A 68,705-nucleotide genomic window follows, 5' to 3' on the forward strand; every position below is an offset into this window, starting at 1 on the left:
GTTTCACCTGGCCTCTAACTCCTTCCTGGGTTCTCATGTCAGTCAGTCTCCCATCCCCCAATGCAGACTATCCTAGCCACACTCCCCTGTCAGCATTCACACACCACAGTAAGAACAGGCCCAGTTCGTCACAGGCTGTTTGGGGGATAGAGTGGGAATTGTCTGTAATATTTTGTATGAATACTGTGTGTGCCTCAGTTTCCCCTATATGCTGCATTGCTCGCTCGGTGAGGGGGAAATGTTTAGTCTTTGCAGAGGCCCAACGGCCCAGAGCGTGTCGACTTCCTGCCTCTCAGTCAGGAAGCTGCGCCCCATTCCCCTGGCCAAGAACACGGACTGAGGAGGGGCCAGGTGGGGGGTGAGTTCACCCGGGAACTAGAGACAAAGAGGGGGACAGGGGACAAAGAGGCCCAGAGCGGGAGCCAAGGGCTTGGCTGGGGCTGGGAGACCCCCCAAAGGAACTCTGTTGTACCCCATTTCTCTGTGCTGGCCTGAGGGCTTCCCATGCTGTGTGCCAATCACCTCATAAACCCGCCCGCTTAGACAGGCTGCCTGAGTCCCTGCCCACGCTGGGGGGGCATCACCCCCTTTGGGGTACACGTCTCTCGGAGGTGCCCAGCCCAGGGGGACTCGCTGAAGGAAGCTCACAGTGTGGGGCAGGGGTGCTAACGGCTCCGAGGTTTGACCCAAGGAGGCCGGGGGACCTGGGGGGAGGAGGGCGGGGGTGTCTGACACTCCAAACGGGTCCTCCCAGACCCTTGTCCAAGGCTGGGCCAATGCACCACACCTGGGGAGCTGTCACAGAGGGGTCCAGAGAGGAGATAGCTCAGGGGCTGGCGTCTGAGCCGGGATCCCAGGGGTCAATTCCCGGCTCTGCCAGCGAGTCCATATGTGACCCTGGGCCAGTCACTGAATTCTCTGGGCCTCCCTCCCGAGCTGGGCCATGGGGACAATGGCCCGGCCCTGCCCCACGGGGGGTGGGGGCGGTAGGGTGAATGCAGCAGAGAGGGGGAGGGTCTCAGAGACTGGGGGGCCTGAAAAGCTCCTTAGGGAGATTGATGGTGGGAGCAGCTGGGAGGCCGAGCTGTGCCTGACCCACGGAGACTGAGCCCCCGCTCTGGTGGGGTCCCAGGGGGGCAGGGCTCAGGCCCATGGGAAGGGGGAGCTCAGATCTTTTCCCTGAGATGCCAGCCCTGAACCTTTCACTGGGACTACATTTACAGAGACAAAGCCGAGTGATCCCCCAGCCTATCTCCCCCGAGCAGCGAGGGGTTTGGGGCAGGCGGCCAAGCAGATGGAGCAGGGCAGGCACTTTGCTGTGCCCTGTTATGGGGCGGCTGGCCCTGGGCTGGCCCCGGTCTCCAGCGTCATCCCAGCTGCTCTGGGGGCCTCAATGGGGCCATGGCAGGCGCCGGGCGAGTCCTGCAGCCCCACCCCAGACCCTACGAGGGAGAAGTCGGGAACCGAGCCCTGCTGGGGCCGGCTCTGCCTGGCGACTGGTGATGCTGCCCAGCCCCGGTGCTGACTGGCCCTTGGGCTGGGGGTGCCCAGCCCCAGAGCGATGGGCGTAGTCCCGGGGCTGGTGCTCGGAGCTGCCAACTCCCCATGGCAGGAAGTCGCCAGAGACCCCCCGAAAAGTCACTAGATGGTGCTATTTAAGCATTCAAAACGGCATCAAAAAGTCACTAAACAAAATGTGCCCAGGATTCAGCCGAGAATTAGCGGCGTGTCTCTGCCCGGGCCCGAGGACACCCTGCTGCTGAGCACGAAAGCCGCCGCGATGCTGGGCAGGCCCTGCAAAGGGTTCAGTCCCGTGCGCCGGTTCCCCGCGGTGAATCTCCTGCAGAAGCAAAGGTCCCTGTGCGCTCACTGCTCTGGACGTTTGCTACCAGGCCAGCAGTCACTGGAGCTGTCTAGACACGCGCAGCTCCCATCTGATCCCTTCCCTCCCTCCCAACCTCCTTCCTCCCCAGACAACTGCACCCCAGGCAGACAAACTGCGCGCACCGGCCTGCCGACGGAGAGAATCTCTCCTCCTGTCTCAGAGCGGCCGGTCGCCGTCGTGTTTGCCCGAGCGCCTCCCCCAGCCGGGACCCCCGCGCCGGTACTGCTGGTTTGCCGGGTCACCGGTTTCTACCCCCGGTCCGTCCGCGTGGCCTGGCTGCAGGACGGGGAGGAGGTGGGGCCGGGCGGGCGGCTGAACTCCAGCGGGATCCTGCCCAACGCGGACCTGACCTACCAGCTGCGCAGCTCCCTGGCTGTGGGGCCGGGCGCCGGGCACAGCTACGCCTGCCGGGTGCAGCACAGCAGCCTGGGGGGCCGGAGCCTGCTGATCCCCTGGGGTAGGTGCACGTCCCGGGGGGGGCGGGGGGTCGTGGTCTCTGGGGGCTTTTCCTGCACGTCCTGAGTGGGACGGGGGTGGGTCCAGGCAGCGGGATTGGGGCGCAGGGAGGCAGAAGGGGAGAGTTGGGCGATGGACCAGGGGAACAGGATGGAGGAGCAGAGGGGGACGGGACAGGACTGGGGTGTGGGAAGAGGGTGGGGGCTGTGGGGAGCGTGAATAGGACGGGGTGGAGAGAGCTGTGTGGAGTGTCCCCGTTCCCAGCACGGCACCCCCTGTTTTACAGAGCAGAGCAGGCCCTGGGGCCCCGGCCTGGCCGTGGGCATCACCCTGGGGGTTGTGGCCGTAGCCGCCGTGGCCGTGGTGCTGTGGTGGAGCAGACGCAGGTGAGTCCTCCCCTCTCTGGGGTGGGGGTGGAGGTTGGGGAACTGTTACACCCCACCCCTAACCCATCCACTCTCCTCTCTCATTCCAGAGTCTACCAGGACGTTAGACCAGGGGAGTCCAGGGCCCAGCCCCAGCATGGGGATCGGCCCCTCTCCTGGGGACATGGAACTCAGGGCTGGGTCTGTGCCCGGCTCCAGAGCTCAGGGCACCGAGGGCAGGACTGGATCGGGGCCCTGGGAGATCGGGGTGGGGGGTGGGATTCTCCTCCCTCTGGGACCTTGGGGGCACATTGGACACTTGGGGCGCTGTGGGATCGCTGGGATCCAGGATCCGCAGGGAGCCGGCGCTGGCCTGTGCCTTTCAATAAACGCTTCAGGGAGGGGCTGCCCAGCGGGCCCCCGGGGCTGTAGGAGCCAGGCCTGGGTGCAGGGGTCAGGCCCAGCTACATACACAAAGGCGATGGGCGCGGGTGGGGGACCCAGGAGGGCCCTGGCAGGGCGTCCAGGCGGAGCTGGGTGCCCGGGAAGCAAGCAGGTTCCCCGTGGGACATAGGCCCAGCTACCCCCACGGAGCCCTGACAACACTACGGCCCGCGGGGTACCGGGGAGGCGGCCCCAAGTCGCTGGCTGGGCTGAGAGCTCCTGGGGGCAGGGCCCCTCCCGTAGCCTGAGACAGCTGGCCCAGGTCAGCTCCAGGTGTGTAGGTGCAGTGGAGACACCCTGCCGGACCAGATTATGGTGTGTCTGCCACGGGGAGCCCAGGCCCCGATTCCCGCAGCCCACCTGACCACACACCCCGGTGCTGCGGTTCCCGCCCAGAGCCAGGCACCTCCCTTAGTCTTCAGGTAGGTGAGGAGTCCGGGCGCCAGGGAGATCACCCCAGCACGAAGCCCCCGACCCCCGGCAGCATCGGGGCCCTGCCGGAGTCAGGCTGCGCCGCTGTGAAAACAGGAGCTTGGGGGGTTCGGGCTCAGCCCAGCCTCCCGTTCCCCTTCTCACGTCCCGGCTCTCTGCCCCAGGGGTGGGGGGGGGGGCTCTGACCCAGGCCCATCCCCCGAGGGCTGCCCCTGCGGGCTCAGGGGCTGCCCCACACCCAGCGGCTCTTACCCCAGTGCACGGCGAGGGGGCCCCGCAGGCTGATGTGCTCCACCTGGCAGGTGTAGACGTCCCCGCGCCAGGGGCTCATCTCCAGCATCACCAGGATCTGGAAGGTCCAGTCTCCGTTCTGGAGCAGCTCCGTGGACACCACCCCGGCCGTCTGCTCCTGCCCGTTCTTCAGCCACTTGATCTCGATCCCCCCGGGGTAAAACCCCGTCACCGAGCAAACCAGCAGGTTGCGATGTGCTGGGACTCCGATTTCATGGGGGAAACTTTCACCTTGGGCTGAACTGGGGGGTCAGGGAAGGGTGGGAAAGGGCCAGAGACAGAATGGGGCCCTGCTCTCATCCCTGTGCCCCCCCATACCCTGGTGTGGGACAGGGCCTACAGCGGGGGGCAGGAGTTTGGTGGCTCAAAAAGCTTGGCTCCCAGCCCCCCTGCTCTAACCCACTAGACCGGGGTGGGCAAACTACAGCCCAGGGGCCGCATCTGGCTCTTCAGACATTTTAATCTGGCCTTCGAGCTCCTGCCGGGGAGTGTGTGCCGTGGCCCCACGCGGCTCCCAGATACGGCGGCATGTCCTCCCTCCGGCTCCTACGTGTAGGGCCAGCCGGGGGCTCCGCAACGCTGCCCCTGCCCCTGCCCCCGCCCCAAGCACTGCTCCTGCAGCTCCCATTGGCCGGCAACTGCAGCCATTGGGAGCTGCAGAGGTGGTGCCTATGGACGGGGCAGCACGCAGAGCCTCCTGGCTGTGCCTCCGCGTAGGAGCCGGAGGGAGCACATGCTGCTGCTTCTGGGAGCTGCTTGAGGTAAGCGCCGCCCGGAGCCTGCATCCTTCACCCCCTCCAGCACCCCAACCCCCTGCTGCAGCCCTCATCCCCCTCCTGCTCTCCAAACCGCAAAGTCCCACCCTCCGGCACCCCAGAGCCCACCCCCTAAGCCAGAGCCCTCACCTCCCCACCTGCACCCCAACCCCCTGCCCCCTCCTGGACTCCCTCCCACACCCTGAACTCCTCATGTCTGGCCCTACCCCAGAGCCCGCACCTCCAGCTGGAGCCCTCACCCCTCCCGCATCCTAACCCCTGATTTCGTGAGCATTCCTGGCCCGCCATACAATTTCCATACCCAGATGTGGCCCTTGGGTCAAAAAGTTTGCCCACTCCTGCAGTAACCCCCACTCCCCTCCCAATGCCAGGGATAGAACCCAGGCGTCCTGGCTCCTAGCCCTCCCCCCGCTGTAAGGCGTGAGGCCATTTTCTGCAGCCACATTAGCACGCGGCAGCCCTGAGCCAAGAAGCAGAAAGGCAGGTCCTCGATTCCCTCTAAATGATACCAAACCAATGACCTATCGGGGGACGAGGGAGGCTCCTGTTCTGATAGGATCTATCATCACCAGATAAAGAGACAGATCTTCAGATGGTTAAAGAAAACTTTGTGTGATGGATCTGTCTGGCAAGAAATCACCTATCAACGATTGTGGTTATAAAATCTCTACCTCTTTCTTGTTTTGCCTGTATGGGCCCCACTTCTCCATTGTTTTTCTGTCTGGTCTGTCTGGTTCTTTCATTGTTCCTGTCCCTGCATAATTAATTTTGCAAGTTTAAATCAACTAAGGCGGCGGGGTAGGACTGGGTAGAGAATTGTTTTGCAATATGTTAGGATTGGTCAAAGAATTCTTTTGTAAGACTTGAGTAAAATGGCTGGTGAAGGTGCAGCTAAGCAGGACGCAAGTTTCACTCTATAAACTGGGGTCAAAATTGGAAGTTCTTTGGAACCAACTCCAGGACACGGCCCAAGATCGGAGCTGCCAGACCTCAACACCCTGCCCAGGGCTGTCCCTAGGGGGGTGCAGGGCCTGGGACACCCCCCCCTCCGCCCCAGGCCGTGCTTCCACTCCACCCCTTCTCCCAAACCCCCTCCCCTCCCCGCCCCTGCTCTGCCTGCCCCCCCTCCACCCCAATTCAATCAACACTGGTTCTCCACTGGTAACTCCCTTCTCGTCACGTGTCAGTGTATTTACCCCTGCATCTGTCATCCTCACTCCATGCATCTGAAGAAGTGGGGTTTGTACCCACGAAAGCTTGTGCCCAAATCAAGCTGTTAGTCACTCTTTAAGGTGCCGCCGGACTCCCGGTTATTCCAGAGACAGACTCAGAGGCACTTACAGGGTGGACGCGGCCCAGTGTGACACAGCCCCTTAGGTGAGAAATTGCTTGATTCGAATCTTGCTTAGTCTGTAGAATTTAGACTGCAAGTTGGATTTTATTTCTTATGTAACCAACGTTGATCCCTATCTCTGCGTATAATCACTTACAATCTGGCTTTCTGTGGTTAATAAATCTGTGTTATCTTTTACCTAAACCAGTGGGGTTTGGGGGAAGTGCTCAGAGAATCTCGGCTCAGGCTAACAAGGGGTGTCGCCCGTTCACTACCCTGTGTCGAGGTGGCGGACGAATTACCGATGTTGCAGTGTCCAAGTGTCACGGAGTTTTGGGGAACTCAGGGCCCTGCACCCCCGGCTTCCTGCGATTCACCATGACTCTCAGCCAGCCAGTAAAGCAGAAGGTTTATTTGGATGACAGGAATACAGTCCAAGACAGGTCTTGCAGGCACAGACAACAGGGCCCCCCCCTCAGTTAGGTCCAGCTTGGGGTCCCAGGGCATGCCAGCCCACCCCCCTTGGGGGGTCAGAGCCATCTCTGCCTCCCAGCCATCTCTCCAGCCTCCTTCCAGCCTGCTTCCAGCACTCTGCCTTCAGCGACCCCTCCCACAGCCTTTGTTCAGTTTCCCGGGCCCCGGAGTCATCTGACCTCCAACCCCCTCCTGGGTTCTCATGTTACAAGCTCAGGTATGTTCCCTTGGGCCGGCTCCCATCCCCCGATGCAGACCATCCTAGTCACACTCCCCTGTCAGCATTCACACACCCCAGCAAGAACAGTCCCAGTTCGTCACATCTCTCCCCCCTTCGAGACCGAACTGAGCAGGGTCACTTTAGCCAGTGACCCGGGGAAGTTCGAACCTACCCCCGTTCCCATGGATGCCCCCGCATCCCTCCAGTTCCTTGGTGAGAATTACACCAGGCCCCTTCCGTTCCACGCCCCCCCTTAGGTCGGGGGTGCTTGATGGCACTCGCAGTTCGCATGTGGGAAGGTTTATGCGGCCTGTGCCCTTTCCCCACCCCCATACCTCTGGGGTTCCAACTGGGCTGTGGTCTTCTCCCAGCGCTCCAGTCTGGAGGTCTGTGCTTTGGGCTCTCTTGGTTTAGAGCCGCCCTTTTAACCTTGGCCACCCTCTGGAAAGGATCCTTTATGCTGGGCAAGGGTCCTAAAGCTCTTTTCCCCTTGTCCCAGGCCTTCCTCCCCCTCTGACAGGGGTCACAGGATCGGCAGTACTGTCGGACAGTAACAAAGACCCCAGGCCAGTAAAAGCTCCGTAGCAGCCTCTGCTGGGTACGCCAGGTTCCCTGGTGCCCTGAGAGGGGAATGTCATGGGCCCGGCACAGCAGCTGGCGGCGATACTTCTGGGGTACCACCAGCTGCCTCCTGATCCCCCCTGACTCCATTTTCCCTGGGGGAGCCCATTCTCGGTACAGGAACCCCTTCTCCCACAGGAACCTTTTCCGGCCACCTCGTCCCATGGTCTGTACCGCATTGAGGTCGGCCAGGTCCCTTATCTTCCGCAAGGAGGGGTCTCTCTGTAACTCGGCCTGGAACTCAGCAGCTGGGACAGGGATGGCCACCTGCTCTTTCTCGCCCGCTGGGTCCGAAGCTGCAGCCTCCCTGCGCCGTGTCCCTGGGCGTTCCCTCCCCACAGGTTAGGGTCCTGCGCCTCAGGCAAGGCACCCCCCCCAAGGCCAGGGCGCAGTGCCCCTCGCCGGCTCTGACTGCGGGTCACAACTAAGGCGGTCTGGGGGCTGCTTGGCCAGTCCTCTAGGTCCCCCCCCATCAACACCTCAGTGGGCAAATGGTGGTGCACTCCCACGTCCTTGGGGCCCTCCTTGGCCCCCCATTTCAGGTGTACCCTCGCTACGGGAACCTTGAATGGGGTCCCGCCCACCCCGGTCAGGGTCAGGAAGGTGTTGGGCACCACCCGATCTGGGGCCACCACCTCGGGCCGGGCCAGTGTCACCTCTGCGCCCGTGTCCCAGTATCCATAAACTTTCTTCCCATCCACCTCCAGGGGAACAAGGCACTCGCTCCGCAGGGACAGCCCCGCGCCAACCCTGTAAACGGAGAACTTTGAATCCGGAGCATCTGGCCCCCCAGAGAAGCTGGCCTGGGGCCCTTCTCTCTCTTGAGCAGTTGATAGGCTGCCAGCCCCTCTTGCGTTAGAAGCCTGCCCCTCGTCCGTCTGGGCCTCTACCAAGTTAACCCGGTGCGGGTTCGGTCTGCTCAGTCTGTCCTTGAGCTTGGGGCACTGGGCCCGAACGTGGCCTCTTCGGCCGCAGTAATAGCAGCTCAGGTCCCGTGGGTCCCCTCGAGCCGGTCGGTTGTCCCTGACGCTGGGCATTCCCCGTGGGAGGGGATTCCCCATATTCCCCCTTTGGGAGGTCCCAGGGTGACTCTCTCTCTGCATCGCGGCGGGCCTGTTCCTTTGGGGCTCCTCCCTGCCACCCCCTGACCGGCTCTTTACAAACTCATCAGCCAGCTGCCCGGCGTGTCGCGGGTTCTCTGGCTTTCTGTCCACCAACCACAGCCTCAGGTCGGATGGGCACCGCTCATACAGTTGCTCCAGTACCAGCAGTTTAATCAGGTCCTCCTTCGTCTGGGCCCCACCAGCCCACTTGCTGGCGTATCTTTCCATGCGGGCGGCTAGTTGCAGATATGAGATCTCAGGGGTTTTATCCTGACTCCGGAACCTTTCCCGGTACATCTCAGGAGTCAGCCCAAACTCTCGTAGCAGGGCCTTTTTGAATAGTTCGTAGTCCCCTTTCTCTGCCTCTCCCAGTTGGCGGTACAATGCCACGGATTTGGGGTCCAGTAAGGGGGTAAGGACCCGGAGTCTGTCCGCGGGATCCACCCGGTGCAGCTCGCAGGCCGTCTCAAAGGCCTCCAGGAAGTCATCCATGTCCTCCCCCTCCTTGTATGGGGCCATGATGCACTTATCAAAGCCCCGTGCAGTCCTGGGTCCCCCCTCACTCACCGCAGCCGGGGGTTCGCTGCCCTTCAATCTCGCCAGTTCCAGGTCATGCTGACGCTGTCTCTCATTCTCCTGTCTCTGTCTCTCTTTCTCCTCCCGTTCACGCTGATGCTGTCTCTCATTCTCCTCCCGTTCATGCTGTCTCTGTCGTTCACGATCCTCCAGCTCCCTCAGTTTTAGCTCTTTCTCCCATTCCAGCCAATTCCGCTCCCCGGATGCCGAACGTCGCCGGGAGGATCCTCTGCTGGCCGGCGAGCTTCGCCGGGGGGACCCCCTGCTGGCCGGGGGGGTCACGGCGCCTTCGGTATTTGCTGGGCTCCTCCCCACCCTTCCCCTAGGCATAGGAAGGAGGGGTCTCGGGAAGCCCTCAGCAGCGGGCTGACCACTCCCAGCTGGGACAGACACTGGTGCCTGCGCTGCATTTGCCAGGCTGCTTCCCTGAGACACAGGGATCAGTTCATTCGCGCGATCTTCCGCCTCCAGCTGGGCAATGAGCTGTTCTTTGGTGAGCCTCCCAATGCGCAGCCGCCTCTGCTTGCACAGCTCCACCAGGTCGCTCTTAAGCCGCTTGGCATACATCTTCCTGCTGGCCACTCACCGGCCTGTGTGCTCACAGCTCCCCACAGTTCCCAGGGGGCCCCCTAGTGTGCCAGCCCTTCTCGAGGTCACCGCCTCTCCGCCAGGGTCGAGCTGCAGACTCCTCCGCCCCTGGGACCACTCGCTGCGATCCCCCCGGGGGACCCTGTTACTGCAAAAGTCCTTCTCGCTGGTCACACACTCCCAGGGGTAATAACCGTCTCTCTCCCACTCTTCAGCAGGCCTGGTTCCCGTCCATCCCCCTTCGTTTTACTGCTCCCCAGTCACTTACTGCAGGAAGCGCCGTCCACGGGGTGCAGTAGATCCCACCGCTGCCACCAGTTGTCACGGAGTTTTGGGGAACTCAGGGCCCTGCACCCCCGGCTTCCTGCGATTCACCATGACTCTCAGCCAGCCAGTAAAGCAGAAGGTTTATTTGGATGACAGGAATACAGTCCAAGACAGGTCTTGCAGGCACAGACAACAGGGCCCCCCCCTCAGTTAGGTCCAGCTTGGGGTCCCAGGGCATGCCAGCCCACCCCCCTTGGGGGGTCAGAGCCATCTCTGCCTCCCAGCCATCTCTCCAGCCTCCTTCCAGCCTGCTTCCAGCACTCTGCCTTCAGCGACCCCTCCCACAGCCTTTGTTCAGTTTCCCGGGCCCCGGAGTCATCTGACCTCCAACCCCCTCCTGGGTTCTCATGTTACAAGCTCAGGTATGTTCCCTTGGGCCGGCTCCCATCCCCCGATGCAGACCATCCTAGTCACACTCCCCTGTCAGCATTCACACACCCCAGCAAGAACAGTCCCAGTTCGTCACACCAAGGGAGTCTCGAGCCGTGTCAGACGGGATAGTGCTGGGCTGCAAGGCTGGTGCCTCTCTGCGTATGATGCATGAGTGGCTGCTGGAGCATTCCTGCAGTTTAGCTGGGCGTGGGGCTCCCATGCTGAGCACCCGGAGGCGTTTGCTGCTTGTCCCTGGCCTAGCTCGGTGACAGACAGCCCAGGCTGGAGAGGGAAGGGGGCACAGTGGTCCCACAGTTCCAGGTTGTGCCCCAGGGATGGCTTGATTACCGGCCAGTAAGTACCTACCGGGGACCGGAAATTGGATAATGGTTCTCCTCAATGTGCCAGACAAAGGCATAACGTGATCCAGTGGCTGGAAGTTGAAGATAGACAAATTCAGACTGGAGATAAGGGGGAAATGTTTCACAGGGTAAATAACCAGTGGAACAAGTCCCCCAGGGCTGTGGTGGATTCCCCACCCTGGCGATGTTTAACTCACGACTGGCTGTTTTTCTCCGAGATCTGCTCTAGGAATTATTGTGGGGCAGGTCTCTGGCCTGCGCTGTACAGGGGGTCAGACTAGACGGTCACAATGGTCCCTTCCCGCCTGGGGATCTAGGAGTCCGAAAGGGGGGAAGCCCCTTCTGCGTCTAGGGCAGGAGCCAACCTTTCCCGGACAGGGGCAGCACCTTCGTTCCCGGGACTGTCCACTGGGCGGCGCCCTTGCACCATCCGCTGGGGCCCCCGTCTGCCCAGGGGTCTGTGCCCCTCGCCTGCAGAGACAGCAGCAAAAGGGTTAAATTAACCTAACCACCTGGCGTCTCCCCTGCTTCCCTTCACATCCTGCCCTGTCCCTGCCTGACCCTGGGCCAGCTGGGCTGCTGGGACCCTGTGTCCCCTCCTCTCCCCTCCCCACTACACTCGGGGAAGGGGGCACTGAGCCCGATGCTGCCTGGCCCCTTGGCTGGGGGTGCCTCCCGGGGTGATGAGCAGCATCCCGGGGCTGGTGCTCTGAGCTGGGCAGAGAAGTTCTCGGTCTGGGTGGTCTGGGCGAGTCTCCTGATCAGAGGCGTAGCAAGCGCCCTCCGTACCCTCCGACCGGAGGGGGCCCCGCAAGGAAGGGGGCCCCTAAAAGTGGCAAAATAAATACCGCATTCCAGTTTCTGCATTGTAAGGGGCCCCGCCCGGACATATGTTCGGAGGGGGCCACCATTCGGAGGGGGCCACGTTCTTTGTTGCTACGGCCTTGCTCCTGATTCATCCCCTTCCCTGTGGAGCAGCCCTGGGGGCTGGCTGGGTCCTACCTCGGGGCTGGGGCTCGGCTGGGGACGGTGCTGAGAAGTCACATGGCTCGTTGCACGGAGCCGCCAGGTGAGGAAAGCGCGGCCGAGCAGACACTGGGACATCCCCTCTGGCTCTGGGGAAGTGCAGCAGGAAAGCTGGGCCCAGCCCGGAGCTTGGGCTCCCCGTCCCCCTCGCAGAGCCACAACTGGCACCGGCTGGAGCTCGTATTCCTCCCCAGGGATGTGGGGGTCTAGGCCGCCATCACAGCGCTGGGCCGGTGGCTCGCCGAGCAGCCAGAGTGGGGCGCTAGAGAAAAGACGGGCCCCGGCAGTGGATACATGCTGTAGCCAGGGCCACAGGACGATGGAGGGGGAAAGGTGAACGGCGGGAGAGGTGAGTGGGGGCGTAACTCAGTATCTTGTGTGGGTGGTTCCCCGGGGGAATTGAATCCTCAATCTCTGGAGCCTCACGCCGGAGCTTCTGCTGCCTGAGCCACCAGCGCCACCTCCATCCGCCTCCATCAGCCCCTAGACGGTGTCAAGGTTAGACTCAGGACTCCTAGTTTGTCAGACCACTCTGTTTTATTAGCACAGCGCTCTGCTAATACATTCAGATAATGTGAGCCCCCATGCAAGAGTCAAACAGTCTTATTTATACAGATAAAAGGGGGCAAACTAAACAAAGGGACAGAGAGAGCAAAATTGTAAAATTTGCATAGGGCACAATATGCATAACCTGCTTCCTTGTTAACTCTTATCGATCTAAGGCTAATGCTTCACCAATTGCCCTTAAGTGGCAAGTTAAGCAGTTAATGTCTGCTTTCCTGCCCCCCTGGCTTGCAGCATTCTTTAATTCATTCTATTTCTTTAATAGAATTCATTTCACTTTCACAATCCCTCCTTTTGGTCAAGCTTACGCAAAGACCAACAATTACTGGGTTCCACATATTAATCGTTCTTTATCTCTTCGTTCATCAGTGATATTTAACATCATCATATTAGCACTCTGTTTTGGGGCAGTCACCTTGGTGGCATACCGTACACAATTCTGGATACAACAGGAGATTAACTGAAAACATACAAAAATCATTAGGATTCCGCACAGGATAGTCAGGGCTCCCTGAAACAACCAGTTTCCTATGCCAGAGAAATTGAATAGGTTACTTAGCCACTTCCATAAAGAACTCGGCTCTTCATGGGGAAGAGATGCAATTTGTTCTAAGTGACTAGTGCGATCTATTACCTCATTGGTGTCGTCAGGTATGAACACACAACATCCTTTTCCAATGAGAGCACAGGTCCCTCCTTTGGCTGCCAGCACTATGTCCAATGCCTGACGGTTTTGGAGGGCCATCTGTCGGATCACCCCTGTTTCTTTGGCCAGGGTCTTTAAACTCTCTCCGGTTTCATTTGCCATTATTTCAACTACTGCTTGTAACCTTAGGAGCCTTTTTGCATGGTGTATTACTCCCCCAAGTGGGATAAGGGAACCGCCAATGGCCTCTTCCCAGGTCAAGGGGCTTATGTTATTTACATACCATTGGGCATCTGGTAAGTCCCTTCTTCTTCGCCTGAAATTACAGAGGCGTTCTCGTGGGAAGGACCCTAGCACTCGGAATTGTGGGAAGAGTCGGGCGGGATAACAGATACCTGACCAGTTAGCTGGTAACACAGTATAAGCTTTGGTCCCACAAACCCAATGATGGCCTATTAAGGCCGGGAAGGGTTGGTTGCACCCATTTGTCACATAGGTGCCTACAAAGGAGGAGTAATATCCTCCGAAGGGTACAGGGTAATCTCCTTACGAGGAGTGGTGTTATTTGCATGGCATTGAAAGATTGTATTGTTTTCACTAAGGTTACTGTAGGGGGAACATGAGCTTGATTTTTCTGTTTGATCCCAGGTCGAGAAAAAATTCATATCCCCATACCCGGCCCGCCACTCTTTAGTTTTGTTCGAATAATCCCATACACCATTGGCCACAATATGCTGAAGTCAGTGGCTTTTTCCCAGATCCAGCCCTGTCCCATTACACACCCAACACCAATGACCTTTTCCCTCCACCACACTTATCCATTTAGATACAATTATTCCCACTGCTTCCCAAGTGTCATCATTGTTCCATGTTTTGTTAAACGGATGAAGTCCTCCAGTGAGGTCTGGGGAATTGAGTGGGATTGCCAGGACAGGAACACCAGCTTGAGAGTGGGCTGGGATGTGGCTGCAGACCCAGCAATTAGAAATATTGAGAGTCTGAGCTATCCACACTTGCTGCTGGATAAAAGAATTGTCATTGTGGACTCCCCAGACCTTAAGACACCAGCAGCCGAGGAACAGGCGCCACCAGAGGCACATGTTGGAGGCAAGGCCCTTCGGTTCTGACAACCTCAACGGAGGGAACCGCAGTCACGGTTTTACATCCACCAGGCAGCAGGCGCTAGGCTCACTACTGCTTCTTTTTGGGCCTTGCTTTAGGTCCTCGTCTGCTTCTGGCAACCCTTATGAGAGCGTAGATGGTAAGGTATTGCAGGCTGTTCCTCTACGTCTTCTTCTGGAGTCAAAATTGACTCTGCGTGGTCCTGAGGTGATTGGTTTGCTGGGGGGTGCCTTCTTACACTGCGAAGCATGTATGCACGCTGTGATGCCAGACAGTTTAACAGCCATCTGGATAGTAAGCAGTACCTGATGATTCTTTGATGTCCTTTAAGTCTCTTTACTTCTTCTTCCTTGACTCTGGCTATAACAATGGCCTTCACACCTTATCTTTTCCTGATGCATACATTCCTCATTCACACAGATTGAGAATACAAACAGTAGTATTTTATATGGAGCAAAAAGGCATTGCAAATTAAACCTTGCTAAGTTTTACAATCAATAACCAAGACAATTTACATTGAGACGCAGGCCTTCAATGTTCCTCTAATCTACTTAACATAGACACACTAGAGAATCCTGTTTCTTACTTACTAAACCTTAAAACAAAAAAATGTATATTTAACTAGAGGCCTACTCTGTAATACATATAGGAAACCATAGTAGACATTATAACTTATTCTAAAACAAAAGGGTGACCATAATCAGTCATAAGGATTGTTCTGGTCTGTCATTCCTTTCTGCTATTCAAAAAGGGTGGCTGACAGGGATGAAATCAAATCATACATTAATTCTTATGGGACATTATAAAATCCTGCTCCTACATATCCCCCTTTTGACACTAAGATTATTAATCGCCAGTGTCACTTCTTATTTAGTCCACGTAATAGAAAATACTGGGAGGTGATTTGGGCCTGTGGCTCTAGCTTTGCATACATTTGTTTTATCCAACAGCACATTTCAAACGTTACAATTAAACACATACAATTTAAAATAAAAAACAATTAGGGTTAGTAACATTAGTACGCCAGTAGTTGTGGGAGACCATTCAGAAAATATATTATACCAATGGTAAGCTGTTATGTCTTTCTGCAGTGGCAATTCTTAACATGTTGCCATTCGCATGTATAATATGAATGGTTCGGTTTCCCACATTGCCCTTTTGTTTGTTTTAGGAACTATGTTACCTTTTTACCTTTTGTAAACACATTACATTACATTACATTACATTTATCTATTGGAAGGTTGCTAACACTTCCATTCTTTTAAAACACTTTTCTCCCCAAGAATTAACACATGCACATAGCCCATTATACAGTACTTTGGTGTCATTATTCATTTTATCCCACATACAGGATCCTAGGGAGATGTCTTCACTACAGGGCTTTGGAGCAACAGGCATGGATAAGCATACCCACTTTTATTTGTTTCTTATTAGGTTGTCCTGTAGCTGATATTAGCTTTTTCCGAAAGACAAAAATAACATTTTTCTACCCCTTTTGGGTGGCATTTATTATTGCTTAAAATATTCCTTTCTTTTACAAATACCCTTGCTGATTGCAGGCAAAACAAGAGGAATTACCTCCATATTTTCCTGTGTTTTTGTTCTATAGGCAGGCCAGGTTTTAATGGCTTCTATCTTTTAAGAGTTATGGGGAAATTATCCCACTGTTCAGTCATTAAATCCATGAGGTGATGTACCTCAGTTTTCCCTTTACAGCAGACCAAGGTTACAATGTCTTTCCTGCTGTGTTAAGCTTTAAGTTTGTTCACAGGTAACAGCTGAAAAGCATCATTACCATAAAGGATTTATTTTTTTTTCCCAAAAATCATACACACTATACATTGTTACAGGGGTATGTAGTAACATTACATTTATTTTCATTAAAGGTATCGTGTTATACTGTGCCTTTTATTTAGGCAATTTGTTTGCTGACCAGGTATGTTCTTTATCTGCAACTTCTTTGTGCTGGCAGTTCTCTCACTTCCTTTATCAGTTAGATAATTTGCATCCACACAGGCTCGGCTTTTGGATTCCAAACCATTAGCAGAGCTCAGAGACTCTGTCTTAAAAGGAACACAATTAACTTTTACCAGAGTTTTGATGACTTTTAACTCTTGCTTCCAAAACACACACAGATCTGAAAAAGAACACACAGTCTATTGTGGCTCCTTTGGAGCCCTAATAGGATTTTAATTAAGTAGCATGTTTCATTTGCATTTCTTTTACCCCCTCTATAATATACACTGCACACGTCTGCACATTCCTTCTATACTTTAACTTTTAAAACATTAGCCATATTAATTTTTACATAAGGTGTAACTGTTTCTTTTGTTCTTACAGAGTTTTATGTACCCTTATCAAAGAGACAGTCTGATTACACAGAGCCATTTTAAGGCTCAGTGTTTCTAACATTTCTTCTTTTTGTTTTGTGCACCTCACCCCTGCTGTTGCTTCAGAGGGCCACTGTCTTTATTCTTTTCCTACAGCTTTCATTTGCTATTTTGTTACAAAAACAAACAAACAGAATCCAGAATCTCTCCCTATTTTTCTGATTTTGACTGTCCTGCTGCAGTCATGACTTGGTCTTTATTTGAAAACATTTAAATTTTGTAAAGAATCAAGTTACCCCTTAGGGGTTAAATACCAAATCTCAACGCCAACCAACACTGATTACCTGTGTCTGGCAAAAAGGTCTGTCAGTTTTGCAGCTTTGAATTAAAGAGTCAAATGGATTTTTAGTGGCATTATAAACAAAACAAAACCAATTTATCTTAAACTTACAAAACAGGAGTTTTACAAACCTCACATATTCCCACAGACAGACGGATACATACACATTTTCTCTCCCTTAACATCCCTCTTACACTGCTTTGTTTTTACATAGCTGTACATAGATTACATTACCTTTATACATTTGGGGCAGTTACGTTCCAATAGAACCCCCCTATGTTCTTTTAGCAAATTTGACTCAATTGTCCATAGTCAAATGATTTTAATTAGATAGTCTCTTTACCTGGATTATTTACAGACATTCCTCTGGAAAAGGGCCCATTTTTCCTTTAGAATGGCTGCAAAGAAACCAAGAATTCTTTTAACAAGATCCTTTTTAACATTTTCACAAAGTTTAACTGTTTAATTCTCTCCAGCCTCTGTAGAGTTAACTTTTCACTCTCTTTCCTTAAATCACTTGTTTATTTCCCCAAATGACACCTTTATCAACTCAGATTTCACCCTTTTAAGTATTGTTCCAGGGGTTCATACTTGCACTTACTCCTGACACTATGCCCTTAGGGCTTCCAACCTGTTTTGGTTTTTTTTAGTTTCTTTATCTGTTGCTTGCCTGCTTGTCTGGGCCCAATCCTGCTTTTTCCAATGAACCATTTTTGTGAGTGATATTGCGGTCATTTCACAATTTTGAAAGAAATGCTTAAGGAAAGGGCCCAGGAAGGGTGGGGGCTAGTTGAGGACCCACCCTCCTTGCTGAATTGGTAATGAAACACTAAAGAATCAGTTTCTGAGGCAGACAACGAAGGGGAACAGAACAAGGGGCATTTTATCCTTTTTACAATGAGAGGGGAGTATGAAGGGAGTTGGGATCGATCCGGGGTTGTTGTTGTTTTTTTGTCAGAGAACAGGGTGAAGGGGAGCGCTCAGTCTGGTGGTGGGAGAGGAGGCTTTTAATAAAGCTTTTAATTTATTATTTGAATATTTGAGAGAGGCGAGTTTTGATTTTGTCCACCTACGATTTGCCTCTTCCCACCACTGCATGAAACAATTAACCTCTCCTTTAGCCAATTTAGTTTTAGGCTGGCTGAGTTTGTTTTTTAAGATGTCCACTCAGTCCTTGTTCCGAGGTTTTAACAGTGGCCACTGAGTTTTGGGATCTCCCTGAGTTAGCCTAGACCATTTTTCCAGAAATTTACAGGAGTCCGGACCCTTCCTAAAACTGAGCCGGCATTCCTTTAGGGAACTGTCCCGACTTAGACGTCTGGTTACCAATACAGGAGGACTTTACACACACCAATCACACAAGAAGGAAATTCGGGTTCGTCAGAGCGATGCCCGGTGCAACACACAAAAGGAGCCCACAGGCTACTGTCTCAATCGCCCTTGCTTTCACACCAAGGGTTTTACCCAAGGTGCGGTGCGGCTGCGATTGTGCAGATTTCACTCACTCAGACCGCGGGGACAGGAACCCCTTGGTCGGCCGATCCCCGGACGGAGATGGCACCCAGACTCAAACACTCCACAGGAGGACGGATAGACACAGAGACAGGACAGTCCTCAGTCCGGACAAAACACAGAAATAATTACCTGACCGGATTCCTGATGTCAGATCCCGGGATCCCTACCAGAACAGAGTGGGAACCAACAGGTTCGATGGCGTAGACCTCACTGTGGTCGTGCACCCTTCTGTTCAGGAGGAGGACCGCTCGGGCCAAATGCCCAGGTGCCGGCTACCACGGTCATCCTACAAAAACGGTCAGGAATCACACGGCCCCAGTGAAGACGGTTGCCATCTCGGTGGAACCTCCAAATTGTCAAAGTTAGACTCAGGACTCCTAGTTTTTCAGACCACTCTGTTTATTAGCACAGCGCTCTGCTAATACATTCAGATAATGTGAGCCTCCATGCAAGATTCAAACAGTCTTATTTATACAGATAAAAGGGTGTAAACTAAACAAAGGGACAGAGAGAGCAAAATTGTAAAAGTGCTGAGGACCTGTGGGGTGGGCCGTCATTACGCGCGGCTCATGAGACGCCTAATGGTCTCGGACGCTATCCGTTGGTCCCGGGACATTTACATCGAGCACATCACCGGCCACCGCCAATACCAAGAGTGAGCCGGGGAGACCTCGTGCACCCACACACACCCCCTGCTGGACCCTATCCCCTGAGCCCTAAACCCACCAAACCTAGCTGAATCCCGCCACGTGAGGGTCACCCCATCCCCATTACCCAACCCGCTTACTTATACCCATGACTGTCTCTACCTCCCGTATGGGTGATAGACCCTCACCGTTTATCGACTGTGTCCTGATCCCGCCCACCGGTTACCCACCCCTCATTGGGGACATTGCAGTATGTATATACTATGTGTGCTGCCCAGCCCCAAAACACCAACATACCCCCATACTCTGTATGTTACCCCCAATGACCAATAACTAACGCTTCAAATTTTCTGTATCGTTTATTTCTTTTAAATATTCCCTAATAAAATTTGCATAGGGCACAATATGCATATCCTGCTTCCTTGTTAACTCTTATCGATCTAAGGCTAATGCTTCACCAATTGCCCTTAAGTGGCAAGTTAAGCAGTTAATGTCTGCTTTCCTGCCCCCCTGGCTTGCAGCATTTCTCATTTCTACTTAAAGGTACATACAGCATTCTTTAATTCCTTCTATTTCTTTAATATAATTCATTTCACTTTCACAACGGGACCGGAGAGCGCAGTGCCCGCGGGCGTTACGTGGAGTTAATGTTGTAGGGCTTCCCGCTCCATTATCCAAGCCGTTAATCACGCTATTAGTACTGGACCCAGGCAGGGCCGGCTTTAGGAAGCGCGGGGCCCAATTCGAACAGTTTCGACGGGGCCGCAGCAGGGATGATTAAAAAAAAAGCCACTTAAAAAGAACCCTTTCATTTCTTCCATGTATTATTGACTTTCCATGACTAAATAAATAATAACAAAATTATATATTACAGACATTGCGGCATATATTAATTAGCTGATTTTCACTTTCAGATTAGGAAAATAATTCATGTTTTGATAGTTGTACAACTGATTTTCTTCAATAATGTTTATTTGATTAAAATTTATAAAATATTTCCTTATTAATATAAAATTGTGCCCTCCCCCACCCCCCAGCGCCTCCTGGCCCACGGAAACAAACTCTGCTTCCCCAGTGCCGCCCCGCCGAAACAGCTGTGGGCCAAAAAGGAAGAAAAGGAAGGTTTGGGGAGGGGGGTGACATAGGGTGACCAGATCACAGCAGTAAAATAGGACCCGACCCCTCCCCGCTCAGCCCCACCATCACACCCCTCTTCACCCCCTAGCCCCCCGCTGGCTTGCTGTGTCCTTCCTAGTCAGTCCCCCACCCACCACTTGCCTTCTTTCACCTTCTCCCTCCCCCGCCAGAAACCCCCATGCCCGCCCCTAGAACCCCTGCTGGCTCACTGCTTGCCTCTTTGCCCACCCGCCACTTGCCCACCCGCTCGCCCCCCCCAAGTATAAAGCCTCATTCAAAGCCCCAGGGGTCACTATGTTACTGCACACCGCAGTCAATCAGTGCAGTTGAAGATAAATCTCTGCATTATACATTTTTGTATAACTTTTATATGACTTTGTATTGAACCTTGGTAATGTTATAGCTGGCCCCTAAGGTAGTATAATTAAGGTAAAAGAAAAATGTCTTTTTGCTAGAAGTAGAATAAGTTCTTCCCCCACTTTGTAATCGATTGTCCTGTTGAATGAATGAGGTGTGAATGAGGAAGGTGTGGAACGCAGGCACTTCCAGACAGCTGCAACCCTTGGAGAGGGGCTGGGAGCCAGCCAAGGAGAGCTTTGCCCAGGGCTGAGTGGGACAGAGTTTGGGTGCAGGCTCCGGGCTGGGGCACGGTGTGGGGTGCAGGATGGGTGGAAGGGTGCAGGCTCTGGGAGGGAGTGCGGAGGGGTGGGTGCAGGCTCTGGGACAGAGTTTGGGGGCTGGAGAGGGGGTGGTGGGTGCTGGGGGGGAGGGGACTGCCATCACATGTGGCTTCCTTCCTCCCCTGCTGCCCCTCACCATCGCCTCGGTGGGGGATGGGGCTGCCCCTTGCCCAGTGTTTGCAGGAGTGGTGGCTGGGGGGAAATCCAGTCAAACTCTGGTTTTACTCTTTCGTTGATGGGTCACTTTAACCCCTTACAAACCCCTTCCCACCTCTCTCACCCCCCTTTTCTACTGGGCTTGTTTGATCTTTTCGGTGGAGCCAGATGAAAACCACAAACCCCAGCGAGAGCAACAGGCTGGAAGACTAGACTGAACCCACCACCCACCCAGTCTAGTCCATCCCAGAGCCCAGGACTGAGGGCAAATGTCCCCCCATCCCCGGGCCACCTGCTTCCACTCCTGGCCTCTCCTAGCGCCGCCAGCGATTCTGTGTGGCTGCATCGGATGGGATTTCAACCGGACCCCCCCCCGCTAAATTCACCCCTGTTTTGTGACCACTCTGCACCAAGAGCACCTTCCTTCCCTGCCCTAGAGCTGCTGGACGGCTAGAAAGCTGAGCTGGGTGTTTGATCGATCCGGAATATTATCGTGCCCCACCCCCAAAAAACCTGAATGTCCACACAGCTTGGGGGGGGGGGCGGGATAGTCCTCCCCCCCAAAGCCGGTCTATTTTATTGTGGCAGGGCAAACGAAGGAGCCAGAGTTTAATGGAAATATTCAGCCCCTACAGCGGTCTTGCAGCAGGGGAAGCAGAGTTGATGGGAAGGGAACTGGTTTGGATAGGAGCCCCCGTCCCCCTCCTTTGCAAAATAATTTGGGGAGGGGAATCAGATCACTCCGTGCCTCAGTTTCCCCTCTCTCGGGGGAGAAGGGAGAGATAAAAGTCTCAGCCTGCCTGTTGCAGACCTTTCGCATTCTCCCCCCTTGATGTATTTGATTTCCTCCTCCAAACCTCCCTGTCTCTCTCTCACCTGGAATTCACAGCACTGAGTACCGGCTCGGGGCTTTCTTCCTGGGTTACATGATCCCGAGTTTAGTTTTGAAACAGACACAGGCAGGCACAACTCACCCTCAAACAGCAACACCACCGAAAACCACAAAACCAACCCAATATTACACACCTAGGGGGAATCACGGGGTCAAACTCTCACCGACCGAAGCCCCAACAGCTGCTAAGGTGAGTGAGGTCCACTGCCGAGATTCCTGTCTCCCACCGGACCCGAAGCCCCCTCGGTGTCTCCTCCAGGTGAGTGCTGGGGGGAGGGGAGGGGAAGGCTGCAAAGCACCTGTGCCTTCTCCCCCCTCCCCCCTCCTGACCTGCAACAGCCCCCGCTGCCTCTGCCTCAGCCCCCCCCCCCCCCCCCCACCGGCCAGCGTCTCTCGTTGTCTAGCAGCAACAGCTGCAACTTCCGGGAGAGCCCCAGAGCTTTGCTTCAGGCAGGGGCGCTGCGCGGGGCCCAATTCAGGGGAATCGGCCTAAAGCCGGCCCTGGACCCAGGGCTGACCCCCGGGGGACCCCGCTAGATACACCCTCCCGCTTTGACAGCAAACTGCAAACTGCTTTCTGAGTACGGACCCATATGGCTGTCATCTCATCCAGCCCACATTTCCCTCGTTCGCCTGTGAGAACGTCCTGCAGGACTGTGTCTAAAGCCTGACGAAAATCAAAATCCATCATGTGTCCTGCTTCCCGCCTGCCCACCAGGCCAGTGACCCTGTGCAAGAAGGGAATGAGGTTGGTTTGGCGTGATTTGTTCTGGACAAATCCAAGCTGGCTAGTCCTTATGATTCTATTATCCCCCAGGGGCTCAGAAACGGATTGCTTACTAATTTGTTCCGGTATCGTTTATAAAGACAGGTGCTAGGTTTGCCCTTCCCCTGTCCTGTGGGACCTCACCCTTCCTCCACGAGCTCTCAAAGACCACGGCTAGTGGTTCTGAGATTGCTTCAGCTAGTTCCTTACGTATCCCAGGGGGAATTTCATCAGGACCTTTGGACTTGAATACATCCAACGTATCTAATATTCTTTAGCCTGTTCTTTCCCTGCTTGGGCTTGTGTTCCTTCCCCCTTGTTGTTAATATTAAGTGTGTTGCGTTTCTGGTCACCATTAACCTTTTTAGTGAAGACTGAAGCAAAATAGGCATTAAACACCTCAGTCTTCTTGCTGTTGTCAGGTATTAGCTCTCCTTCCCCGCTAAGCAGAGGACCTACACTTTTGTCTGAGAAAAACAGAGTTCTCACTCTCAGGTTGGGTGCAGCAAGTCAGATACTTTATTATCTCTAGCAATTGCGTGGAGGGAGAGAGCAAAACAGGTCTCGCTCTAGGTAAACAATGGCAGCAAGCATTTATAACTTTCGTTACAGACAATAATGAGCAACAGCTGCGTTTTGTTTATACATAGGTCATCCTGATATCTTATTTTTCTCACCTCTATTTAGACTCTAGTCCACATTCCATACTTATCTAACACAAGGTCACAACAACTTCTCACCCAGTTCTTTCCCACTCGCCTCACACAATCCTCGCTTCCACAGATCTCGCGTTATTAGGGTTACAGCTAGCCTGGCTCTTGCTCACAGAGGGGACTGTTTGCATTGAAATCCCCTTCAAATCCCTGTCAGTTCTTTCTCTACTTCCACACTTTCCTCTGTCTTTCTCTTGCTCCTAATGTATTTAAAGAACCTCTTCTTACTGCCTTTTATGTCCCTTGCTGGGTGTAACTCATTTTGTGCCTTGGCCTTTCTGATTTTATCCCTACGTGCTTGTGTTGTTCTTTTGTGCTCCTCCTTAGCAATTTGTCCATCTTTCCACTTTCTGTAGGATTCCTTTTTGATTTTCAGGTGATTAGAGAGTTCCTGATGGAGCCATGTTGGCCTCTGTGATGAAGTGGGAATTTTCTGTGATATATGTTATGAATCCTAGGCCTGCCTCAGTCTCCCTCTGTATGTCACATTGATAGGGTCAGCACTGCTCCTGGAACAACGCAGGAGACAGAAGATGTGTGTGTCACCTCACTGCCTAGCGGGGTGACTATAGTAATCAGAAAAGCTGGCTGAAACAGACCCAAACCAAAAGAAGGTGCAGCAAGACAAAGAGATGAACAACCGAGACCAAACAGCAGGAACCCCCAGCAGGTGGAACAGGAACGGCTGGAGAAGAAGCTGTCAGGTGACTGGAAGAAGGGGGCCCTTTTGCGGGACATGGGAGCTCAGTCCCGAGCAGAGCGCGAGAAAGGGAGTCCATGACAGCTTGGCTGGGTCCTCAGGGCACTGCCTTGGCCAGGGTGCACGACGGCTTCACTTCTGACCCCCTTTGCTAACCTCAGGACTTTCGGGTTCTGTAGGCCAGGGGACGGATAAATGTTTCCCTTGTTTGGAAAAGACTGCCTGTGTCACTGCAAGTCCTCACCGACAGCACGGAGCCCAGCAGAAATACCGCACAAGCCTCCCGTGGGCGTCTGCCTGGGCTGGATTGGTTGCAGGGAGCCAAGGAGAGAGACAGGGTTTGCTGGTGCCAAAGGCCCAGTGTCCGAGTCTTGGAGGCCCCGGGCCTGCCCCTATGGAACTGGGTGGGTCCTTGGGGCCCGGCACAGTAAGGGGTCGTCCCGGTCACAGGCTGGGGCATAGACCAGACCCTGTGACTCTGTGACAGACTCTTTCCATCTTTTCTTTTCATGGGGATAGTTTGCAGTTGTGCCTTGAATCCTGTCTTTCTGAGACTCTGCCAGCTCTTCTGAACTCCCTTTTTCCTGAGATTTTCTTCTCCTGGGACCTGACCTACCAGCTCTCTGACTTGGCTGAAGTCTGATTTTTTGAAGGCCACTGTCCCAGTTCTGCTGCTCTCACTCCTTCCTTTCCCTAGAATCGTGAAATCGATCCGTTCACGATCACGTTAGCCGTTGCCTAGGAGTTACACACAATTCCATAACAACACTTAAACCACAGACAATGGACTCCTCAAATATTTAATTCAATAAGGTTTAACTTAATTCCATAAGGCTGGTCCAGGACTTTGCAAGGTATTGTCAGATCTGTCCCAGTAGGTGTCCCCCAGACAGGGACAATGGGGGAATACCAAAGGTTAACAATGGTACTTTCACCTGGATCTGTGATGATCTCGTCATGCTCCGAGGGTGAAGGAAGATTGTAAAAATTGGAGCTGGAACCTGGTCTCCCTGAGTCCTGCTCTGTCTCTCACTCCTTTCCCATTTCTCTCTCTCTCCCGCTTCTCCCAATTCAGCCCAAGGTGAAAGTTTCCCCCATGAAATCGGAGTCCCAGCGCATCGCAACCTGCTGGTTTGCTCGGTGACGGGGTTTTACCCCGGGGGGATCGAGATCAAGTGGCTGAAGAACGGGCAGGAGCATACGGCCGGGGTGGTGTCCACGGAGCTGCTCCAGAACGGAGACTGGACCTTCCAGATCCTGGTGATGCTGGAGATGAGCCCCTGGCGCGGGGACGTCTACACCTGCCAGGTGGAGCACATCAGCCTGCGGGACCTCCTCGCCGTGCACTGGGGTAGGAGCCGCTGGGTGTGGGGCAGCCCCTGAGCCCGCAGGGGCAGCCCTTGGGGGATGGGCCTGAGTCAAGTCCCCCCACCCCTGGGGCAGAGAGCGCAAGGGGAAGGAGAGGCTGAGTTCAGCCTAAACCACCCGTGATCTTCTTTCCACAGAGGCACGGGCTGACTCTGCCGGGGCACGATGCTGGGTGGCGTCGGGGCCTCCGTGCTGGGGTTGGTCTTCATGGGCCTGGGATTGCTCGTCTGCCTGAGGAATAAGAAAGGTGAATGGCTCCGGGATGGGGCCAGCGGCCCAGGAAACGAGTCCTCAGTGGGGCCATGACCCAGTGGCACTGGAGGGTTTCACTAGAATTTTGATTCACCACAATTTACTTTAGCTTCCCCTTCAGGCACAAAGAAAGTGTTCTAGGGACCGAGGAACTTCCTGCCCGTCTCTCAGCCCAGCCCCTGGCTCTCCATAAACCTGAGTTACACCATTCAGAGTCTGAGCTCCAGTGGTGCCCTCCTGCCTCCCCTCCAGGTCTCCTCTCTAGTCCCACACACTCCTGGCCCGTCAGGGAGTTGCAGACACGGTGTGAAGTGCCTGCAAATCAGTCAGTGCCTCTCTAGTTACGAAACAAACCCACTTCCCCTTCGAAAAATCCAACTCACTTGAGAAACGCACCAGAAATGGATGAACTCCTGACCCTGAATTTTGAGACTGACTTGTGCTACCCTCCAAGCTGCTTCCCTTTTTGCCTAAACGTGTGAAAGAACTTGCAACCACTTGCAGGTCAGAATGCTGACTGCGTGAGGCCCGTGTTTCGGTGTTTTCTCAGGAGGGTGGACATGAGCAACGACATTCCTTTCACACTCACACACCACTTCCCACGTTTTCCCTGGGGCCTTTCGCCCTTAGAACAATCTTTCTAAAAGCACAAAAGTCGCCCCTTAAATCAAGCGAGGAGAATGTGGAGTGGCTGGAGCTGGAGTTTGACTCGACGTTGTTCTCCGCTAGCCTCACTGCCAGGGGGTGATATCTCTCTCCCTGCCGGGCTCCTGAATCAGATCCTGACCTGGAGAATGGAGGAGCTGGGAGCCCAGGGGTCCACTCTGCGCTGCTGATTGAGACCTGGTGCCCCCTGGTCTGTCATTGTCCCCTCCCTGGGCTCTCCCCACCCTCCTGTGCTGCTCCCACCCGGGGGAGTCCTCACTTTCTCATGTACACTTCCCCTAAGTTAAGGGTTGCCTGGCCCCCTGCCCAGCCCCACAGTCACTCTCGCTGCCCTTGCGGGAACCTGTCTGGGATGGCCCCAGTTCCCTGCACAGAACTCTCACACTAGCAGATACGTGACCCTAGTGAAATGTGCAAAACTTAGGCAGACATTAATGCCTCAACATTGGGGTACAGCCTGGAAAGTACAAAGCAAAGTCTAAACCCAGAGAAGAGCGACGGCAGCCCGCAGGACAGGGGAGAGATTGAGACAGGGACACTTGCTAGCCAGTGTCCCCCACACAAGGAAACATGAGAAAAATATTTCCTCTGGTTATCGGGAAACGTAAAAGTCGTCTCCTCATAATGTGATGACGACAATGCATGCGTGCCCCGGGGAGAAAGGAGACAATAGGGATTGACATGTGTCAACCTGCCGCCCAGTCAGGATAAAGAGACACAAGGGATCGCATCCCAGACTCTGTGTGAGCCCTCCCCTGACACCTCGGACAGCGCCGGCACAGCTGGGCACGTCAACAGAGTCTGATGGAAGTGGAACTGAACTGGATTGACTGATCCGGAGCGAAAGGAACGATGCCTTTGAGCATTCGTGACTCTTCCAGGGGCTCCTTTCTCGCAAACCAGTGAGTCTGAGAGCCCCAAAAGGCGCTGTGACCCAGGAACCTCCTGATGCCAACTGGCAGAGGGCACAAGGCGTGCACAGGAGTTTCACAAGGATCCCCTGGGTCAGACAGACGTAATAATTCATTAAAGGGCGGCATGTGAGGACTCTAACAAAAGACAGCAATGCGCAGGTGGCCATAAGCATTGTGAGATGTATGTGTGGATGAGATTTAAGGAGTTCTGTATCTATACAGAAAAACTATATTCTTAAAGTATAGAACAAAGGGAGGTCACTTGAAGTTGAAAACATGTTTCTGTGCAGACAGGGGTTAGGAGACCCCTGGCTGGTCATTGGGTATTGTGCTGTGTCGGGCTGGGTCACAGAAACCCCCTTGGGAACTGCCAACTGATGTGCTGAGACTACCCCGAGCCTGTTTCCCTTGGCAGCTCGGGACTTCAGTGCCCTGCCTGGTTTGAGCCAGACCCGCCAGCCTGCTACAAACCCAGACCCAGGTCTGAACCACGTCCCCCAAAAGCTGCAGGCTGAACTGAAAACAGCTTAAGAAGTGCTCCTGTCTCCAACACTCAGACACCCAGCTCCCAATGAGGTTCAACCCCCAAATAAATCCGTTTTACCCTCTATAAAGCTTATACAGGATAAACTCATAAACGGTTCACCCTCTATAACACCGATAGAGAGATATGCACAGCTGTTTGCTCCTCCCCCCCCCCCCCCCCAGGTATTAATACATACACTGGGTCAATTAATAAGTAAAAAGTGATTTTATTAAATACAAAAAGTCGGATTTAAGTGGTTCCAAGTAATAACAGAACAAAGTAAATTACCAAGCAAAATAAAACAAAACCTGCCAGTCTGAGCCTAGTACATTAAGAAACTGTTTACAGGTAAATCTCCCCCTCAGAGATGTTCCAATCAGCTTCTTTCACAGACTAGACGCCGTCCTAGTCTGGGCCCAATCCTTTCCCCTGGTACAGTTCTTGTTAGTTCCAGCTCAGGTGGTAGCTCGGGGATTTCTCATGACTGGCCCCCCTTTGTCCTGTCCCACCCCCTTTTATAGCTTTGGCACAAGGCGGGAATCCTTTGTCTCTCTCTGGGTCCCCACCCCTCCTTCTCAATGGAAAAGCACCAGGTTTAAGATGGATTCCAGTATCAGGTGACATGGTCACATGTCACTGTAAGACCTTATTCTCCATTCTTTCAGGGTTGGCCTGCACAGACGCAGGAAGGTTTGGGAGTAAACAGGGCCATTTACCACCAATGGTCCTGGTTAATGGGAGCCATCAAGATTCCAAGACACCATTAATGGCCCCCACTTTGCATAGTTACCATAGGCCCTCAGAGTAATGCTTCATATTTCTAGTTTCAGATACAAGAATGATACGTTCATACAAATAGGATGATCACACTCAGTAGATTATAAGCTTTGTAATGATACCTTACGTGAGACCTTTTGCATAAAGTATATCCCAGTTACATTATATTCACACTCATAAGCATATTTCCATAAACATATGGAGTGCAACGTCACAGGGGTCACCCCAGGGGACTGCACCCCCTGCTGCGGGTGCCAATCATCTGCTCACTCGCTCTGGGCTGCAGGAAATAGGGGACGCTGAGAGGGGCAGGGCCCAACACCCAGACCTGCCCTGACCCCAGCAATGGGCTTGAGAAAACAGCTGGAACATAGAGGATTAATTGGGGAAGATTCTCTCTGGAAAAGCACCGTCTGCTCCCGGGCCAAGTGGGGAAAAGCAAGCAGGGAGCTCCCCCTTCACAGAGAGGTCTCCCCACCCCCAGAAAAGACACACCCCACAGGGAGTCCCACGCAACAGGTGGCAATTTGCACCCACAATCAACTGGGGAGTGTCATTGAATATCACTGTTATGAGACCAGCATGACACAGCACAGCAATGAGGAGCAACCCTACAATAACCACCCAGCCTGTCCACAGCCCAGCGCTCCCCAGCGACCCTACAATAACCACCCAGCCTGTCCACAGCCCAGCGCTCCCCAGCGACCCTACAATAACCACCCAGCCTGTCCACAGCCCAGCGCTCCCCAGCGACCCTACAATAACCACCCAGCCTGTCCCCAGCCCAGCGCTCCCCAGCGACCCTACAATAACCACCCAGCCTGTCCACAGCCCAGCGCTCCCCAGCGACCCTACAATAACCACCCAGCCTGTCCACAGCCCAGCGCTCCCCAGCGACCCTACAATAACCACCCAGCCTGTCCACAGCCCAGCGCTCCCCAGCGACCCTACAATAACCACCCAGCCTGTCCGCAGCCCAGCGCTCCCCAGCGACCCTACAATAACCACCCAGCCTGTCCGCAGCCCAGCGCTCCCCAGCGACCCTACACTAACCACCCAGCCTGTCCACAGCCCAGCGCTCCCCAAAGACCCTACAATAACCACCCAGCCTGTCCCCAGCCCAGCGCTCCCCAGCAACCCTACAATAACCACCCAGCCCGTCCGCAGCCCAGCGCTCCCCAGCGACCCTACAATAACCACCCAGCCTGTCCACAGCCCAGCGCTCCCCAGCGACCCTACAATAACCACCCAGCCTGTCTATAGCCCAGCGCTCCCCAGCGACCCTACAATAACCACCCAGCCTGTCCACAGCCCAGCGCTCCCCAGCGACCCTACAATAACCACCCAGCCTGTCCGCAGCCCAGCGCTCCCCAGCGACCCTACAATAACCACCCAGCCTGTCCACAGCCCAGCGCTCCCCGGCGACCCTACAATAACCACCCAGCCTGTCCACAGCCCAGCGCTCCCCGGCGACCCTACAATAACAACCCAACCCGTCCACAGCCCAGCGCTCCCCAGGGACCCTACAATAACCACCCAGCCCGTCTACAGCCCAGCGCTCCCCAGCGACCCTACAATAACTACCCAGCCTGTCCACAGCCCAGCGCTCCCCAGCGACCCTACAATAACCACCCAGCCTGTCCCCAGCCCAGCGCTCCCCAGGGACCCTACAATAACAACCCAACCCGTCCACAGCCCAGCGCTCCCCAGGGACCCTACAATAACCACCCAGCCCGTCTACAGCCCAGCGCTCCCCAGCGACCCTACAATAACTACCCAGCCCGTCCACAGCCCAGCGCTCCCCAGCGACCCTACAATAACTACCCAGCCCGTCCACAGCCCAGCGCTCCCCAGCGACCCTACAATAACAACCCAGCCTGTCCACAGCCCAGCGCTCCCCAGCGACCCTACAATAACCACCCAGCCCGTCCACAGCCCAGCGCTCCCCAGCGACCCTACAATAACCAGCCAGCCCGTCCACAGCCCAGCGCTCCCCAGCGACCCTACAATAACCACCCAGCCCGTCCCCAGCCCAGCGCTCGCCCGCGACCCTACAATAACCAGCCAGCCCGTCTACAGCCCAGCGCTCCCCAGCGACCCTACAATAACCACCCAGCCTGTCCACAGCCCAGCGCTCCCTGGCGACCCTACAATAACAACCCAGCCTGTCCGCAGCCCCAGCGCTCCCCAACGACCCTCAATAACCACCCAGCCTGTCCACAGCCCAGCGCTCCCCAGCGACCCTACAATAACCACCCAGCCTGTCCACAGCCCAGCGCTCCCCAGCGACCCTACAATAACCACCCAGCCTGTCCACAGCCCCAGCGCTCCCCAGCGACCCTACAATAACCACCCAGCCTGTCCACAGCCCAGCGCTCCCCAGCGACCCTACAATAACCACCCAGCCTGTCCACAGCCCAGCGCTCCCCGGCGACCCTACAATAACCACCCAGCCTGTCCCCGGCCCAGCGCTCCCCAGCGACCCTACAATAACCACCCAGCCTGTCCACAGCCCAGCGCTCCCCAGCGACCCTACAATAACCACCCAGCCTGTGCACAGCCCAGCGCTCCCCAGCTACCCTACAATAACCACCCAGCCTGTGCACAGCCCAGCGCTCCCCAGCGACCCTACAATAACCACCCAGCCTGTCCACAGCCCAGCGCTCCCCAGCGACCCTACAATAACCACCCAGCCTGTCCCCAGCCCAGCGGTCCCCAGCGACCCCTACAATAACCACCAGGCCTGTGCACAGCCCAGCGCTGCCCAGCGACCCTACAATAACAACCCAGCCTGTCCGCAGCCCAGCGCTCCCCAGCGACCCTACAATAACCATCCAGCCTGTCCACAGCCCAGCGCTCCCCAGCGACCCTACAATAACCACCCAGCCTGTCCACAGCCCAGCGCTCCCCAACGACCCTACAATAACCACCCAGCCTGTCCCCAGCCCCAGCGCTCCCCAGCGACCCTACAATAACCACCCAGCCTGTCCACAGCCCCAGCGCTCCCCAACGACCCTACAATAACCACCCAGCCTGTGCACAGCCCAGCGCTCCCCAGCGACCCTACAATAACCACCCAGCCTGTGCACAGCCCAGCGCTCCCCAGCGACCCTACAATAACCACCCAGCCTGTGCACAGCCCAGCACTCCCCAGCGACCCTACAATAACCACCCAGCCTGTCCACAGCCCAGCGCTCCCCAGCGACCCTACAATAACCACCCAGCCTGTGCACAGCCCAGCGCTCCCCAGCGACCCTACAATAACCACCCAGCCTGTCCACAGCCCAGCGCTCCCCAGCGACCCTACAATAACCACCCAGCCTGTCCACAGCCCCAGCGCTCCCCAGCGACCCTACAATAACCACCCAGCCTGTCCACAGCCCAGCGCTCCCCAGCGACCCTACAATAACCACCCAGCCTGTCCACAGCCCAGCGCTCCCCGGCGACCCTACAATAACCACCCAGCCTGTCCCCGGCCCAGCGCTCCCCAGCGACCCTACAATAACCACCCAGCCTGTCCACAGCCCAGCGCTCCCCAGCGACCCTACAATAACCACCCAGCCTGTGCACAGCCCAGCGCTCCCCAGCTACCCTACAATAACCACCCAGCCTGTGCACAGCCCAGCGCTCCCCAGCGACCCTACAATAACCACCCAGCCTGTCCACAGCCCAGCGCTCCCCAGCGACCCTACAATAACCACCCAGCCTGTCCCCAGCCCAGCGGTCCCCAGCGACCCCTACAATAACCACCAGGCCTGTGCACAGCCCAGCGCTGCCCAGCGACCCTACAATAACAACCCAGCCTGTCCGCAGCCCAGCGCTCCCCAGCGACCCTACAATAACCATCCAGCCTGTCCACAGCCCAGCGCTCCCCAGCGACCCTACAATAACCACCCAGCCTGTCCACAGCCCAGCGCTCCCCAACGACCCTACAATAACCACCCAGCCTGTGCACAGCCCAGCGCTCCCCAGCTACCCTACAATAACCACCCAGCCTGTGCACAGCCCAGCGCTCCCCAGCGACCCTACAATAACCACCCAGCCTGTCCACAGCCCAGCGCTCCCCAGCGACCCTACAATAACCACCCAGCCTGTCCCCAGCCCAGCGGTCCCCAGCGACCCCTACAATAACCACCAGGCCTGTGCACAGCCCAGCGCTGCCCAGCGACCCTACAATAACAACCCAGCCTGTCCGCAGCCCAGCGCTCCCCAGCGACCCTACAATAACCATCCAGCCTGTCCACAGCCCAGCGCTCCCCAGCGACCCTACAATAACCACCCAGCCTGTCCACAGCCCAGCGCTCCCCAACGACCCTACAATAACCACCCAGCCTGTCCCCAGCCCCAGCGCTCCCCAGCGACCCTACAATAACCACCCAGCCTGTCCACAGCCCCAGCGCTCCCCAACGACCCTACAATAACCACCCAGCCTGTGCACAGCCCAGCGCTCCCCAGCGACCCTACAATAACCACCCAGCCTGTGCACAGCCCAGCGCTCCCCAGCGACCCTACAATAACCACCCAGCCTGTGCACAGCCCAGCACTCCCCAGCGACCCTACAATAACCACCCAGCCTGTCCACAGCCCAGCGCTCCCCAGCGACCCTACAATAACCACCCAGCCTGTGCACAGCCCAGCGCTCCCCAGCGACCCTACAATAACCACCCAGCCTGTCCACAGCCCAGCGCTCCCCAGCGACCCTACAATAACCACCCAGCCTGTCCACAGCCCCAGCGCTCCCCAGCGACCCTACAATAACCACCCAGCCTGTCCACAGCCCAGCGCTCCCCAGCGACCCTACAATAACCACCCAGCCTGTCCACAGCCCAGCGCTCCCCGGCGACCCTACAATAACCACCCAGCCTGTCCCCGGCCCAGCGCTCCCCAGCGACCCTACAATAACCACCCAGCCTGTCCACAGCCCAGCGCTCCCCAGCGACCCTACAATAACCACCCAGCCTGTGCACAGCCCAGCGCTCCCCAGCTACCCTACAATAACCACCCAGCCTGTGCACAGCCCAGCGCTCCCCAGCGACCCTACAATAACCACCCAGCCTGTCCACAGCCCAGCGCTCCCCAGCGACCCTACAATAACCACCCAGCCTGTCCCCAGCCCAGCGGTCCCCAGCGACCCCTACAATAACCACCAGGCCTGTGCACAGCCCAGCGCTGCCCAGCGACCCTACAATAACAACCCAGCCTGTCCGCAGCCCAGCGCTCCCCAGCGACCCTACAATAACCATCCAGCCTGTCCACAGCCCAGCGCTCCCCAGCGACCCTACAATAACCACCCAGCCTGTCCACAGCCCAGCGCTCCCCAACGACCCTACAATAACCACCCAGCCTGTGCACAGCCCAGCGCTCCCCAGCTACCCTACAATAACCACCCAGCCTGTGCACAGCCCAGCGCTCCCCAGCGACCCTACAATAACCACCCAGCCTGTCCACAGCCCAGCGCTCCCCAGCGACCCTACAATAACCACCCAGCCTGTCCCCAGCCCAGCGGTCCCCAGCGACCCCTACAATAACCACCAGGCCTGTGCACAGCCCAGCGCTGCCCAGCGACCCTACAATAACAACCCAGCCTGTCCGCAGCCCAGCGCTCCCCAGCGACCCTACAATAACCATCCAGCCTGTCCACAGCCCAGCGCTCCCCAGCGACCCTACAATAACCACCCAGCCTGTCCACAGCCCAGCGCTCCCCAACGACCCTACAATAACCACCCAGCCTGTCCCCAGCCCCAGCGCTCCCCAGCGACCCTACAATAACCACCCAGCCTGTCCACAGCCCCAGCGCTCCCCAACGACCCTACAATAACCACCCAGCCTGTGCACAGCCCAGCGCTCCCCAGCGACCCTACAATAACCACCCAGCCTGTGCACAGCCCAGCGCTCCCCAGCGACCCTACAATAACCACCCAGCCTGTGCACAGCCCAGCACTCCCCAGCGACCCTACAATAACCACCCAGCCTGTCCACAGCCCAGCGCTCCCCAGCGACCCTACAATAACCACCCAGCCTGTGCACAGCCCAGCGCTCCCCAGCGACCCTACAATAACCACCCAGCCTGTCCACAGCCCAGCGCTCCCCAGCGACCCTACAATAACCACCCAGCCTGTCCACAGCCCCAGCGCTCCCCAGCGACCCTACAATAACCACCCAGCCTGTCCACAGCCCAGCGCTCCCCAGCGACCCTACAATAACCACCCAGCCTGTCCACAGCCCAGCGCTCCCCGGCGACCCTACAATAACCACCCAGCCTGTCCCCGGCCCAGCGCTCCCCAGCGACCCTACAATAACCACCCAGCCTGTCCACAGCCCAGCGCTCCCCAGCGACCCTACAATAACCACCCAGCCTGTGCACAGCCCAGCGCTCCCCAGCTACCCTACAATAACCACCCAGCCTGTGCACAGCCCAGCGCTCCCCAGCGACCCTACAATAACCACCCAGCCTGTCCACAGCCCAGCGCTCCCCAGCGACCCTACAATAACCACCCAGCCTGTCCCCAGCCCAGCGGTCCCCAGCGACCCCTACAATAACCACCAGGCCTGTGCACAGCCCAGCGCTGCCCAGCGACCCTACAATAACAACCCAGCCTGTCCGCAGCCCAGCGCTCCCCAGCGACCCTACAATAACCATCCAGCCTGTCCACAGCCCAGCGCTCCCCAGCGACCCTACAATAACCACCCAGCCTGTCCACAGCCCAGCGCTCCCCAACGACCCTACAATAACCACCCAGCCTGTCCCCAGCCCCAGCGCTCCCCAGCGACCCTACAATAACCACCCAGCCTGTCCACAGCCCCAGCGCTCCCCAACGACCCTACAATAACCACCCAGCCTGTGCACAGCCCAGCGCTCCCCAGCGACCCTACAATAACCACCCAGCCTGTGCACAGCCCAGCGCTCCCCAGCGACCCTACAATAACCACCCAGCCTGTGCACAGCCCAGCGCTCCCCAGCGACCCTACAATAACCACCCAGCCTGTCCACAGCCCAGCGCTCCCCAGCGACCCTACAATAACCACCCAGCCTGTCCACAGCCCAGCGCTCCCCAGCGACCCTACAATAACCACCCAGCCTGTCCACAGCCCAGCGCTCCCCAGCGACCCTACAATAACCACCCAGCCTGTCCACAGACCAGCGCTCCCCAGCGACCCTACAATAACCACCCAGCCTGTGCACAGCCCAGCGCTCCCCAGCGACCCTACAATAACCACCCAGCCTGTCCGCAGCCCAGCGCTCCCCAGCGACCCTACAATAACAACCCAGCCTGTCCACAGCCCAGCGCTCCCCAGCGACCCTACAATAACCACCCAGCCTGTCCACAGCCCAGCGGTCCCCAGCAACAGTGCTAGGGGCTGTGCTGCAGTGAGTGGGGCGGGGAGCACCAGGGGGCTCTCCCCGGGCAGTCAGGGCTCCCCATGGCCCCAGGGCGGTGCTAGGGGCTGTACTGCAGGGAGTGGGGTGGGGGGCAGCAGGGGGCTCTCCCCGGGCAGTCAGGGCTCCCCATGGCCCCAGGGCGGCGCTAGCGGCTGCGCTGCAGTGAGTGGGGTGGGGAGCACCAGGGGGCTCTCCCCGGGCAGTCAGGGCTCCCCATGGCCCCAGGGCGGTGCTAGGGGCTGTACTGCAGGGAGTGGGGTGGGGGGCAGCAGGGGGCTCTCCCCGGGCAGTCAGGGCTCCCCATGGCCCCAGGGCGGCGCTAGGGGCTGTGCTGCAGGGGGCGGGGCGGGGGCAGCAGGGGGCTCTCCCCGGGCAGTCAGGGCTCCCCATGGCCCCAGGGCAGCGCTAGGGGCTGTACTGCAGGGAGTGGGGCGGGGGGCACCAGGGGGCTCTCCCCGGGCAGTCAGGGCTGACCCGATGCCCGAGGGCAGCGCGGGGGGCTTTGCGGGGAGCAGCGGTACCGCAGGCTGGAGGAGATGGAGGGGGCGTCACACACACTTATACTGTGGGCGCTAAATGGCGCACAGTGTAGCTGCTGTTTGTGGGTAGCAGAGACGTCTCTTGCCGGCAAAAAACATCCTCCCCCAGGAGCGGGAGCGGCTTTGTCGCAGGAGAGCTGTTCACACCGGTACTTTTTGTTGGTAAAACTTTTGATGTTCGGCAGTGTGTTTTTAACACCTCTGAACCACAAAGTCCCAGTGTGGACCTAGCCTGAGTCTGCTGGGGACAGGGCCTGGTCCTTCTGACCTTGCTGTTGGGGATCCCCCTCCCGCGCTGCCCCCCTCCCGACTCACTCTGCCCTCATTGGCTCGGGGCTGGCAGCTGCGGGCACAGAGCTGAGCAGACACAGAGAAAAAGAGAAGTTGACGGTCTGAGAGGTGTGTGGGCTGCGGAGGAACTGAAATCACGTGGGGATCCTGGGCCCCTCGTCCCGCTGCCCTGACGCCCACCAGAGCCCGGGTCCCCCTTCCCCTGCCGGGATGCTGCTCGCTCTGCTGCTCCTCCCCTGGGCATGGGGGGCCCTGGCCGGTAAGTGGGGACCCCCCCTGCTGGTTTTGCTACCAGGGATGCGTGGGGAGGGTGTAGTACTAGGGCCAGGGTGGAGAAGTACCAGGCTGGGGGAGTAGGACGGGGGAGGCAGGTTAGGGATCAGCAGGGAGACCCCATAGTGCAGGATTGTTCATGGGACAGAGACTCATTAATCTCTCTCCCCACCTGCTTTGTCCTCCACTTGTTCCCTGCCCCCTGCCCCAGCCTCCCCTCCTGTCCCCCCAGCGTCTGTCACCTTCCGGGTGCTCCAAATCAACGTCTTCCACAACGCCAGCTCCACAGACATGGATATGAGAGTCCTGCTGGGCGACCTGAAGACCCACTCCGTGAACTGCAGCACCTGCGAGATCCACTTCCTGCAGCCCTGGGCCCAGCAGGGTCTGACCCCGAAGGAGTGGCAGGACCTGGAGCTGCTGACCCATTATTACCTGTCTGACTTCAACCGGACTGTGAACACAATAGCCCAGCACCACGGAGGGGGCTGTGAGTATAGCACGGTCTGAGGGGATCCCTCCCCCACCCACCCGGGGTGCTGAGAACTGACACACTCACCACAGCCACTGAGTGTGTCATTGGGGCCAAGACAGCGAGTCCCTGGCCCTTTGGCTGATTGAAACCGGCATCCCCCAGAGGGGAAACACCCGTGTCCCATTCTCCACCCCAGAGTCAGCCAGCCAGGTTTGGGGCCAGACTGTAGCCTGCACTTCCTAGAGGGGAAAGGCCCCAGGTCCCACTCCCTGAGCCGAGGCTCCTGGTCTTTCCTGACATGTACCCTGAGCCTTTGAAAGCAGGTCATTTGGGCGGGGGTCTGTATCGCAGGAACCCCGTAGCCAAGGGGCCCCAAATTTGCACCACAAACTCTGCCTCAGGCCCCGATGTAACACAGCGATTTTCCAGCTGATCTGACTTTAAACAGAAACTGCAACTTACCCTTAACTCCAACCAGGGCCGCTGCACAATCCTGCCACCGTTGTGTGGCCCAACATCCTCATTGCACCTGACGTTATGTCTTTACTTCCCCCGTCTGTCTATTTCTGCCCCCTCCTGTGACCTCTGGACGCCCGTCCTCATCCCCCTGCCCTTCCTGTTCCAGACCCCTTTGTTACCCAGGTCTCCCTCGGCTGCGAGCTGCCCCCCAACGGCACCTCGAGGGGATTCTATGATATCGGAGTGAACGGGGAGGACTTCATCAGCTTTGATGCGGTGGCAGGGAAATGGGTCGCTCGGCAGGGGGACAAGCTGGCGCTCTACGTCCGGCAGCGTCTCAGTCGGAATAAGGGCGCAGTCATCACGCTTCAGTTTCTCCTGAGAACAACGTTTGTCAATCTGATCGAGAGCTTTGTCCAGTACGGGAACGAGTCTCTGGAGAGACAAGGTGAGGCTGGACACCACTCGCTGCCATGCAGCCACCTCTGGGGTAGGGTGTGTTTGCTGTTTATACAGGGATCCCGCACCCAGTGCTCAGATGCAGCCACCTCTGGATTGAGGCCTGGGGGCTGTTTATACAGGAAGTACAAATGCAGCTGTATTTGGAGTGCAGCACAGTAGCCATATCATAGCCGCACTGCACAGCAGTTTAGGACAGGAAGTGAAGGGGGTTCCGTCACCACTGGTAACGGCAGGGGGCAGAATTGGGGTCTGGCCAGGACAGCAGGGCCAACGCCTGACCCCGGGGAATGGAGCTGGGCTTGGCTAGTGAGTCCCTGAGGCTCAGGCTGAATCGTCCCCTCTCCCCCGCCCCGTCTCTCTCCTCCTGTCTCAGAGCGGCCGGTCGCCGTGGTGTTTGCCCGAGCGCCTCCCCCAGCCGGGACCCCCGCGCCGGTACTGCTGGTTTGCCGGGTCACCGGTTTCTACCCACGGCCCGTCCGCGTGGCCTGGCTGCAGGATGGGGAGGAGGTGGGGCCGGGCGGGCGGCTGAACTCCAGCGGGATCCTGCCCAACGCGGACCTGACCTACCAGCTGCGCAGCTCCCTGGCCGTGGGGCCGGGCGCCGGGCACAGCTACGCCTGCCGGGTGCAGCACAGCAGCCTGGGGGGCCGGAGCCTGCTGATCCCCTGGGGTAGGTGCACGTCCCGGGGGTGGGGGGCAGTCGTGGTCTCTGGGGGCTTTTCCTGCACGTCCTGAGTGGGACGGGGGTGGGTCCAGGCAGCGGGATTGGGGTGCAGGGAGGCAGAGAAGGTGGGTGGGGGTGTGGCGATGGATCAGGGGGAGCAGGATGGAGGAGCTGAGGGGAACGGGAGAAGACTGAGATGGGGGAGCAGGACTAGAGTGGGGGGAAGCTGAGGGGGTGGGAAGGTGGGGGGAGGAGGGGTGGGACTGCAGGGGAGGCTGAGGGAACAGGGTGAGAGTGGGGGCTGAGGGCAGTGGGTCGGGTGAGATGATCGGGGGTGGGGGACTGTGTGGGGGCCTGCCCACACTCCTGTCCCCGTTCCCAGCACGGCACCCCCTGTGTTACAGAGCACAGCAGGCCCTGGGGCCCCGGCCTGGCCGTGGGCATCACCCTGGGGGTTGTGGCCGTAGCCGCCGTGGCTGTGGTGCGGTGGCGGAGCAGACGCAGGTGAGACCTCTCCCTCTCTGGGGTGGGGGTGGGGGGACCGTTACACCCCCTAACCCATCCCCTCTGCTCTCTCCTTCCAGGGGCTACCAGGACGTTAGACCAGGGGAGTCCAGGGTCTGAGGGGGCGGCACCGGCCCCAGCGTCGGGATCGGCCCCTCTCCTGGGGACATGGCACTCAGGACCGGGTCTGTGCCCGGCTCCAGAGCTGAGGGCGCCGAAGGCAGGACTGGATCGGGGCCCTGGGAGATCGGGGTGGGGGGGTGGGATTCTCCTCCCTCTGGGACCTTGGGGGCACGTTGGACACTTGGGGCACTGTGGGATCGCTGGGGTCCAGGATCCGCAGGGAGCCGGCGCTGGCCTGTGCCGTTCAATAAACCCTTCAGGGAGGGGCTGCCCAGCGGGCCCCCGGGGCTGTAGGAGCCAGGCCTGGGTGCAGGGGTCAGACACAGCTACATACACAAAGGCGATGGGCGCGTGGGGGTCCCAGGAGGGCCCTGGCAGGGTGTCCAGGCTGAGCTGGGGTGCCCGGGTAGCAAGTGGGTTCCCCGTGGGACATAGGCCCAGCTACCTCCAGGAAGCCCTGACAACACTACGGCCCGCGGGGCGCCGGGGAGGCCGCTCCAAGCCGCTGGCTGGGCTGAGCTGAGAGCTCCTGGGGGCAGGGCCCCCCCAGAGCTGGGGGTGAGGGACCCGGGCTCCGGGGACAGGTTCTGTCTGTTTGCTCCGCGTCTGGGCAGCGCCGAGCACAAGGGGGTCCTGGGCACGACCGGGCTCCTCGGCCCTGCGGTAATGTTGACGTTACTAGGCAGCACCCTAGGTAACTTGGGAGGGTGGAAAATCCCAAGTGCCAAAGAAGCCTTCCTGCACTAGGCCTAAGTGAACCAAACTTCTTCCATGTTTAAACTCTAATCGACCTCAAAAGCCAGGTGCAATTGGAATATGTAAGCAACCAGTTATCTGTGTGCAACCCCCTGCTCACACCGGTATCAAGCGGTAATAATGAGGCTGCATGTTTCTGGCTGAAGGGAAAAAGGACAAGATAACGGTTTAAAGAAGTTACTAACAAGCTAGGCTTATAGTTGCCAAGAATGACTTAACTGCTTAAATGTAATTGTTATTTGCTTAGTAACTGTTACCAGGGACGGGAGGGATAGAGGGAGGAATGGGGGGGGGAAGGGAGGGCTAGAGGGGGAATGGGGGGGATGAGGCTTAACAGCAAAATGTATAAAAGAAGAAAAACTGTTTCTGTTGGTGTGCTTGATCTGAGACGTGCCAGTCTCCTCACACCGCTTTGAGATCTCAAATAAACTTTGTTTGCTTCTCCCCCTGGTGTGTTTATTGACGCGAAGCACACCGGGAGCGGTCCTCGGGCCCTCTGTGCCGGCAACAGTAACACAGCGATAACAACAGTCCTGGCTGGGGAGGGGAAGTGGGTTCGAGTGGTGGGAGGGGCGAGCTAATCAGGACTCCTGGGTTCTCTCCCTGGCTCTGGGAGGGGGCTGGGGTCCAGTGGGTTAGAGCAGGGGGGCTGGGAGCCAGGACTCCTGGGTCCTGTCCCCAGTGTAGGAGTGTTGCGGAGTGTGGGGGAGTCAGGGCCCTGCACCCCTCTTCCTGAGATTCACTGCGACTCTCAACCAGCCAGTAAAGCAGAAGGTTTATTTAAGGACAGGAACACAGTCTCAAGCAGAGCGTGTAGGTACGACCAGACCCCCCTCAATTAGGTCCCTCTGGGAGGTTCAGGGAGCTTAGACCCCAGCTTGGGGTTCCCTGCGTTGCACCACCCAGCCCAAACTGAAACCAAACCAAAACTCCTCCTGCTGCTCCTCTCTTCCCCGTCCCCCCAGCTCCTCCTCTCCTTTGTTCAGTCTCCCGGGCAGAAGGTGTTAATTCTCCCCACCCCCTCCTGGCTCAGGTTACAGCTCAGGTAGCTTCCTTCAAGGGAAGTCCCACATCCCCACTGCAACCCCCCTGCAACATTCCCAGGTCAAATCTGCCCCGCTCCCTGCTCCGTCACATCTCCCCCCCTTCGAGACTGAACTGAGCGGGGTCACTCTGACCAGTGACCTGGGGAAGTTCAGGGCTCCCTCTCCGGGACAATGCGTCCGCTATCAGGTTGTCACGTCCCTTCACATGGACCACGTCCATGTCATAATCCTGCAGGAGCAGGCTCCATCTCAGGAGCTTGGCGTTGGCTCCTTTCATCTGGTGCAGCCAGGTCAGGGGAGAGTGGTCGGTGTGCACGGTGAAGTGTCGCCCAAAGAGATATGGCTCTAGTTTCTTGAGGGCCCACACCATGGCCAGGCATTCCTTCTCAATGGCCGCGTAGTTCTGCTCCCGGGGTAGCAACTTCTTGCTCAGGTACACGATGGGGTGTCTCTCCCCCTTTTCATCCTCCTGCATTAACACCGCCCCCAGTCCTGTGTCTGAGGCGTCGGTGAACACCATAAAGGGCTTGTCAAAGTCTGGGTTTGCCAGAACTGGGCCACTGACCAGAGCCTCCTTCAGCGCCCGGAGAGCCTAGGGGAAGGGTGGGGCTGTACTGCAGGGAGTGGGGCGGGGGCACCATGGGGCTCTCCCCGGGCAGTCAGGGCTCCCCATGGCCCCAGGGCGGCGCTAGGGGCTGGGCTGCAGGGAGCAGGGAGCACCAGGGGGCTCTCCCCGGGCAGTCAGGGCTCCCCATTGCCCCAGGGCAGTGCGGGGGCTTTGCGGGGAGCAGCGGTACCGCAGGCTGGAGGAGATGGAGGGGGCATCACACACACTTAGGCTGTGGGCGCTAAATGGCGCACAGTGTAGCTGCTGTTTGTGGGCAGGAGAGACGTCTCCCCCCAGGAGCGGGAGCGGCTTTGTCCCAGGAGAGCTGTTCACACCTGCACTTTGCCTGGGTAAAACATTTGTCCTTCTGAGGTGTTAAAAAAACCCTCCCAAACAACAAAAGTTTTCCCAGTGTGGACCTAGCCTGAGTCTGCTGGGGACAGGGCCTGGTCCTTCTGACCTTGCTGTCAGGGATCCCCCTCCCGCGCTGCCCCCCTCCCCGACTCACTCTGCCCTCATTGGCTCGGGGCTGGCAGCTGCGGGCACAGAGCTGAGCAGACAGAGAGAAAAAGAGAAGTTGACGGTCTGAGAGGCGTGTGGGCTGCAGAGGAACTGAAAGCACGTGGGGATCCTGGGCCTCTCGTCCCGCTGCCCTGACGCCCACCAGAGCCCGGGTCCCCCTTCCCCTGCCGGGATGCTGCTCGCTCTGCTGCTCCTCCCATGGGCATGGGGGGCCCTGGCCGGTAAGTGGGGACCCCCCCTGCCGTTTTTGCTGCAGGGATGCGTGGGGATGGTGTAGTACTAGGGCCAGGGTGGGGAAGTACCAGGCTGGGGGAGTAGGATGGGGGAGGCAGGTTAGGGATCACCAGGGAGACCCCGTAGTGCAGGATTGTTCATGGGACAGACTCATTAATCTCTCTCCCCACCTGCTTTGTCCTCCACTTGTTTCCTGCCCCCTGCCCCAGCCTCCCCTCCTGTCCCCCCAGCGTCTATCACCCTCCAGCTGCTCCAAATCGACGTCTTCCACAACGCAGGCTCCACGGACACACAGGGGATGGCCCTGCTGGGCGACCTGGAGACCCACTCCATGGACTGCAGCACCTGCGAGATCCGCTTCCTGCAGCCCTGGGCCCAGCAGGGCCTGACCCCGAAGCAGTGGCAGGACCTGGAGCTGCTGATCCATCGCTACCTGTTCAACTTCAACCGGACTGTGAACAGATTAGCCCAGCACCACGGAGGGAGCTGTGAGTATAGCACGGTCTGAGGGGATCCCTCCCCCCACCCACCCGGGGTGCTGAGAACTGACACACTCACCACAGCCACTGAGTGTGTCACTGGGGGCAAGACAGCCAGTCCCTGGCCCTTTGGTTGATTGGATCCTGCGTCCCCCAGAGGGGAAACACCCGTGTCCCATCTCCACCCCAGAGTCAGCCAGCCAGGTTTGGGGCCAGATTGTAGCCTGAACTTCCTAGAGGGGAAAGGCCCCGTGTCCCACTCCCTGAGCCGAGGCTCCTGGTCTTTCCTGACATGTACCCTGAGCCTTTGAAAGCAGGTCATTTGGGCTGGGGGATCTGTATTTCGGGAACCCCGTGACCAAGGGGTCCCAAATTTGCACCACAAACTCTGCCTCAGGCCCTGCTGTAACACAGCGTTTTTCAAGCCAATCTGACAATGCCCGTGAAAAATCAGCTTTAAACAGAAACTGCAACTTACCCTTAACTCCAGCCAGGGGCGACCCACAATCCTGCCACCGTGGTGTGGCCCAACATCCTCATTGCACCTGACGTTATGTCTTTACTTCCCCCGTCTGTCTATTTCTGCCCCCTCCTGTGACCTCTGGACGCCCATCCTCATCCCCTGCCCTTCCTGTTCCAGACCCCTTTGTTACCCAGGTCTCCCTCGGCTGCGAGCTGCCCCCCAACGGCACCTCGAGGGGATTCTATGACGCCGCGGTGAACGGCGAGGACTTCATCAGCTTCGACGTGGACGGAGGCGAATGGGTCGCTCGCCAGGAGGACAATGTGGCTGCGCTCTACACGCGGGACCTTCTCAACCGGGATAAGGGCACAAGAAGCACGATTCAGTTTCTCCTGAGAACGACGTGTGTCAGTGAGCTCGAGAGCTTTGTCCAGTATGGGAACGAGTCTCTGGAGAGACAAGGTGAGGCTGGACACCACTCGCTGCCATGCAGCCACCTCTGGGGTAGGGTGTGTTTGCTGTTTATACAGGGATCCCGCACCCAGTGCTCAGATGCAGCCACCTCTGGATTGAGGCCTGGGGGCTGTTTATACAGGAAGTACAAATGCAGCTATATCTGGGGTGGAGCACAGTAGCCATTTCACAGCCGCGTTGCACAGCAGTTTAGGACAGGAAGTGAACAGGGTTCTGTCACCAATGGTAACTGCAGGGTCTGGCCAGGACAGCGGGGCCAACGCCTGACCCCGGGGAATGGAGCTGGGCTTGGCTAGTGAGTCCCTGAGGCTCAGACTGAATCGTCCCCTCTCCCCCGCCCCGTCTCTCTCCTCCTGTCTCAGAGCGGCCGGTCGCCGTGGTGTTTGCCCGAGCGCCTCCCTCAGCCGGGGCCCCCGCGCCGGTACTGCTGGTTTGCCGGGTCACCGGTTTCTACCCCCGGCCCGTCCGCGTGGCCTGGCTGCAGGACGGGGAGGAGGTGGGGCCGGGCGGGCGGCTGAACTCCAGCGGGATCCTGCCCAACGCGGACCTGACCTACCAGCTGCGCAGCTCCCTGGCCGTGGGGCCGGGCGCCGGGCACAGCTACGCCTGCCGGGTGCAGCACAGCAGCCTGGGGGGCTGGAGCCTGCTGATCCCCTGGGGTAGGTGCACGTCCCCGGGGGGGGGGGGGTGTCACTGGGGGCTTTTCCTGCATGTCCTGAGTGGGACGGGGGTGGGTCCAGGCAGCGGGATTGGGGCACAGGGAGGCAGAGAAGGTGGGTGGGGGTGTGGGGATGGATTAGGGGGAGCAGGATGGAGGAGCTGAGGGGAACGGGACAAGACTGGGATGGGGGGGCAGGACTAGAGTGGGGGGAAGCTGAGGGGGTGGGAAGGTGGGGGGAGAAGGGGTGGGACTGCAGGGGAGGCTGAGGGAACAGGGTCGGGGGGGCTGAGGGCAGTGGGTCGGTTGAGATGATCGGGGGGGCTGCGGGGGAGGCTGATGGAACAGGGCCCACACTCCTGTCCCCGTTCCCAGCACGGCACCCCCTGTGTTACAGAGCAGAGCAGGCCCTGGGGCCCCGGCCTGGCCGTGGGCATCACCCTGGGGGTTGTGGCCGTAGCCGCCGTGGCCGTGGTGCTGTGGCGGAGCAGACGCAGGTGAGTCCTCCCCTCTCGGGGGTGGGGGTGGGGCCGTTGCACCCCCTAACCCATCCCCTCTGCTCTCTCCTTCCAGGGGCTACCAGGATGTTGGACCAGGGGAGTCCAGTCCCTGAGGGGGCGGCACCGGCCCCGGCGTGGGGATCGGCCCCTCTCCTGGGGACATGGCACTCAGGGCTGGGTCTGTGCCCAGCTCCAGAGCTGAGGGCGCCGAAGGCAAGACTGGATCGGGGCCCTGGGAGATCGGGGTGGGGGGTGGGATTCTCCTCCCTCTGGGACCTTGGGGGCACATTGGACACTTGGGGGCGCTGTGGGATCGCTGGGATCCAGGATCCGCAGGGAGCCGGCGCTGGCCTGTGCCGTTCAATAAACCCTTCAGGGAGGGGCTGCCCAGCGGGCCCCCAGGGCTGTAGGAGCCAGGCCTGGGTGGAGGGATGTGACGAACTGGGACTGTTCTTACTGTGGTCTGTGAATGCTGACAGGGGAGTGTGGCTAGGATGGTCTGCATTGGGGGATGGGAGACTGACCGACGGAGAATACCTGAGCATGTAACATGAGAACCCAGGAAGGGGTTAGAGGCCAGGTGACACCTTGGCCCGGGAAACTGAACAAAGGCTGTGGGAGGGGTCGCTGAAGGCAGAGTTTTTCAGGAGCTGGCTGGTGATATGGCTGGGAGACAGACGGGGCTCTGACCTCCCAAGGTGGCTGGGGTGCCCGGGGACCCCAAGATGGACCTAACTGGGGGGGATCCTGTTGTCTGTGCCTGCAAGACCTGTCTTGGACTGTATTCCTGTCGTCTAAATAAACCTTCTGCTTTACTGGCTGGCTGAGAGTCATGGTGAATCACAGGAAGCCGGGGGTGCAGGGCCTGGTGTTCCCCCACACTCTGCGACAACTGGTGGCAGAGGTGGGATCTACTGCACCCCGTGGACAGCGCTTCCTGCAGTAAGTGACTGGGGAGCAGTAAAACAAAGGGGGATCGACGGGGACCAGGTGGGCTGAAGAGTCAGAGAGAGACTCTCTGGCTTTAACATTAAGCTGGATAAGTTTATGGAGGGGATGGTTTGATGGGATACAGTGATTTTAGTCAATAGGTCAATAACAATGGTCAATGATGGGATATTAAAAGTTACTACAGAGAACTTTTCCAGAAGGTCTGGCTAGAGAATCTTGCCCGCATGCTCGGCGTTCAGCTGATCGCCATATTTGGGGTCGGGAAGGAATTTTCCTCCAGGATAGATTGGCAGAGGCCCTGGAGGTTTTTCGCCTTCCTCCGCAGCATGGGGCAGGGGTCGCTTGCTGGAGGATTCCTCTGCGACTTGAAGTCTTTAAATCATGATTTGGGGACTTCAACAGCTAAGTCAAGGGAGAGAATTATTCCAGGAGTGGGTGGGTCAGCTTTTGTGGCCCGCATCATGCGGGAGGTCAGACTAGATGATCATAATGGTCCCTTCTGACCTTAGAGTCTATGAGTCTATGAGACAGTTCAGGGGGCGATTAACCCCTGGGAGTGTGTGACCAGAGAGAAGGACTTTTGCAGTAACAGGGTCCCCCGGGGGATCGCAGCGACCAGTCCCGGGGCGGAGGAGTCTGCAGCTCGACCCTGGCAGAGAGGCGGTGACCTGAAGAAGGGCTGGCACACTAGGGGTCCCCCTGGAACGGTGGAAAGCGGAGAGCACAGGCCGGCGAGTGGCCAGCAGGAGGATGGATGCTAAACGCCTTAAGAGCGACCTGGTGGAGCTGTGCAGGCAGAGGGGGCTGCGCATTGGGAGGTCCACCAAAGAACAGCTCATTGCCCAGCTGGAGGAGAGGGATCGCTTGGATGAACCGAGCCCTGTCCCTGAGGGAAGCCGCCCGGTGGATGCAGCGTGGGCCCCGGGGCCTGACATGGCTGGGAGGGGTCAGACTGCTGCCGAGGACATCCCGAGGCCCGGCCTACCTATACCTAGGGGAGGGGTCGGGGGAAGCCCAGCGAATACCGAGGGCACCCCGACCCCGGCGGCCAGCAGGGGATCATCCCAGCGGAGCTCCCCGTCCCTGGAGCGGATGCGACTGGAATGTGACAGGGAGCTGAGACTGAAAGAGCTCGAGTTAAGGCACCAAGAACTGAAGCAGGAGCGGGAAGAGAAGGAGAAACAATGTCAGCATGAGCGGGACCAACGTCAGCATGAACTGGAACTGGCCAGGCTGAGGAGCAGTGGGGCCCCAGCTGCGGTGAGTGAGGGGGGACCCAAGACTGCAAAGAGCTTTGATAAGTGCTTCCCGGCCCAGCGTAAGGAGGGGGAGGACATGGATACCTTCCTGACGGCCTTTGAGAATACCTGCGAGCTGCTCCAGGTTGACCCTGCAGACAGGCTCCAGTTTCTCATCCCCTCACTGGACCCCACAGCCAGGGAGGGGTACAGCCGACTGAAAGGGGCGGAGACAGGGGACTACGAACAGTTCAAAAAGGCCCTGCTCCGCGAGTTTGGGCTGACCCCTGAGATGTACCGGCAAAGGTTCCGGAGTCAGCGTAAAACCCGTGAGGTCACATACCTACAACTGGCCAACCGGGCGCAGGGGTATGCCCGCAAGTGGACAGCTGGGGCCCAAACTATAGAGGACCTGCTTGACCTATTTGTACTGGAGCACGTGTATGAGCAGTGCCCATCCGACCTGAGGCAATGGTTGATGGACCAAAAGCCAGAGAACCCGCAGCACGCAGGCCAGCTGGCCGACGAGTTTGTGAACAGTCGGGCAGGGGATAACAGGGAGAAGTCCCAAAGGAACAGGCTGTCACGGACTCACAGATCGTGCCCACTCTTGGCCCCGTGCGGTCCGTGGGGGGTGCCCCTTTCAGTGCGACAGCCCTTCTCGGGGGGCCACTCTCTCTCGGGGTCAGGCCCCTCCACCTCCTGGAGCCGCACCTCTCTGAGCCTTAGCACGTCTGTCTCTCACCGTGGGCCCCCTCAGGGAGTCCCCTCGCTCTGGACCCCCGGGGCCTCCACCCCCGAAGGGGTTGATGCCACCCAGTTCTCTAGACCGGAGTGACTCTCAGCCAGCATGAAACAGGAGGGTTTATTGAGAGTTGAACACAGCACAGGAAACTCTCTGACCCTCAGGCCTGGCCTCCCTCAGCCCAGCACATCCCAGTCTCTCTGCATCCAGGTGGGCTCTGCCTGCTCCCCCTCTCCAGCCCAGAGCCCCCCTGCTTCCAGCTGGGCATCTGAGATCCCCGGCCCCAGGCCCCGCCTCTGTCCATTGTCTTCTCTCCAGGTAAACAGGGTCGTAAACCGGGGCCTCCTCTCCTCGCTTCTGTCCTCTGGCTGGAACCGGCTGGTTAGGTCACTGGGTCCTCACTCTGCAGCCCATTGTCCTCCCACTGGCCAGAACCGGCCGCATCTCCTCAGCTGGGCCTCTGGGTCACCAGGTCGCCAGGTCACCGGTCGCTGGGGTCTCCATCCTCCAGGCCATCGGCTGGGTCCCCAAGTCCTCTCTCCAGTCCTCTGCAAAACAAACTCCCTCTCTCCTCACCTTGTTAAACCAGTAACACCCAGGGAAACTGAGTCCCACCCCCTCTGCATGCAAACCATTGAAACTCCACAGAAAACAAGAAAACCCCCCACTTCGTCACACAGGCCCGTCACAACGCAGAGAGAGAGTCACCATGGGACCTCCCAGCGAGGAAATATGGAGAACCCCCACCAAAGGGGAAGATCCAGCGTCAGGTCCATCCGACCCGCTCAAGGGGACCCATGGGACATGGGCTGCTATCACTGTGGCCAAAGGGGCCACATACGGGCCCAGTGCCCCAGGCTCAGGGACAGACTGAGCGGACTGAACCCACAGAGGGTTGACTGGGTAGAGACCCAGCCCGGCGAGAGGCAGCATTCCCAGGGAAGGGGGGCTGGCAGAGTACCACCTGCTAAGGAGGGAGGAGAGCTCCAGGCCAGTTCCTCTGGGGGGCTGGATGCTCCAGACTCAGGGTTTTTGGTTTATACGGTGGGCGCGGGGCTGTCCCTCCGGAGAGAGTACCTTGTTCCCCTGGAGGTGGATGGGAGGAAGGGCAATGGATACTGGGATACAGGCGCAGAGGTGACGCTGGCCCGGCCTGAGGTGGTGGCCCCAGATCGGGTGGTGCCCAACACCTACCTGACCCTGACGGGGGTGGGTGGGACCCCATTCAAGGTGCCTGTGGCGAGGGTGCACCTGAAGTGGGGGACCAAGGAGGGCCCCAAGGACATGGGGGTACACCCGTATTTGCCCACTGAGGTATTGATGGGGAGGGGGACCTGGAGGACTGGCCAAGCAACCCCCAGGGTGCCCTGGTTGTGACCCACAGTCAGAGCCGGCGAGGGGCACTGCGCCCTGGCCTTGGGGAGGGTGCCTTGCCTGAGGCGCAGGACCCTAACCTGGTGGGGAGGGAACACCCAGGGACATGATTCAGGGAGGCTGCAGCTTCAGACCCAGCCGGCGAGAAAGAGCAGGTGGCCATCCCTGTCCCAGCTGCTGAGTTCCAGGCCGAGGTGCAGAAAGACCCCTCCTTGCGGAAGATAAGGGACCTGGCCGACCCCAGTGCGGTACAGACCATGGGGAGAGGTGGCCGGAAAAGGTTCCTGTGGGAGAAGGGGTTCCTGTACTGAGAATGGGCTCCCCCAGGGAAAATGGAGTCAGGGGGGATCAGGAGGCAGCTGGTGGTACCCCAGAAGTATTGCCGCCAGCTGCTGTGCCGGGCCCATGACATTCCCCTCTCAGGGCACCAGGGAACCTGGCGTACCCAGCAGAGGCTGCTACGGAGCTTTTACTGGCCTGGGGTCTTTGTTACTGTCCGACAGTACTGCCGATCCTGTGACCCCTGTCAGAGGGGGAGGAAGGCCCGGGACAAGGGGAAAACAGCTTTAGGACCCTTGCCCAGCATAGAGGATCCTTTCCGGAGGGTGGCCAAGGTTAAAAGGGCGGCTCTGAACCAAGAGAGCCCGAATCACCGACCTCCCGACTGGAATGCTGGGAGAAGACCCCAGCCCAGTTGGCACCCCAGGGGTATTGGGGTGGGAAAAGGGCACAGGCCGCATAAACCTTCCCACATGCGAACTACGAGTGCCATCGAGCACCCCTGACCTAAGGGGGGGGGCGTGAAACTGGAGGGGCCTGGTGTAATTCTCTCCAAGGAATGGGAGGGATGCTGGGGCATCCACGGGAACGGGGGTAGGTTCGAACTTCCCCGGGTCACTGGCTAAAGTGACCCCGCTCAGTTCGGTCTCGAAGGGGGGAGATGTGACGAACTGGGCCTGTTCTCACTGTGGTCTGTGAATGCTGACAGGGGAGTGTGGCTAGGATAGTCTGCATTGGGGGATGGGAGACTGACCAAGGGAGAATACCTGAGCGTGTAACATGAGAACCCAGGGAGGGGTTAGAGGCCAGGTGACACCTTGGCCCGGGAAACTGAACAAAGGCTGTGGGAGGGGTCGCTGAAGGGAGAGTTTCGGGAGCTGGCTGGTGATATGGCTGGGAGGCAGACGGGGCTCTGACCTCCCAAGGGGGCTAGGGTGCCCAGGGACCCCAAGGTGGACCTAACTGAGGGGGTCCTGTTGTCTGTGCCTGCAAGACCTGTCTTGGACTGTATTCCTGTCATCCAAATAAACCTTCTGCTTTACTGGCTGGCTGAGAGTCATGGTGAATCGCAGGAAGCCGGGGGTGCAGGGCCCTGAGTCCCCCACACTCTGTGACAAGGGGTCAGACACAGCTACATACACAAAGGCGATGGGCGTGGGTGGGGGACCCAGGAGGGTCCTGGCAGGGTATCCAGGCTGAGCTGGGGTGCCCGGGTAGCAAGCGTGTTGCCCGTGGGACATAGGCCCAGCCACCCACACGGAGCCCTGACAACACTATGGCCCGTGGGGCGCCGTGGAGGCCGCTCCAAGCCGCTGGCTGGGCTGGGCTGAGAGCTCCTGGGGGCAGGGCCCCCCCAGAGCTGGGGGTGAGGGACCCGGGCTCCGGGGACAGGTTCTGTCTGTTTGTTCTGTGTCTGGGCAGCGCCGAGCACAAGGGGGTCCTGGGCACGACCGGGATCCTCGGCCCTGCGGTGATAAAGCCATAATAATAGTCCTGGCTGGGGAGGGGAAGTGGGTTTGAGTGGTGGGAGGGGCGAGCTAATCAGGACTCCTGGGTTCTATCCCAGCTCTGGGAGGGGGCTGGGGTCCAGGACTCCTGGGTCCTGTCCCCAGTGTGGGAGGGGAGTGGGGTCTGGCAGGTTAGAGCAGCGGTGAGTGCGCTGACCAGTCTGCTGCCAAGGGCTGTGTCTGCATGGCAGGGCCCGAGCGGTGCGGCTCCGCCGACAGCCCAGTGTGGACGCAGCGCTGCCAGGAGGGGTCTGTCCCCAATGTGGGGACAGCACCTCCCCGCACGGCACTCGCCCGGCCCACACCTGCCCTGTTCTGCAGAGCGACTGTGCACATGGGGGGCTTGGCGACACAGCTTTGTGCTGGGGTGTGGGGTCACAGCCTGACCCCCAGAGCTCTGCGTTGGGTGGGTGTCACCCCTAACCTACAGAGCTCTGTGGGATAAGCATTAAGTGTAGATCAGGCCACAGGCAGGGTTCAGGGGGACCATCCATGGGGGACCGGGATGTGGGGCCGTTACTCCCAAGGGGGATCTGTGACGAAGTGGGGATGTTCTTAATGTTTTCTCTGAATACTGTGTGGGTGCCTCAGTTTCCCCTTTGCAGTTCGTAAGTCTCTAGGTGGTGGGATCAGGGGGTGTGACTGTTGCAGAGCCCGAGAGGGCAGGTGTGATGGCGTCTGCACAGAGAATGGCCGACACTCTGTCTCCTGGCAACTCATGGCCTGGGCCCCTCCCCGGCAAGGTGCCAGCTGAAGGTGTTGGAGAACAAAGGGATCAGGTGACCTCCTGGCCCGGGAAAGAGACAAAGGCCGGAGGAGGGGCTGGAGAGTTTCAGTTTGGAGCTGGCTGCGGAAACAGAGGGAGGCCCAGCACCGGGGTCTGGGCTCCCCACCCCCCAAGATGGACCTGACTGAGGGGTCCTGGTCTCTGTACCTACAAGCTCTGCCCTACGCCGTGTTCCTGTCGTCTAATAAACCTTCTGTGTTACTGGCTGGCTGAGAGTCCCGGGGAATGGCAGGAAGTGGGGGGTGCAGGGCCCCGACTCCCCCACACTCCGTGCCACACTCCAGCTCTGATGCAGCCCCAGGGTGGGGGGACTGGCAGCTCAGCGGGGTGAGGAATGGGCCCCCCGGCCTTTCCTATTAGGGTGTACTGGCTGCAATGCAGGGCAGGGGAGGGGCTGGGCTGACGGGGCCTTTACCCTCCTGCAGTGCCAGCTCCGCTCTGATGTTAGTGACCAGAATTCCTCCCCACGGGGTCTGGTCTGTGCCCTTTGTGGAGCATTGGTCCGTGTCCCCCGCCCAGACCTGGCCTCCCCCAATGGCACCACCTGCCCTGCTCCCTCCAACGCGCTGGATGTTCATACTGCACCCGTCAAGATGGGATGGGAGCGGGAGGGTGGGACGGAGTGGCAATTTTCTGTAATATTTTGTATGAATACTGTGTGTGCCTCAGTTTCCCCTATATGCCACATTGCTCTCTCGGTGAGGGGGAAATGTTTACTCTTTGCAGAGGCCCAACGGCCCAGAGCATGTCGACTTCCTGCCTCTCAGCCAGGAAGCTGCACCCCATTCCCCTGGCCACGAACACGGACTGAGGAGGGGCCAGGTGGGGGGTGAGCTCACCCCGGAACTAGAGACAAAGAGGGGGACAGGGGACAAAGAGGCCCAGAGTGGGAGCCAAGGGCTTGGCTGGGGCTGGGAGACCCCCAAAGGAACTCTGCTGTACCCCATTTCTCTGGGCTGGCCTGAGGGCTTCCTAGGCCGTGTGCCAATCACCTCATGAACCCGCCCGCTGTGACAGGCTGCCTGAGTCCCTGCCCACGCTGGGGGGGCATTGCCCCCTTTGGGGTACACATCTCTCGGAGGTGCCCAGCCCAGGGGGACTCGCTGAAGGAAGCTCACAGTGTGGGGCAGGGGTGCTAACGGCTCCGAGGTTTGACCCAAGGAGGCTGGGGGACCCGTGTGTGTGTGTGTGTCATGGACTCCCAGATCGTGCCCACTCTTGGCCCCGTGTGGTCTGTGGGGGGTGCCCCTTTCAGTGCAACAGCCCTTCGCGGGGGGCCACTCTCTCTCGGGGTCAGGCCCCTCCACCTCCTGGAGCTGCACCTCTCTGAGCCTTAGCACATCTGTCTCTCGCCGTGGGCCCCTCAGGGAGTCCCCTCGCTCTGGACCCCTGGGGCCTCCACCCTCTGAAGGGGACGATGCCCCCCCGCCCCCGCCCTGTTCTCTAGACCGGAGTGACTCTCAGCCAGCATAAAACAGGAGGTTTATTGAGAGTTGAACCCAGCACAGGAAACTCTCTGACCCTCAGGCCTGGCCTCCCTCAGCCCAGCACATCCCAGTCTCCCTGCATCCAGGTGGGCTCTGCCTGCTTCCCCTCTCCAGCCCAGAGCCCCCCTGCTCCCCAGCTTTTAATACTGAACAAGAACTGATAGGAATAAAATTTCATTTTTTATTTTTTGTTTTCAATTGATGCAGCCTCATGGCAGATAGATATGTAGGCTAAATAATGAAATTAATAAATATTGACTTGAATATTGACCTGGGTCTGGGGCTTGGTCCTTTGGGATCAGGAGAACCTTTTTCTTTTACTGGGGTCTTGGTTTTCATAAGCATTTGTCCCCATAACGAGTGGCACTGGCACAGGCCCCATTGCCCCAGGGCGGCTGTCAAGATTCCTGCCCCACTCTGAACTTTAGGGTACATGTAGGGACCTGCATGAAAACCTCTAAGCTTCTCTACCAGCTTAGATCTGTGTTTGCTGCCACCACTCCCAATGTGCAACTCCCTTCCCTGGTAGCCTTGAGAGACTCTCCACCAATTCCCTGGTGAACACTGATCCAAAACCGCTTGGAGCCTAAAACAAGGAGGAATTAATCATCCCCCCCTCCCCTTTCCCCTCACCAATTCCTGGTGAGTCCAGATCAATCCCCTTGGATCTTAAAACAAGGAAAAATCAATCAGGTTCTTAAAAAGAAGGCTTTTAATTAAAGAAAGAAAGGTAAAATCATCTCTGTAAAATCAGGATGGAAAATAACTTTACAGGGTAATCAAACTTAAAGAGCTCAGAGGACCCCCCTCTAGCCTTAGGTTCAAAGTTGCAGCGAACAGAGGTAAATGTTCGTTTTGCTAGAGGGTTTACAAGTTGAGAAAAGAAAGATAAACCTAACACGCCTTGCCTGGCTGTTTGTTTACAAGTTGGAAATATGAGAGACTTGTTCAGAAGATTTGGAGAGCCTGGATTGATGTCTGGTCCCTCTCAGTCCCAAGAACGAACAACCCCCAAAACAAAGAGCACAAACAAAAGCCTTTTTCCCCCTCCCCAAGATTTGAAAGTATCTTGTCCCCTTATTGGTCCTTTAGGTCAGATGCCAGCCAGGTTATCTGAGCTTCTTAACCCTTTACAGGGAAAAGGATTTTGGTGTCTCTGGCCAGGAGGGATTTTATAGTATTGTACACAGGAGGGCTGTTACCCTTCCCTTTTAGTTATGACAGCGGTGCTAGGGGCTGTGCTGCAGGGAGTGGGGTGGGGAGCACCAGGGGGCTCTCCCCGGGCAGTCAGGGCTGACCCGATGCCCCAGGGCAGCGCGGGGGGCTCTGCGGGGAGCAGCGGTACCGCAGGCTGGAGGAGATGGAGGGGGCGTCACACACACTTATACTGTGGGCGCTAAATGGCGCACAGTGTAGCTGCTGTTTGTGGGCAGGAGAGACGTCTCCTGCCGGCAAAAAACATCCTCCCCCAGGAGCGGGAGCGGCTTTGTCGGCAGGAGAGCGCTGTTGAAACTGGCACTTTTCATCGATAAAACTTTTGTCCTTTGGGAGTGTTCTTCTGACCTTGCTGCCAGGGATCCCCCTCCCGCGCTGCCCCCGCTCCCCGACTCACTCTGCCCTCATTGGCTCGGGGCTGGCAGCTGCGGGCACAGAGCTGAGCAGACACAGACAAAGAGAGAAGTTGGCAGAGAGGCGTGTGGGCTGAAAGCGCCTGGGGATCCTGGGTCCCTCGTCCCGCTGCCTGACGCCCACCAGAGCCCGGATCCCCCTTCCCCTGCCGGGATGCTGCTCGCTCTGCTGCTCCTCCCCTGGGCATGGGGGGCCCTGGCCGGTAAGTGGGGACCCCCCCTGCTGGTTTTGCTACCAGGGATGCGTGGGGATGGTGTAGTACCAGGGCCCGGGTGGGGAAGTACCAGGCTGGGGGAGTAGGACGGGGGAGGCAGGTTAGGGATCACCAGGGAGACCCCATAGGGCAGGATTGTTCATGAGACAGAGACTCATTAATCTCTCTCCCCACCCGCTTTGTCCTCCACCTGTTTCCTGCCCCCGCCCCAGCCTCCCCTCCTGTCCCCACAGCGTCTGTCACACTCCGGCTGCTCCAAATCAACGTCTTCCACAACGCCAGCTCCACGGACACACAGGGGATGGCCCTGCTGGGCGACCTGGAGACCCACTCCATGGACTGCAGCACCTGCGAGATCCGCTTCCTGCAGCCCTGGGCACAGCAGGGCCTGACCCCGAAGCAGTGGCAGGACCTGGAGCTGGTGATCCATCGCGACTTGTTCAACTTCAGCCGGACTGTGACCGAAATAGCCCAGCACCACGGAGGGGGCTGTGAGTATGGAGCGGTCTGAGGGGATCCCTCACCCCACCCACCCGGGGTGCTGAGAACTGACACACTCACCACAGCCACTGAGTGTGTCATTGGGGGCAAGACAGCCAGTCCCTGGCCCTTTGGCTGATTGGAGCCGGCATCCCCCAGAGGGGAAACACCCGTGTCCCATTCTCCACCCCAGAGTCAGCCAGCCAGGTTTGGGGCCAGACTGTAGCCTGAACTTCCTAGAGGGGAAAGACCCCACGTCCCACTCCCTGAGCCGAGGCTCCTGGTCTTTCCTGACACGTACCCTGAGCCTTTGCAAGGAGGTCATTTGGGGGGGTCTGTATCTCAGGAACCCCGTGACCAAGGGACTCCAAAATAGTACCACAAACTCTGCCTCAGGCCCCGATGTAACACAGCGATTTTCAAACCAATCTGACTATGCACATGAAAAATCAGCTTTAAACAGAAACTGCAACGTACCCCTAACTCCAGCCAGGGCTGCCCCACAATCCTGTCGCCGTCGTGTAGCCTGTAACGATGCTAGTTCTGGTGGGACCCAACTGAGAGTGCCAATTCAGGACAAATCGCTTAAAACAGGGCAGTTACAGCCCAAGGCTGGGGTTTTTCCACCTCCAAGGCACCAAAACAGCCAGACAGAGAGAACTTCGGTCTCACCCCACTGGCTAACCACAAGTCACACCAGCAATTCCCTCAGACACTCCAGTTTCCCAGTATCACCACCAGTACCTCTCGTTATGGGGACAAATGGTTATGAAAACCAAGACCCCAGTAAAAAAAAAAGTCTCTCGATCCCAAAGGACCAAGCCCCAGACCCAGGTCAATATACAAATCAGATCTTACCCACAAATCATGCTGTTGCCAATCCTTTAGAATCTAAAGGTTTATTCATAAAAGGAAAAAGATAGAGATGAGAGTTAGAATTGGTTAAATGGAATCAGTTACATACAGTAATGGCAAAGTTCTTGGTTCAGGCTTGTAGCAATGATGGAATAAACTGCAGGTTCAAATCAAGTCTCTGGAACATCCCCAGCTGGGATGGGTCATTCAGTCCTTTGTGTAGAGCTTCTGTTTGTAGCAAAGTCCCTCCAGAGGTAAGAAGCAGGATTGAAGACAAGATGGAGATGAGGCATCAGCCTTTTATAGTCTCTTCCAGGTGTAAGGACACCTCTTTGTTCTTACTGTGGAAAATTACAGCAAAATGGAGTCTGGAGTCACATGGGCCAGTCCCTGCATACTTTGCTGAGTTACAAGGCGTATTTGCCTTCTCTCAATGGGTCAGTTGTGTAGCTGATGGTCCTTAATGGGCCATCAAGCAGGCTAGGCAGAACTAATCTCAGCTTGTCTGGGATGTCTCCCAGAAGCATAGCATAAGTTTGAAATACAGATAGTATAGAGCCAATATTCACAACTTCAACTACAAAATTGATACACACATATAGACAGCATAATCACAACCAGCAAACCATAACCTTGTCTTAGACACCTCACTTGACCCCCTTTATACAGGACCTTGGTTGCAACAATGATCTATACAGTCCTAGATTATATCAATAACGTCACATAGCCCAACCAGGGACGGATTAATTTTTTGTGGTCCTGGCACCAAACATATTTGTGGGCCCCCCTGGGGAATGAAGGGGCTGGGGCAAGAGCACAGCGGGCAGGGTGGATTTGATTGAAATAATGATTTAAATCACTAATCGGGAAGACTCGATTTAATCATGGTTTTCTACATAAAAGTGCATTCTGGTTGGTTGTTATAACCTTAATGCATATTCTTCACCACTCCGAGATAGATTTAGGTTTCATTTTTAGAAGGTACACATGATACACTTTTAAACAGTGATTTATTTTGAAAACTTTTCAGATTAGTTTTACAGCTGTATCAGGAAATGAATGATTGTTTGGTTATTTCATTTACCAAAGATAATTGAAGCACATAGTTCACCTCCCAATGACTTCATAAATATCTCCAATTCAACAGGTTAATCATTAATATTTGGAGGATTTTCTTGCCAGGCTGTATTTGGAGGAGAATATTACCAGACAGACATTTAAATTGTTTTATTTAACTAAAACAACAACGTTACGTATTCTGGATTTTTTTCTTCAACAGCAAACATATAATATTTTAACAAAAAAGCATATGTCCCTCGCTTCTCACATTTATCTCCAGACTTCTTCTCCTTGTCCAGATCTATTCCGCTCCCAACAACCTTCTATTAATTGAATTTTTTGAAACTTTGCACTTTTAGAGAAAGGTAAGGGATTGACTCTGTATATGCAAATTTGCAGAGGGACAATAGGGTTGAGGTCTGTTATTTCTCGCCTCTCTCTCTTTATTTATTTATTTATTTTATTTACAAACACTTTTGCTGTTAACAGGCATGTTACCTCTCGAGACACAAATCCACAGTTTGAGAACTGCAAAACTACGGATCTCTGATGGTATCTTCCAGACTGAGCACTGAGTCCCATTGGGTAGATAGAAAGATTAACCTAAATAATCTCTACAGAAGCCCCTGAAATCCCATAAGATTGGGTCCCTAATCCATGAACTACTGGAACTCATTTACAAAACTTTTCTTAAACATGACATGACTATATTCTACTATAGAATTTATAATCCCTATTCCATGATGAGATATAATGTATCTTAATTAAAACTATCGTTAGATAGGTTTTCTCAAAAATCCGATTTTTTTTTTTTAAAAGTCATTGATTTTTATCCACTCTGACAGCAGGGCAATGTGGGGGGTGGGGGGGAAGGATTGGTCCCAGCTGGAGCGAGGGAGGGGCCAGGGGTGAGATGAGCACAGCAGGGCATGGGGGGGATTAGTCCCTGCTGACTGGAGCAAGGCAGGGGCTGGGGACAAAAGCACAGCGGGGCAGGAGCTAGGGTTGGTCCCTGGAGCAAGGGTGGGGCTGGGGGTAAAGTGCAAGCCCAGCAGGGCTGGGGGGGTAAAGAGGATTTATCTCCGCCCCGTCCCTGCCCACATAGAGCGGGTACCTACCTTCTCCCCGGTTCTAGCCCATTCTCTTTGCCTCTCTCTGCACTGAGCTGAGGGTGGGGGTGCACTAAGCACAGGGCTGGGGGTGCAGGGTCTGGGAGGGAGTCAGGGTGCAGGCTGGGGGTTGGGGTTCAGGGTCTGGCCAGGAGCTAGGATGCGGGAGGGGGCTCAGGGTTGGGGCAGGAGGTTGGGGGTGTGGAGCGCTTACCTGGGGCAGTTCCCATTTGGTGCAAGGGGTTCAGGTGGGAATGTGTGGGGGGGTGCAGGAGTCAGGGCATAGGGCGTGGGGGGGCTGAATATGTGTGAGGGGATGCAGGGGTCAGGGCAGGGGGCTGGGTATGTGTGAGGGGGTGCAGGGGTCAGGGCAGAGGGGGGCTGGGGTCGTGTGGGTGCTCACAGCAGGGGGCTGGAGGGGGTATGTCCTGACTCCACCCCCTTCCCCAAGGCCCTGCCCCTGCCTCTTCTCCACCTCCTCCCCCTCACTTGTGCTGGCAAACAGCTGTTTGGGGGGGGGGGGCGGGAATGCGGCATGCTCTGGGGAAGAGGTGGGGGAGGAGCTTGGCTGCCGGCGGAGGCTGCCTCGCAGCAGGAGCCGGCAGGACCCAGCTTCTGCCCCCAGAGGAGAGAGTGGGGGGCGGAGAAGAGCGGCCGGGCCGGGGCCCCTTTGGCTCGTGGGCCGGGTGGCACCATGCTAACTCCGGTACTGAGCCCAACATCCTCATGGCAGCTGACACGTCTTTACTCCCCCCCGTCCCTCTATTTCTGCCCCCTCCTGGTGTTGTACTTAAAGTACTGCACAGGATCTTTTCAGGGGGAATAAGGCAAAACGCCACATTTATTAGTAATACATGTATTCATTAACACTGTATTATATGCATATAATATATTACACTCACACTCACACACACACACACACACTCCGTCTTGTTGTTACCAATTAGTTGCTCCCCTTAACTTCACTGGCCAGGTGAGTTAGATGGGGGAGGGGGCGGAGCCGGGCTTCTGCCGATCTGGATCGATGCTCCCATGTTGACAAGACGAGACCCGGGGTCCTCTGCAAGACACCTCACTTTTATAGCAGCTTTCCTCTTATGCAAATCTAGACCAGATTCAAACTCTGTGTCTGTGTCCATTGGTCCTTTGTGCTGCTTTCTTTTGAGTGTTGTCCCAATGCTGCAAAGAGGGGGTTTCCAAAAGAAGGTGCTTGCTTCTAACCCCCGAGGCCGTCAGTATGTCTGCTTGTCTTTAATGAGCCCACTTGACACGTTTTATTGTCCTTGGGTCTGGCTCCCAGCCCCTCTCCAACAGTTGAGGCTGTCTGGAGGTGCTGCCTTCCAGGCCTTGCTCATCCACACCTCATTCATTCAACAGGGCAATTGATTAAGAGTGGGGGGGGGGGGGAAGAGCTCTTGTTCTACTGCTAGCAAAAAGAAATTTTTCTTCTATCTTATTCTATCCTTAGGGGCTATAATATTATACCAAGGGCAATGCAAAGTTTCTAAATGAGGCTTTGATACAAAGTTCCATGAAAACAGAGGTCACACGTGGGTAGACCCACCACAAGGTTATATGAAGAGGCACAATGTAAAGTCATATGAAAATTATCAGAGATTGATCTACATTGTCCCCCTTTTGACCTCTCAAGAACAATTCTTGAGTGGTCACCATATAAATCTTTTGTATTTGTTGCAAACAAACCAAACAATTATAACCAGGTGAATATAACTAAAACTATTAGAATTGACTAAACACCAGATATAACATAAACACAAATGCTAACAATTATAATTATAATAATTGGAAATACAACAAAACCATTACCATTCCAATAATTGGGTACATTGACAAACAAAATGAGGCCCAAGTTTGATGCTGCAATAGCCATTAAACAATAAAAGTCCCTGAGGTCAGGACCTTCTTAAGCACACACAACAAATAAGATTTTGTAGGAGTACCACAGTTGTTATGCAAGGTTAAGCTGATTTGGACTTAAACTAACGTTTAGTTGCCAAAATGTTGCAGAATTTCCTATTTTTAACAGTTGTTTTTAGAGGTTTCTGGGGACCTGAAAGATGGGGCCATACAATTATGGGCCAAGGTCTTACAGGTTATGGGGGCCCAAGAACTACCCTTCAGGGCTTGGGGAAATAGATCCAGAGTGCATAGAGGAAAGTGTGGAATTAATAATAATACAAGCAAATGTAACTAACAATACAAATGTATTAATAACAAAAATTAACAACAAAATGATTATTAGAGAACCTAACAACAAATAAACCTGATGCACTGGGAACCAAAGTTTTTTGGACACAGGGGGTGATTGATAAGTTGGATGGAGATGGGGGAAGTAGAGAGAGGAAAAGACATTTGCCCTGTCTAGTGTAGTATCCCCTCTCTCTCTGGACCCAATGCTAGCACAGGACACCACTAGAGACAGACAGAGAACATGCAACACAGAACACTGAACACAGACTTTGTCATGACACTATAACATGGTATTTTATAACTCTTCAGCTGGTACCAGCTCTCCTGATGTTCTGGTTCAGATCCTGAAAGATAGAAGCTTGGAAACAAATTAGCACAGTGCTTTCACCCTGGCAGAACCTGCTTGGTCTCTGCCACAGTGTGTTTGGTACTTGGGGCTGCACAAATGCTAATTAAGTGGTGCATTTTTTGTGAGTGTAAATGCTCCCTTTCTCTCAGTAAAAGGGCGTTAACACTCCATCTAGAAAAAAAATTTCTGTTTTAAAATCTCCAGCCATTTTGCCATGGCCTGGAGATCTGAGGCAGAAGCAGGCACTGTGGTTAACTGTTTCAATGGCATTTTGGCCCTGGGAGGAGGAATTTACCCAAATATTCCAAATATCCCCCTTCCCAATCTCCAGAGGGGTCCCAAAGGTCTGCCCCCTTCTGGGGTCTTAAATGTTTCTTCTCCTGATGTTACTGCTGCTGTAAGATTTGAGAGTGCTGTTTTAACTCTCTGTACCCAACCTGTTTTCCAGTTTCTCTATCTGTTGCTTGCCTGGGCCCGATCCTGCTTTTTCCAATAAACAGTTCCTTTCCATGGGCACAAGCCTTGTTCCACTACCAATTTAGCAAGGAGGGTGGGCTTTTCAACTAGCCCCCACCCTTCCTGGTTCCGTTTCTTAAACATTTTTTTCAAAATTGTGAAATTACCAGAATATTACTTACAAAACAAACAAACAAACATAAACCACACTACACTGCCCAAACTCCTATATCCTTCAGAGTTTGGTTTAACAGAACAAGATCTGCATCTTATGTTTTTAACCCACTGTGGGCCAGAGGGAGAGACGCTAAGCTTCCCTCTGTATTGCTCGGTCTGCTACCACCGAGGGTTCATACACCAATTATACAAATCCTTCCCCGGATTAGAGTGAGAAACACTAAGTTCTCCTCTTTAGCTCAGTCTTACTACGGCTGAGGGTGTATGTACCTTTATAACACAATTTAAACCTAAACTCCTATATCCTTCAGAGTTTGGTTAATCCTTCCCCGGATTAGAGTGAGAAACACTAAGTTCTCCTCTTTAGCTCAGTCTTGCTACGGCTGAGGGTGTATGTACCTCTATAACACAATTTAAACCTAAACTCCTATATCCTTCAGAGTTTGGTTAATTAACTGAAAGTTTACGCTCTTTTTCCTATAGTGCCAGGCTTGCTAAAGCTGGCGGTGTGCACACCAGTTTGATAATAACTGTGGATTCTATGCTTGCTCCCCCTTTCGCATTCTCCACCAAAATGTTGTACTTAAAGTACTGCACAGGATCTTTTCAGGGGGAATAAGACAAAACGCCACATTTATTAGTAATACGTGTATTCATTAACACTGTATTATATGCATATAATATATTACACTTACACTCACACACACACACAAACACACTCCGTCTTGTTGTTACCAATTAGTTGCTCCCCTTAACTTCACTGGCCAGGTGAGTTAGATGGGGGAGGGGGTGGAGCCGGGCTTTTGCCGATCCGGATCGATGCTCCCATGTTGACAAGACGAGACCCGGGGTCCTCTGCAAGACACCTCACTTTTATAGCAGCTGTCCTCTTATGCAAATCTGTACCAGATTCAAACTCTGTGTCTGTGTCCATTGGTCCTTTGTGCTGCTTTCTTTTGAGTGTTGTCCCAATGCTGCAAAGAGGGTGTTTCCAAAAGAAGGTGCTTGCTTCTAACCCCCGAGGCCGTCAGTATGTCTGCTTGTCTTTAATGAGCCCACTTGACACGTTTTATTGTCCTTGGGTCTGGCTCCCAGCCCCTCTCCAACAGTTGAGGCTGTCTGGAGGTGCTGCCTTCCATGCCTTGTTCATCCACACCTCATTCATTCAACAGGGCAATTGATTAAGAGTGGGGCGGGGGGGGGGGGGGAGAGCTCTTGTTCTACTGCTAGCAAACAAAAATGTTTCTTCTATCTTATTCTATCCTTAGGGGCTATAATATTATACCAAGGGCAATGCAAAGTTTCTAAATGAGGCTTTGATACAAAGTCCCATGAAAACAGAGGTCACACGTGGGTAGACCCACCACAAGGTTATATGAAGAGGCACAATGTAAAGTCATATGAAAATTATCAGAGATTGATCTACATTGTGACCTCCGGACGCCCGTCCTCATCCCCTGCCCTTCCTGTTCCAGACCCCTTTGTTACCCAGTTCTCCATTGGCTGCGAGCTGCCCCCTAACGGCACCTCGAGGGGATTCTATGATGTCGGAGTGAACGGCGAGGACTTCATCAGCTTCGATGTGGACGGAGGCAAATGGGTCACTCGGCAGAGGGACAAGCTGGCGCTCTACGCGCAGGACCTTCTCAACCAGGATAAAGGCGCAGCCAGGGTGATTCAGTTTTTCCTGAGAATAACATGTGTCAATCTGACCAAGAGCTTTGTCCAGCATGGGAAAGAGTCTCTGGAGAGACAAGGTGAGGCTGGACACCACTCCCCAATGGCGGAGATGCAGCCACCTCTGGATTGAGGCCTGGGGGCTGGTTATACAGGAAGTACAAATGCAGCTATATCTGGGGTGCAGCACAGTAGCCATATCATAGCTGCACTGCACAGCAGTTTAGGACAGGAAGTGAAGGGGGTTCCGTCACCACTGGTAACGGCAGGGGGCAGAATTGGGGTCTGGCCAGGACAGCGGGGCCAACGCCTGACCCCGGGGAATGGAGCTGGGCTTGGCTAGTGAGTCCCTGAGGCTCAGACTGAATCGTCCCCTCTCCCCCGCCCCGTCTCTCTCCTCCTGTCTCAGAGCGGCCGGTCGCCGTGGTGTTTGCCCGAGCGCCTCCCTCAGCCGGGACCCCCGCGCCGGTACTGCTGGTTTGCCGGGTCACCGGTTTCTACCCCCGGCCCGTCCGCGTGGCCTGGCTGCAGGACGGGGAGGAGGTGGGGCCGGGCGGGCGGCTGAACTCCAGCGGGATCCTGCCCAACGCGGACCTGACCTACCAGCTGCGCAGCTCCCTGGCCGTGGGGCCGGGCGCCGGGCACAGCTACGCCTGCCGGGTGCAGCACAGCAGCCTGGGGGGCCGGAGCCTGCTGATCCCCTGGGGTAGGTGCACGTCCCGGGGGTGGGGGGCAGTCGTGGTCTCTGGGGGCTTTTCCTGCATGTCCTGAGTGGGACGGGGGTGGGTCCAGGCAGCGGGATTGGGGCGCAGGGAGGCAGAGGGGGTGGGTGGGGGTGTGGGGATGGATTAGGTGGAGCAGGATGGAGGAGCTGAGGGGAACGGGACAAGACTGGGATGGGGGAGCAGGACTAGAGTGGGGGGAAGCTGAGGGGGTGGGAAGGTGGGGGGAGTATGGGGGGGACTGCAGGGGAGGCAGAGGGAAGAGGGTCAGGGTGGGGGGCTGAGGGCAGTGGGTTGGTAGTGGAGGGTACAGGAGGGACTGTGGGGGAGGCAGAGGGAACAGGATGAGGGGCTGAGGGCAGTGGGGTGGGGGTAGGGAGTATGGGGGGGACTGCAGGGGTTGGTTGAGGGACCAGGCCCCACACTCCTGTCCCCGTTCCCAGCACGGCACCCCCTGTGTTACAGAGCAGAGCAGGCCCTGGGGCCCCGGGCTGGCCGTGGGCATCACCCTGGGGGTTGTGGCCGTAGCCGCCGTGGCCGTGGTGCTGTGGCGGAGCAGACGCAGGTGAGTCCTCCCCTCTTGGGGGTGGGGGTGGGGGCATTACACCCCCTAACCCATCCCCTCTGCTCTCTCCTTCCAGGGGCTGCCAGGGTGTTAGACCAGGGGAATCCAGGGCCTGAGGGGTCAGGACCAGCCCCAGCGTGGGGATCGGCCCCTCTCCTGGGGATTTGAGCCTGTGACGTTATTGATGTGAACTGGGACCGTATTGATCATTGTTGCAACCAAGGTCCTGTAATGGCACCAAATCTTGTATAAAGGAGGTCAAATAAGGTGTCTACGACAAGCTGACAATTGGCTGGTTCTGATGATGCTGTCTGGGTGTAGGTTTCATTTTTGTATTTAAAGTTATAAGTGTTGGCTCTGTCCTGTCTGTATTTCACACTTGTGCTCTGCTTCTGGGTGACACCTGTCCCGGAGTCCCCGGGCGATGCTCTGGAACTGCTCCCCACAAAGCAGGACTTGGGGAGCCTCCTCTCCCTCGGAGCAGACTGTCTCCACACGGCTTCACCTCCTGGGTCTCTCCTGGGAGCATTCAGCATCTGCCCCTCCGTGCGCTTCCCACAGCGAGTCCGCCCCGGCGGGGTCCTGGGGAAGCCAGAGGGTCCTGCACCCCCACTCCGCAGTCAGACGTGACTCTCAGCCAGCCGGGGACACAGAAGGTTTATTAGACGACAGGAACACGGTCAAAGCAGAGCTTGTGGGTCCACAGAACCAGACCCCTCGGCCGGGTCCATTTGGGGGTCAGGGAGGCCAGAGCCCTGTCTGGGCCCCACTCCATTTCCCCAGCCAGCTCCAAACTGAAACTCTCCTGCCCCTCCTCCGGCCTTTCTCTCTTTCCCGGGCCAGGAGGTCACCTGATCTCTTTGTTCTCCAACACCTTCAGCTGGCACCTTGCCGGGGAGGGGCCCAGGCCATGAGTTGCCAGGAGACAGGGCGTCGGCCATTCTAGAGACTTAAGAAATGCATAGGGGAAACTGAGGCACCCACACAGTATTCAGAGAAAACATTAAGAACAGTCCCCCTTAGTCACATCACCCCCAGACAAGGTGGTGTCAGCTCTGCCTAGCCTGCTTGATGGCCCATTAAGGCCCATCAGCTACAACTGACGCATTGAGAGAAGCAGATACACCTGGTGACTCAGCAAGGCAGGGACAGGCCCATGGACAGAACTCGGAGGCCTTGGCGACGCTGGCGCTGTACAGCGCTGCAACTTGCTGCGCTCTGGGGTGTGAAAACGCCCCCCCCCCCCGAGCGCAGCGAGTGCAGCGCTGTAAACACCCCCCCAAGTGCAGCGCTGTAAAGTGCCAGTGTAATCAGCGCCTGCAGCACTGCACGCTCGCTCGCAGCTACTCCCCTCGGAGAGGTGGAGTATATACACGGCAGCGCTATGAATCCTCAAGTGTAGCCAAGGCCTAAGGCTTCCAGGCCACGTGCTGGGCAGCTTGTGTTTGAGACAAAGGAAGCACAGGCCACATGGCAAGAGACTATAAAAGGCAGCTGCATCTTCTCCATCTGGTCTTCAATTCTGCTTCTCACCTCTGGAGGGACTTTGCTACAAACTGAAGCTTTGAACAAAGGACTGAGGACCCATCCCAGCGGGGGATGTATTCCAGAGACTTGATTTGAACCTGCAGTTTATTCCATCGCTGCTGCAAGCCTGAACCAAGAACTTTGCCATTACTGTATGTCATTGATTCCATTTAACCACTTCTAGCTCTCATCTCTATCTTTTTCCTTTTATGAATAAACCTTTAGATTTTAGATTCGAAAGGATTGGCAACAGCGTGATTTGTGGGTAAGGTCTGACTTGTCTATTGACCTGGGTCTGGGGCTTGGTCCTTTGGGATCAGGAGAACCTTTTTCTTTTACTGGGGTATTGGTTTTCATAACCATTTGTCCCCATGATGAGTGGCACTGGTGGTGATACTGGAGAACTGGAGTGTCTGAGGGAATTGCTGGTGTGACTTGTGGTTAGCCAGTGGGGTGAGACCGAAGTCCTCTCTGTCTGGTTGGTTTGGTTTGCCTTGGTGTGCATAGAAACCCCAGCCTTGAGCTGTGACTGCCCTGTTTTAAGCAATTTGTCCTGGATTGGCGCTCTCAGTTGGGTCCCGCCAGAACCAGCATCGTTACACCGGAAAACCAGCAGTACCGGCGCGGGGGTCCCGGCTGGGGGAGGCGCTCGGGCAAACACCACGGCGACCGGCCGCTCTGAGACAGGAGGAGAGAGCCGGGGCGGGGGAGAGGGGATTATTCACTTACAATTTGTGATGGAACCCCTTCACTTCCTGTCCTAAACTGCTGTGCAGTGCAGCTATAAATTAGCTCCTGTGCTTCACCCTCAATGTAGCTGTGTCTGTACGCCAGGCCGGAGATCCCTGTAGAAACCAGCCCCACGCCCCACCCCAGAGGCAGCCGCAGTTCTGCGCCCGGTGAGAGATCCCTTTGTACGCAGCCCCTGCACACCGCCCAGCCTGAAGGACATGAGAGCACTGGGGAGCTGATCCCAGTGTGGGGCTGTGGGCAGAGAGGTGCTGGAGGGATTTGGGAGCCTGGGGCCCAGCATCACCTTGTCTCTCCACAGACTCTTTCCTGTGCTGGACAAAGCTCTTCATCCCATTGAGACACGTCGTACTCAGGAGAAACTGAAGCGTGGTGGTCATGCCCCTGTCCCAACTGAGACGGTCCCAGACCTTGAGTGCCAGCTTGTCCCCCCACCCAACGAGCCAGACGCCGGCGTCCACGTCGAAGCTCACGACGTCCTCGCCGTTCATCCCGCCATCACAGAACTGAGTCGAGGAGCTGCTGGGGGGCAGCTTGCAGCCACTGGAGAACTGGGCACCAAAGCGGTATGGAGCAGGGAGGGCAGGGGGATGAGGACGGGCGTCCGGAGGGTCACAGGGGGGCAGGGTCGGGGGCAGAATGGGAGGATACATAATGTCAGGTGCAATGTGGACGTTTGGCCACAAGATGGTGGCGGGATTGTGGGACGGCCCTGGCTGGAGTTAGGGGTAAGTTGCAGTTTCTGTTTCAAGCTGATTTTTCACGTGCACAGTCAGATTGGCTTGAAAATCGCTGTGTTACATCGGGGCCTGAGGCAGAGTTTGTGGTGCTAATTTGGGGTCCCCTGGTCATGGGGCTGCTGAGATACAGACCCCCCCCCCAAATGACCTGCTTTAAATCTATAGTTTTTTGGAAAGTTATTTGTGCTGCTCAAAAGAAAACTGTGGCCCTGAGGCTCAATACACCTACATCCCTGGGCTCCCCTGAGCTCGGCTCTGCACCGGTAGCAAGGACACGTTTCGCTTCCCAACACAACGTTACACAAGTCCCCGGGCCTTGGTTCTGTCCGTGGAGCGGGACGCCGGGCGGTGGCACCTCTGCGCACAGACAGTTCACACCTCTGCGAGCGATTGTTTCCTCAGCAGCACCTCAGGGCGTGACACACCGAGTCACACACTCGCTCAGCGGGAGAGGCTGCATCCTCAGAGCCCCGGGAGAACCCATCCAAGCCCTGTCACCGAGCGGTTCCTGCGGCGGTGAGCTGTGATCCCTCGGCCGGCTGTC

At 56.7% G+C, this 68,705-nt stretch overlaps 4 protein-coding genes and 1 pseudogene across 6 annotated transcripts in view; all 5 read left to right on the plus strand.

Moving 5' to 3' along the window:
* The window catches only part of LOC135974829 (uncharacterized), a 6,299-nt gene extending 3,548 nt beyond the window's left edge, over positions 1 to 2,751 (plus strand). Inside the window, exons 5-6 of the mRNA XM_065563853.1 lie at positions 1,646 to 2,342; positions 2,628 to 2,751. Coding sequence (XP_065419925.1) covers positions 1,646 to 2,342; positions 2,628 to 2,731 — 801 coding nt within the window. The 3' untranslated portion in view covers positions 2,732 to 2,751. The remainder of the gene's footprint in view (positions 1 to 1,645; positions 2,343 to 2,627) is intronic.
* A 22,006-nt stretch (positions 2,752 to 24,757) lies between these two features.
* Positions 24,758 to 29,423, plus strand: LOC101944020 (HLA class II histocompatibility antigen, DQ beta 2 chain-like; annotated as a pseudogene).
* A 6,602-nt stretch (positions 29,424 to 36,025) lies between these two features.
* On the plus strand, positions 36,026 to 40,554 carry LOC112061624 (antigen-presenting glycoprotein CD1d-like). Of its 2 annotated transcripts, XM_065564000.1 has the most exons (6): positions 36,283 to 36,832; positions 37,058 to 37,336; positions 37,947 to 38,228; positions 38,616 to 38,912; positions 39,311 to 39,410; positions 39,491 to 39,648. In XM_065564000.1, exons 1-6 carry the CDS (start codon positions 36,784 to 36,786, stop codon positions 39,528 to 39,530), a joined length of 1,047 nt encoding a protein of 348 aa, XP_065420072.1. In that variant the 5' UTR covers positions 36,283 to 36,783; the 3' UTR covers positions 39,531 to 39,648. The 2 variants fall into 2 exon arrangements, with proteins under 2 accessions (XP_065420071.1, XP_065420072.1); XM_065563999.1 differs by lacking the exon at positions 39,311 to 39,410 and having other exon boundaries at positions 36,026 to 36,832; positions 39,491 to 40,554.
* A 1,711-nt stretch (positions 40,555 to 42,265) lies between these two features.
* LOC112061553 (antigen-presenting glycoprotein CD1d-like) lies at positions 42,266 to 46,090 on the plus strand. The gene is made up of 6 exons (XM_065564001.1): positions 42,266 to 42,685; positions 42,908 to 43,186; positions 43,818 to 44,102; positions 44,477 to 44,773; positions 45,170 to 45,269; positions 45,346 to 46,090. Exons 1-6 carry the CDS (start codon positions 42,637 to 42,639, stop codon positions 45,383 to 45,385), a joined length of 1,050 nt encoding a protein of 349 aa, XP_065420073.1. The 5' UTR covers positions 42,266 to 42,636; the 3' UTR covers positions 45,386 to 46,090.
* An 8,869-nt stretch (positions 46,091 to 54,959) lies between these two features.
* LOC135974876 (antigen-presenting glycoprotein CD1d-like) lies at positions 54,960 to 65,589 on the plus strand. Of its 2 annotated transcripts, XM_065564003.1 has the most exons (5): positions 54,960 to 55,472; positions 55,697 to 55,975; positions 63,656 to 63,937; positions 64,267 to 64,563; positions 65,045 to 65,194. In XM_065564003.1, the coding sequence occupies exons 1-5, from the start codon at positions 55,424 to 55,426 to the stop codon at positions 65,146 to 65,148; spliced, it is 1,011 nt and encodes a 336-aa protein (XP_065420075.1). In that variant the 5' UTR covers positions 54,960 to 55,423; the 3' UTR covers positions 65,149 to 65,194. The 2 variants fall into 2 exon arrangements, with proteins under 2 accessions (XP_065420075.1, XP_065420074.1); XM_065564002.1 differs by lacking the exons at positions 54,960 to 55,472; positions 55,697 to 55,975 and having other exon boundaries at positions 63,435 to 63,937; positions 65,050 to 65,589.
* Positions 65,590 to 68,705: the final 3,116 nt, after the last annotated feature.

This window comes from Chrysemys picta, chromosome 12 (assembly GCF_011386835.1).
Source record: "Chrysemys picta bellii isolate R12L10 chromosome 12, ASM1138683v2, whole genome shotgun sequence".
Classification (NCBI taxonomy): Eukaryota; Metazoa; Chordata; order Testudines; family Emydidae; genus Chrysemys; species Chrysemys picta.

Bases quoted from the DNA above. Each gene is read 5' to 3' on its own strand.
- LOC112061553 (XM_065564001.1), top strand. From the start codon at position 42,637: ATGCTGCTCGCTCTGCTGCTCCTCCCATGGGCATGGGGGGCCCTGGCC. The intron at 43,187-43,817 runs GTGAGTATAGCA...TTCCTGTTCCAG, and splicing joins CCAGCACCACGGAGGGAGCT to ACCCCTTTGTTACCCAGGTC. The intron at 44,103-44,476 runs GTGAGGCTGGAC...CTCCTGTCTCAG, and splicing joins CGAGTCTCTGGAGAGACAAG to AGCGGCCGGTCGCCGTGGTG.
- LOC112061624 (XM_065563999.1), top strand. From the start codon at position 36,784: ATGCTGCTCGCTCTGCTGCTCCTCCCCTGGGCATGGGGGGCCCTGGCC. The intron at 38,229-38,615 runs GTGAGGCTGGAC...CTCCTGTCTCAG, and splicing joins CGAGTCTCTGGAGAGACAAG to AGCGGCCGGTCGCCGTGGTG. The intron at 38,913-39,490 runs GTAGGTGCACGT...CTCTCCTTCCAG, and splicing joins GAGCCTGCTGATCCCCTGGG to GGGCTACCAGGACGTTAGAC.
- LOC135974876 (XM_065564003.1), top strand. From the start codon at position 55,424: ATGCTGCTCGCTCTGCTGCTCCTCCCCTGGGCATGGGGGGCCCTGGCC. The intron at 55,976-63,655 runs GTGAGTATGGAG...TTCCTGTTCCAG, and splicing joins CCAGCACCACGGAGGGGGCT to ACCCCTTTGTTACCCAGTTC. The intron at 64,564-65,044 runs GTAGGTGCACGT...CCTGTGTTACAG, and splicing joins GAGCCTGCTGATCCCCTGGG to AGCAGAGCAGGCCCTGGGGC.